Below are 72,089 nucleotides of genomic sequence, written 5' to 3'. Positions count from 1 at the left end.
TTTCAAAATACATTTCAAGTATTTGAAGTATAATGATTTAAATGACCGTGACTGTTTTAAATATAATGCTAACGACGCAGCAAGCACAAATGGTGTTATTAATAGCGCTAAACATATTGATATCCAAACCTGAAAAACAAAGGATTGCTGCGGCTTCAGTCGAAGAGTCATTGCCGCGAAAAAAAAACGTTGCTTCAGTCAAATAGGACAACTTAGCAATTCAAAGATTATTAGATAAATTATTGGACTGAGGGTAAAAAATTAAAATTTGAATAAGGTTAATTTCTTCGTGAAATGTTGTCCTAAACGTTCTCTATATTATTCGATATGATTTAAAATCTTACTCCCCTGCTGAAAGACCGAAAGATGTCGAAATATCGCTTTTCCTTCGATATAGGTGATCCCGTAAAAAGATGTGTTGACTCGACACCCATGGCATTCGAAAACTCAATGACGTTGAAATATGACGGAATTGGCATACAAAATATCATTCCAATATCGGAAACCTTTGAATTAAGTATATTTAAACAAATATTGTAGCTAAACATAAAACTGAAACTTTTGAGGTTGAAATGGTCATTTCTGTTATAAGAACCCTTCAATTTGACACACACCATTGCAAGAATTGCTTTAAACCTAAAACTATTTTATTATCTCTAGCGCCTCTATTTGGTTGAGAACGAGTAGGGTTTAATTCGAGGAAAAGTCACTAGAATTAACTGTCCAAAGAAGGGGGTCAAACGGATGGCTATGTAGTGTGGTTTCGAAAAACGTTTGTACGCTTAACGGTTATTGATCAACTAGCTTTTACTCGCGGAGTCGCTCGCGTGTAATAAGAACTTCCATCAAAATGATATAAAGTATGGGTAGGCTTTACTGATGACTAATATTTTTGTAGCACCCTAGGAGCGAAGGCACTCGGCGTTGCCCGTCAGCCCGTCTGAATCGGTAGAAAAGCGCGGACTTTGTTGCATGGAGAAGATTTTTTACATTTCTGGTCACCATTTATTTAGATGTCGGATTGGAAATTTTTTTTAGTACGCGCCTACTACTTATGAGTAACGTTCTTGCAAAAGTTTAGCCTTCTAGGTTAAGCGGTTTGGGCTGGCCCTTGAATATCAGTCAGTCAGGACTTTAATTTATATGGATATAGATAATGCCCACTTCACAAGCCTACGATGCTTCTGTCTCTCTGGCGGGAGCTACATAAATTATGCTTACGTTATTGGCTAAACGTCCAAGCATAGTTTCCACCTTTGTAACTTCTGAAGCGTTAAACTGAATCTTCCATCTAAAAAAAGATGATGATACTTAATATCTTTAAAAGTTCACTCGCGAACTCGCAATTAATTATGATTTAAAGAAATATTTAAAAAAACTATGTTTTTACCCAAGTCTGTTTTTAATCATGTCTGTAAAAATTCTCACTATGCCCATAAGTAATCCAGAGACTTCTTGGGTATCTTCATCTAGTTCTATTAAGCTGGGAAACTAATATAATTTAAAATACATTTTAATAGTATAATAAAAAATAATAGGATAGAATATTAATATAAATAAAATGATATATATTAATATAAATAAAATGATATATATGAATATAAATAAAATGATATATATTAATATAAATAAAATGATATATATTAATATAAATAAAATGATATATATTAATATAAATAAAATGATATATATTAACATAAATAAAATGATATATATTAATATAAATAAAATTATATATATTAGTAAAAAATAAAATTATATATTAATATAAATAAAATGATATATATAAATTTAAATAAAATGATATATATAAATTTAAATAAAATGATATATATTAATTTAAATAAAATGATATATATTAATTTAAATATTAATATAATATAATATAATATAGATTAGAATCAAAGTTTATGTTCACAAAAAAGCGTATGAGAACTTAGGAGAATTTGCAGAGGCGAACATAGAGGATCATATAGTTGCGGAGTAGACACTTGAATTCGAGAACATCTCGCTTAAATTTAAGCTGGTCATTTCCTCTTTTATGCCACTGCCTGCCTGCCTTCTGTACAAGACATATACTTAATTGGTGGAAGAATGTTGTCTGTTTAATAAATATCTTCAAAGTTTTTTTAATGCTTTCATAATTCATTAATTGTAGCTTCTTTAATCGCTTATTAATAAAGAGCAATAATTGCAAATCTAGGTAAATAAGTTTTAAGTATAGCTCTCCTCTCGACTCGGAGGAGTAATATTTTGATTTTCCCAACTGGGATTGCATCTGTAGGAGGGAGTCTTTAAATATGAGAGTCAGGTAAGATTATTGCAGGGGTTGCTTGCTTGTTGGTAGTGTTCTCTGCTAGCCGCGGAAACTGTTTTTAGGTCCAGCATAGTTTGTTTTTCGTTAATTTTAATGGCTCGCTTCATGGTACTGTTAATCCAATGGCTCGCTTCATGGTACTGTTAATCCAATTTTGTAAAGTCCTCTCAAAACACGTCGATTTTGGGAAAGCATTCGTTTTATATATGGGTTATGTTTCCATGAAATGCCTAAAATTAGTATCAATAGTGGCTGCAAACTTTATCAAATCCCAATATAATTGGCCTTGCTCAGTTAGAAAGTTCAATGTATTGCGCTTTTACTTTATTTTTCTTATGTAAGCATAACTGGAATACGAGGAGAGGATAGTGATCAGACTCTTCGTAGTCACTTACAACGCTAATAACAACTGCCAGGGTCGCATCATAGTCATAGAACAGCGTCTCCAAGCTAGTAAATACAGCCTGGTGTCTGGGGTAGACAAAGATCAAAGATGGTGGTGTTTTGAAGCCAGTAAAGAAAGACTGGTGTGTTTGTCGGATAGACAAAGACCGTAAGGTGTTGTTGTTAAACAGATTGGTGATGACAGATAATGGAATAGTGGCCAGTGTAACTGCGCTATTAAACTTAAATGGAATGCAATTTTTACACATTTCTGTGAACTGTGAATACAGTCCGGGAATTGAGAACATGTTTGCTCTGATTTACAAAATGCGAACGCGATCCCCTGGGGTGTATCAACAGACAGATACACAGACCGTCAAGTCGAGAACAGAGCCTCTCCGTGACGTACGTTATTCGATGACGTAAATAGGCTCTTTTTTGCACATAAATACCTCAGTTAAGAAATCCAAAATAATATAAACTTATTTACCTAGATATGGAATTATTTCTCTCTTTTTTTGGATAAAAAATAGAGGGTTTTATAAAATAGGAGGAGCGTATGGAGAAAATGTTGCCCTCGACGTCATTTACTAAGTAATCTCGCCAGAGCGAATGAAAGACTACGATTTCTTTAATGCATAGTCTAATCGATCACGTTGGCTGCTCGAGTATCAAGCATGGGCGAGTGGACTATTCTCATTTCCGGTTCAGAACCGATGCTAGAAGATTCTCTGCTTTTCGTGATCGTGCGACGGTACAAAACCGTGAAGCCTTGTCAAGCAAAGTTTATACGAATTCATTTTAAAATTAAAATAAGATAATTAATGTAAATCAGTGCTCAATTTAATATTAAAATTAATTTATAAAAGACTAGATTTTTTGCTTGCTGTGGCACACTCCAAAGCTTGGACTGATCTAAGCTACTGGCCCCTAAATATTTTTTGGAAACGGAAATTCTACCCTACAATACATCTAGGTCACCTGACTCCTTGTGTCCCATTCGACCGAACGCGTTTCCCATTCAACCGAAAACAGCCCAAATGTGCGGTTTTGGGAAAATATATATCAAAATTTAAAAAGCTAACGTTGTCACTTTTTTTAAGGAATTTTTTTACCCTACAGTTTTCGTTGTATATATATATATTGACGTTTAAAATGCAAAATTTAATTTTAAGAGGGAATTGCATTGTTTTGGAAAAGATGGCAGCTAATTAGTAGGAGAATGTTTAGGAAACGGTGGCAACTAATTATTGGAACCATTGTTATGGAAAAGGTGGCAGCTAACTATTAGGAGAATATTTTGGAAAAGGTAGCAGCTAATTAGTAGGAGAATGTTTTTGAAAAAGTGGCAGCTAATTAATAGGATAATAACCTAACCGAACCTAACCAAACCTAACCAATCTTACAATTTCCTTCTCTGGGCATGAACCCGAGCCTCTGAATTAAAAGCCTGATATTCTACCATGCTGCTGCGGTGATTCGAAATCCTCACAGACATTTAATTAACTAATTCTTTCAAATAAATTCCCATTCAGCAGAAACCCGCCATTGGGCTAGAAATTTAAATATATTCTCCATAAAAAACCAAAAAGCGGTTTCGGTCCAATGGGACTATACCACCTGACTTAGAGACATTCCAACAACATGGCCTAGACCACAAGTGTTATTTTTTAAAACCAACTATTGCATAAGTTAAAATTTATGAATTATTAAAGCAGTATTCGAATCTTCTCGACTAAACAGACGACATTTTACATCCAATGTGGATAAGTCTTGTACACATGGAAATAGGTCAATAGGGAAAAACATGAAATGAAAACCATAAATTTTTGGAAAGATATTACCTTTATGTGTTTGTAAAGGCCCAATTGTTCGCGCCTCAACTGTATACTATCTATGATCCAAACTACCCCCCCCTTTTCCGTATAAAAACTTTCCTCTCGTTTCATTTCAACGATATTCTTAGTTCACAATCATGACTGTTAACGTTCTATAACACCAAATTTGGTTTGTGCTGACGTTCTTAAAGTGAATGCGCACCATAATGTAATGAATGAAAGCACCGAGGCTATAACCCAATTACGATCAAACGTTTCACTGATCTCATTGCCACCATGACGCTTCCTTCTATTTTAAATCTAAACTTGATAATTTAAATGTGTATTTAACCTTCGGCTCACTCTGAACCGTTAATGTGTCTTCATTACAGTCACGAAAACAAATTCATATTTTTATTTCACTTAGGGCCTCAATTGTTTACTTTTTGGTTCACCAGGCCTATTAACATTTAAAACATGGTTTGAACGACTGAATCTAAGCCTTGGCGACTTTGTAATCTCTAAAGCATGGTTTATACTATATACAGATAGATATATAGCTTAAGTAATATATAAGAAGCCAGTTCAAATAATGATATAAAAAATTCTTGGAATATTAGAATGAAACAGAGGTTTACAACTACTAAAGGCATCGAAATTACGAAAAATATTTTCATATATTCATTTTATATTATGTAAAATAATAAGGTTTTGTAGGATGTATTTCCATATGCTTCTGTACCATTGATCCGAATCCCTATCAACCGAACTCAGTCCCATTCAACCGAAAACTCTCACTTTGGCAGATTTACGATTCTGTCCAATGGGACAATCCCATTGCACCGAAAAACCCGCACTTTTTCCTAATGGACTTTAAATAAATTAAATTAAATTAAAACAATTTACGGCCTACATAAAATGAAGACTAGATCCAAACATTTTCTGAATTATAAGAAAAAAATGATATTATATCAGTAAAATATGACATAATAAAACCAATTGCAAATATTGATTAATTTTTTATGCTAAATTCATTATGAATTTTTTTAAAGCCAGCCCTTTTACTGTACTTAAAGTGAATAACCGCTCCAAAGAGGACAGACAAAGTGGGTAGACTTTTGAACATTACTTATGCTTTTACTTTGACGATGTGGAAGATGGTCATTCATTACAGTGAAGACAATCTTTTCAATATCATATCCTTTGCCACAAAACTCTAGTTTAGAAAAATCTAGCAATATGTGTAAACACCACTCAATTAATGTTCTGGTGTTTTTTCTACGTTAGTTGTTTTCTTATTAGTACTGTTGCTCTTCAAATTGTTATCAAAAATGCTGAAAAAGCTACCACACAGTCTATAAATAACACCTTTAAGGCTTTCAGTCCTCTTTAGAACATCTTCGTGAATCTTAGCTTGAGCTTCTGTCCCAAAAATAAAGCTGTTTTGCTTTATTTTATCAAAAATTATGTTCAAACTTGATTTAAATCCATTATACATTTTTTCCAACTTTCAACTAAATAAAATTTCAAATATTCTACCTTAGCGAGGACGTTGTTTTGATGGTCTAGCAATCAAGCACTTAGGCTAGCAATGAACAGAACAAATAGCAGACGAACCAACCGCGATACTTCGCGTTAACACAAACGACTTATTTTTTATGTAGTAAAAAGGCTTCTGGGCTGTAACTCTACGCGAGCTCAACGGCCAACTACGACGAAAGTCTGATGCATCTAGAATTTTTCCTTGTGCCATACTTTCCCCTTCATCCACCTTTGTTATAACCATATCGTAAAAAATTACGATAAAAGCAACAAAAATAAAACGGGGATAATAGATGAAGGATGACACTGTATTCTCTTAATACTTTAGTTGTGTAACATGATTTTTCAAAGGATCACAATTAATGTTTACTTTCATGCTAATCAAACTTCAACTGGGCAAAAGCACCGTGGGGTGAATACCAGACCTATTGGTAAAAAATCCTGCAATCAACCCGCAAAAGATCGTCTTGACTTAAGACAAAATCCACAAGCACGCCTTGGGAAACAGTCAAGCGCTAATAGAGTAGTGTAAGGGAAATATTTATTGCGTATATGATTCGGCTTGGTAACCATGAATCTAATGTTCTCATGTTATTACCCTTTGTGGTACACTTCTCTTTAAGTATTAGATTATTCTGATAGTTCATAACATTATCAGCTTTTTAATAAAATTCTCTTTCAATGATTTTGTTTCATAGATTAATACCAGAAACTTCGATTCCGAATGAAAAAGTGTTTTTCTAAAGATTCAAACATATCATAAGTAAATAGGTATTCACTACAAACGAGATTTACAAGGCCCGCCAATTTGTTTATTTTTTTCCGGACCTTTTAAATCGCCACGATTCTCCGCTAGAGGCGCGTTTAAGTCTAAAAAAACTACGAAAACCTCACGTGACCAGCTGCCTGCTCTATGTTTCGAACCTCGAGCAAGGGAGAATACGGCGGGATTTCATGTGAATTAAGCCAAATTAGTAAGTGTATTAAAGAGACTACGAAGCGCCATTCGTTGGTAGTGAGGTAGCCTAAATCCTGAAATCATCTCTGAAATGTTGTGCTTAAATATGTGGTGAAAGGATTGCATGGAAACTTGCGGAATGAATAGTTGGTAACACTTATTATTAAAATATAAGAATGTAAAATAAAGATGATTAAAGCTTTGACATGTATCCGTTTATTGACAATTTACTACGCAAATAATACCAAAAATAAAAAGTAGTTTTCAAGCCCGGTAATCAAAGGCATTAAGTTCATACACACTAAAACCTGCGTAATTTTGCTATTAGTAACATTGTACTTGATATAAAGTGAATTTACCGAACATAGAATACAACAGTTCTTTCTACATAAATTTTTCGGAAATTTGGTCGATTGAACACATTTGTGGGTTATAATCATACTAAGATCATTGAATCTAAAAAATATCATCTAAAATTGCTGTTTTGTTTAAAATAATAAACTACTGAATACCTTTCGATTATTTGTAGTTAATCGTACTTTTCCAAAAAATCGATCAGAAAACCCCGAGCCCTAACAACAGACACAAACAGATATACGACCGTGACAGAACCTCTTCGTGACATACGTGACTTGTACAAGTAAAAGTAACGATCAATATCGGCTACATTGAACCTTGTGACAGCTATATTAAAATGAAGCTTAGAAAGGATAATTCATCCACATCCAAGTATTTTGCGTGCACCCATGCGTGATTATACTGGGCTATACAAAGGTAACTAAAAGAAAGAAAAATGTATTAATAAAAGGCGGAGAAATAAGTGCATTTAAAACTAAGACAATAAGAATACTTTGAACAAAGTATACAGTGTGGAATTCGTTGCTCTGAGCTTCCTTCATCCAATATTTCACTGATCATGGACAGGGTTAAGTTATTTTTTGTCAGCTTTAAAAATTAAACATCTAATACTTAAAGCATAGCGCGGCTCCCCTACAAGAAAACTTTCCTCCTGAACTCCGGGTTTGGCTTGGCAAAGGCTAGTGGGCGGGATTTATACATGCACGTATAAATCCCGCCCTCAAACGCCTCTAGCATCGCCAAGCCAAAACTGGAGTTCGTAAGGAAAGTCAACTTGTAGGGGATCCACAGGAGCCGCGCGGATGTTGAAAGAAACCGGAAAGTTTAACTTGGAAGATTTTCTTGCCTATAGTGACACTAACAACAATTGATATTTTTAGAACTCATCTCTATGAAGTATCTTCAAGAAAGTGGTTTTTAATTATCTACCCTTCAAATTCAATAAAACTTTGCTTATTGAGGTATAATCCTGAATCCAAAATGTTACTGGTCCGGAATACGACGTTCTTATGAGCCTTAATCTCTGGGTTTCGACGATTCAATCTTGAGGATTTCAATTAAACCAATTTTCGTGAAATCAACCACTGCAGATTTGTTAAATAACAGAACTTAATGACAATATTTCTTTTGGCAGAATGGATATATCAATTCGTTATGTTATAACCGTGAAAAGAACGAAACCTTTAAATAAATTCTTTAAGCGTAAAAGACTATTTTTTGATAGTATACATACATTATAGTTATGACAACTTATTATAAACTAATTGCGATAACTACCAATTTTAGAAAGAATTTCGTTAAAATCTGGTAAGAGACTGGACAGCGGCGAATGTTTTCACCGCCTATAATTTCAAGTCTGGGCCTTATAAATGTATTTTTAAAGGAATGGATCCCCCTATTTTTATGCTATAATCCCTTCTGTTAAACCAAAAACCAAGTTTTCAAGTTTAAATTAAAATTTTTTTAAAGTTATTATATTAAATCGGTAGAACTTTTTCCATTGAGGGCCTTTTTTTCTAAACATTGATAGCCAAGGCCAACATAGGCTAGCGTTCTTATCGGGTATAAAACCATATTTCCCACTAGATGTAACAAATTACATTATTTTAGAATCAATTTCAGAGAATTAATTTTGATTTTATTTAATAAATTATCATTGATGTATAAGAATATATCTTGGCAGTGAAATTTAGAGGCAGATGAAGGTGGTGATGTCGATATGAAATATATTTATAAGTTAAAAATGAAAAATATTATTAAGAATTTAATTTCAGCCATAACATTAACTTTACGAAAGTACTGTTAACCTTTTCTGGTAAAAATAATTATGGGTATACTATTCCTTTAAACTTCACCTTCATGTCTCTTATATTCTTATAGCTGAATAAAATGATTTACTTTGGCACGGCATGAATTTAGCAAAATAACCTTGGAGCAAACGTTAGAAAACAGATCAAAGCCTTTATAGTTTTCAAAACATTTACTCTTGGCAACCAATTCAATCGGTCCGACATTTCGGAGAGATTTTTCCATTTTGCGACATAATCAAAACTCCGTAGGTATATAAATGTCTCGGGGTTTTCTCATCGACTTCGAATTTTATCATAGATCTCGAGATATATATATAATAACAAGATATTCTTTTCAATTCTGGATTTGTCTCCAATTCTCGACCTCGTAATTACTTCAAAGATTTCGAAACTTTTTGTTTGAAACATCACTCAATTTCACGAGAAAGGTGTTGGATTTCGTTCAAATAACGGACTACTCACATAAAAGTCATTCAAATAGTATTGGAAGATTTCAAGGTCTTGTCTATCGTTTCCTTGCTAAAATACATTTTTTAAAGAACTAAGACATCTTCAGGTAAGTGTGAAAATTTTAAAGATGAACAAGATTACTTTAGAGACGGAATCGTATACGCGGATCCCATAGTAGCAGTCCTCATAAAAGCGTTTAATAGTGGTTTCCCGAAAAAGCAGTTTACCCGTTACGGCAGTTCCCTATACAGGGGTTCTCGTAAAGGCGGTGTACTGTTACAGCAATTACCCAAGGAGCAGTACAGTCCCGGAAAACATTTCCTGGACATTTTTATTTGGCTGACACTTTGTTTCTATTTGAGCTAGAGTAACAAAATAGTACTTCCTATATAGGTTGACTTAACAAAGTTATTTTCCGCACAGTTTTATTTTCCAGATCTTAAAAACCTATATCCCCTTTCCGCTCAATTTGCAAAAAAAAACATTTTTATTTTCTTGTTGATAATAAAATTTTCGATGGTGTTAAAAGAAACATATATTTATAACGCAGCTTCTACAATCGGAGTTAAAAATTAATATTTTACTTTTATTTTTTTAACATAAAGACACTTGTTTTTTTAATGCTTAAGTCTATCAATGCATTTTTCTATATCGATAGTGATAATGCAATGGTACAATCACAAGTTAAATAGCAAGCTTCTTTCGGAGTATAGCCTTTCCTAACCCTAACCCTAACGGAACCAAAACCAAACCGAACCCTTAATCTTTAAGGAAATGGGTTATGGTAAAAACTTGTGAAGTAAAAACTGTGCGCAAATGCGCCGTAAAAATTGTGCGGAATTGGGCTAAGATTCTCGAACATTTTGTGGAAATGGTCATCCTCGGACACGGTGACACTGATAGGGCGTTAGCCCTTCCAGAAATAGTAAAGACCGCCGAAATGACGTCCCGAAATAATACCTCAAATAGGTCGACAAAGCTATCATTACACGCGTCATGTCACGTATAATCCAAAACGCTCTTGAAACTGTCAATCGGTTCAGAAAATCAAAATATATGACACAAAATATGACGTTCATAGCATTGGGAAATAAGCCAAACTATTATCTCTTTTTATCCATATCAACTTAGCTCCGTAGTAAAACATAACGATCAGTAAAACATGATGTTCAAACCATAGCATAGTTTGAATCTGAAATTTCATAGTTTGAATCTGAAATTTCGAGAATTACGTTCAGTAATGGGGCGATTTTAAAGCAAATTGTCAGTAAGCTCGATTTCGAAAGGACGATTGGATACCAACTTAGGAGGAAATATTTTGGATGGCGCTTTGGAAAGCAGAGATGTTGAATTTGTGTACTGGATAGTGTTTAGGCAGTAAATTTGTGATTACTAAAGTTGGAGAATTTTAGCAATTAAAGGTTTTGAAAATATTCTATATAAAGCACGAAGGTTGCGTTTTGGTCAAATTCTTCTGTGGCTTTCCGGTAATAAATGTTTGTGGGGCTTTTGGCTGTCTTTTTGGTAGTTAATGTTTTGGTGGCGTATCGGCAGTTCTTGATTGGGTTACTTTTCGTTCATAAATGTTCGGGTGTCTTTTCGTTAGTTAATGTTTTGAGTGCTTACAGATTAAATATCCTGGCTGATTTCCACTTTGCATAATTGGTAATCTGTCTACCATATAAGTGTAGCAGTGAATCAGGAATGAAAATTCACCATGACATGCATTAGAGAATTCTTTATCAACAACTAATTCTTGAAGAACGATGCGAATGCCAATTCTCATAACTCTCTGAGGGTTATGTTTTGAATTATGAGAATATTTAAATATAGTATTTCACTTATCTGACTATAATTCGCCAGTTCTCATTTCCCATATTTCAGCGTGAAACTAAAGTTTCTCTGGTGTGAACATTGTTTTTCTGTTCGTGAAGTTTGCTACGGAGCTTAGTTAATATAGATAAAATAAAATAATCGTTCGGATTATTTGCCAATGTTTTGAACGTCATAGTTTTTTCATAACTTTTTATTTTCTGAAACGATTTACAATTTGAAAATGGTTTTCGATTCTGCGTAACAAGATGCGTGTAATGAGAGCATTGTCGACCTATTTGAGGTAATATTTTGTGACGTCATTACCGGGGTATTTTCTATTTCCGTTATGGTAAGCGAAATCTTGTCCCTTTTAATTTTAGAATAATTTTGTGAAGTCATACTATTAAGGGAGTCCTATTTTGTTACTCTAGTTCTAATAGGAAAGAATGGTAGCCAAGTGAAAATATACAAAAACTTGTACAAACGCGTTGTATAAAACGGTAGTCGTTTATGATGGTGTAGGTTGTGTTATTTTAACTCAAATAGTACTAGGTCAGGTGAGGTCAATTAAGTTAGGAAAAAGTTAGATTTTTATACCTAAGTTGTTAATGGTTTTGTTATTTAAACCTCAATAGTATTACGACAGGTTAGGTTTTGTTATTTGAACCCCAGTAGTATTAGGTCTGCTTATTTTTCGTTGTTTGAACCCCAATACTAATCGTCAGCTTAGCTATTGTTATTTGAACCCCAATAGTATAAAATTATATTAGGGTTTTTTGCTTGAACTCCAATAATATTAGGTCAGGTTAGGTTAGGTTAGCGTATGATGATAGAGTTGTAAGGTAAACTTAACGGTTAAGAATTGAACAAGACTCAAGTTAAACTGCTATTTCCCAAAACTCCAGTAGCTATTTCTAAAATAACAGTTCTGAAGAACGCCGCTTTTTTGCAATCGCGGTTGCTATTTTGTGAGGTGCTTTAATGGGAAATGCTGATTCAAGGAACAGCCATTTCTGAAATATATTATTTTATACCTTTTATGAATTTTCAAATGCTTTTTGCTAATGATCCTTGAGAAACTATGGAAAATAACAAATACATAAATAAAGTTAAAAATATGAACTAAGTCGTCTGTTTCTTAAAGGTAAATTGACAACAGTCCAGCTGTCGAAACGTTTGTAGACATTGGAAGTTCAATAAGCGAAAAACGAGCTACATCGATTTTACGTATTTTGCAAATAAAATTAAACAATTCATTCAACACTTGCCTTACTAAGCACCACAATTTCAATTCTGTGAAATATGAGCAACGATACTCTCAACGTTGTAATTTATCAGGTTGGATTTCATCATTATTGATAAGTTTTTGGGAATAAAATCAGAACCATTTATTGGTCAATAATATGTTGGCTGGCGATATCGAGAATTTGGTTCAATTTTTGATTGAGTAGAATTCTTAAAAGTATTGGTTGCTTTCGAAGCTTTAAAGGAGAATTTTAAGCATTTAGAGGGTCTGTTCACAAATTACGTAACGCGGATCCCGGGGAGAGGGGTTTAAGTATGTGTTTCTAAATTATACATGGGGTGGGGAGAGGCTATTGAATACGTTACGTAATTAGTCGTATTTTAGTACATAGCACCTTTGCAGTATATACATTTATTTCTCATAGCGGCCAATCTAACAATCTTAATTTTTTCTTGTTATAGTTTTAACTGCTGCTATATCATAGTTTTATTCTTTCATGTACTAGACAGAGCCTTTTATCCTCTGCGAGTGGCGTATAAATCATATTAAAGAAAATAAATAATACTAATTATATTTATTAAGATAATTTTGTTTCTCATCTCAAAATTAATACAAAAAGTGTTAAAAAGCAGTCTGTGCTTGACTGTGTGTGTGCGTCCGATAGGAGTTCGCCTGGTGATGCGTAAAGGTATATTCTTATTGCGCTGTTTTCAATTATATCGAATCCCGCCAATGTTTTAATGAATTTAGCCCAACCGCGGGTTTGGTATTTACAGTTGAAACAACGCTATTTGTCGAATTTAGCCAACCCGAAAATGCTATGTAGTTTAATTTCTTTTAATGTAGTTTTTCACTGAAAGTGTTTTAAATACATTTTTACTGCCTTGGAAACGCCATTATTTGACGACTGGCTAGGTTAGGTTTAATGGTTTGTTATGAGGACGTCTGTTCCTCTTTGGAGCGGTTATTCACTTTAAGTACAGTAAAAGGGCTGGCTTTAAAAAATTTCATAATGAATTTAGCATAAAAAATTAATCAATATTTGCAATTGGTTTTATTATGTCATATTTTACTGATATAATATCATTTTTTTCTTATAATTCAGAAAATGTTTGGATCTAGTCTTCATTTTATGTAGGCCGTAAATTGTTTTAATTTAATTTAATTTATTTAAAGTCCATTAGGAAAAAGTGCGGGTTTTTCGGTGCAATGGGATTGTCCCATTGGACAGAATCGTAAATCTGCCAAAGTGAGAGTTTTCGGTTGAATGGGACTGAGTTCGGTTGATAGGGATTCGGATCAATGGTACAGAAGCATATGGAAATACATCCTACAAAACCTTATTATTTTACATAATATAAAATGAATATATGAAAATATTTTTCGTAATTTCGATGCCTTTAGTAGTTGTAAACCTCTGTTTCATTCTAATATTCCAAGAATTTTTTATATCATTATTTGAACTGGCTTCTTATATATTACTTAAGCTATATATCTATCTGTATATAGTATAAACCATGCTTTAGAGATTACAAAGCCGCCAAGGCTTAGATTCAGTCGTTCAAACCATGTTTTAAATGTTAATAGGCCTGGTGAACCAAAAAGTAAACAATTGAGGCCCTAAGTGAAATAAAAATATGAATTTGTTTTCGTGACTGTAATGAAGACACATTAACGGTTCAGAGTGAGCCGAAGGTTAAATACTCATTTAAATTATCAAGTTTAGATTTAAAATAGAAGGAAGCGTCATGGTGGCAATGAGATCAGTGAAACGTTTGATCGTAATTGGGTTATAGCCTCGGTGCTTTCATTCATTACATTATGGTGCGCATTCACTTTAAGAACGTCAGCACAAACCAAATTTGGTGTTATAGAACGTTAACAGTCATGATGGTGAACTAAGAATATCGTTGAAATGAAACGAGAGGAAAGTTTTTATACGGAAAAGGGGGGGGTAGTTTGGATCATAGATAGTATACAGTTGAGGCGCGAACAATTGGGCCTTTACAAACACATAAAGGTAATATCTTTCCAAAAATTTATGGTTTTCATTTCATGTTTTTCCCTATTGACTGATTTCCATGTGTACAAGACTTATCCACATTGGATGTAAAATGTCGTCTGTTTAGTCGAGAAGATTCGAATACTGCTTTAATAATTCATAAATTTTAACTTCTGCAATAGTTGGTTTTAAAAAATAACACTTGTGGTCTAGGCCATGTTGTTGGAATGTCTCTAAGTCAGGTGGTATAGTCCCATTGGACCGAAACCGCTTTTTGGTTTTTTATGGAGAATATATTTAAATTTCTAGCCCAATGTCGGGTTTCTGCTGAATGGGAATTTATTTGAAAGAATTAGTTAATTAAATGTCTGTGAGGATTTCGAATCACCGCAGCAGCATGGTAGAATATCAGGCTTTTAATTCAGAGGCTCGGGTTCATGCCCAGAGAAGGAAATTGTAAGATTGGTTAGGTTTGGTTAGGTTCGGTTAGGTTATTATCCTATTAATTAGCTGCCACTTTTTCAAAAACATTCTCCTACTAATTAGCTGCTACCTTTTCCAAAATATTCTCCTAATAGTTAGCTGCCACCTTTTCCATAACAATGGTTCCAATAATTAGTTGCCACCGTTTCCTAAACATTCTCCTACTAATTAGCTGCCACCTTTTCCAAAACAATGCTATTCCCTCTTAAAATTAAATTTTGCATTTTAAACGTCAATATATATATATACAACGAAAACTGTAGGGTAAAAAAATTCCTTAAAAAAAGTGACAACGTTAGCTTTTTAAATTTTGATATATATTTTCCCAAAACCGCACATTTGGGCTGTTTTCGGTTGAATGGGAAACGCGTTCGGTCGAATGGGACACAAGGAGTCAGGTGACCTAAATGTATTGTAGGGTAGAATTTCCGTTTCCAAAAAATATTTAGGGGCCAGTAGCTTAGATCAGTCCAAGCTTTGGAGTGTGCCACAGCAAGCAAAAAATCTAGTCTTTTATAAATTAATTTTAATATTAAATTGAGCACTTATTTACATTAATTATCTTATTTTAATTTTAAAATGAATTCGTATAAACTTTGCTTGACAAGGCTTCACGGTTTTGTACCGTCGCACGAACATGAAAAGCAGAGAATCTTCTAGCATCGGTTCTGAACCGGAAATGAGAATAGTCCACTCGCCCATGCTTGATACTCGAGCAGCCAACGTGATCGATTAGACTATGCATTAAAGAAATCGTAGTCTTTCATTCGCTCTGGCGAGATTACTTAGTAAATGACGTCGAGGGCAACATTTTCTCCATAAGCTCCTCCTATTTTATAAAACCCTCTATTTTTTATCCAAAAAAAGAGAGAAATAATTCCATATCTAGGTAAATAAGTTTATATTATTTTGGATTTCTTAAGGTGCCTTCAGAGAAAAAAGTTTACAAATTTTTCCGCTAGGGGCTCAAAAATAGCAATAGTGGTCCGTTTTTGCAAAACTTTTGACGATTTTATAATTTGCCCCACTAAAGTTGAGACCACCAGAGCTCTTTACAGCGAAATAAAAACCTATGTTTATAACATCGACGGTCCTGGGTTCTGACACCCGAAGTTGTTGGAACGTATAGAAAGGAAATTCGTGGAAACCCTTTGAATTATCAGTAAGCCCGCGACCCACCCCTGAAATCGAACAAAAGAGGAAGTTCCCTATAGTCGAGGGCTTTCTTCACATCCGCGCCCCCACCTGGTGAAACGTACTTTTTGTAATCGCCTATAGCGATAGTATCTGTTTGTTTTCTTGCTCGACTTTCTAAAGTGGGCTAGGGGAGAAAGCGGAGATGGTCGGCATTACTCCCTCCCGCGTCTAAGTTCGCGCACCCATGGTAAAGTGCTATTGCTATTAGTATGGGGCGCCAACCTATTTTAGGGCATTTCCGAGGCATTTCCGAGCCTCTATTCTAGAGCCCACACCTCCCCCCCCCAGCGATCCATAAAATCTTATTTTGTGTTCACATGTTGATTTGAATGGCCTTCAGAAAATCGGATAGACGTGGGAAATCCTTACCTTTATTTTTTGTACTTGTATTATGGAAGAGATCGATAAACAAGTTTAGTTTGATAAAATACCATTGAGAATTATATCCAAATTGTCAAAAACTGAGATGAAACTTTCAGACAAACGTAAAACATTTTTTTTATTTTGGGAAAATTAGTCTCTTCAATTTGAAGAAACACTGTTTTGGTTGGATTAGAAATCACTACCCTCCAGCAGCTTTGTTTTTCCAGTCTCTTTTTCTACCTATGCATACCACTTTACGTCAAGTTCAGCTTTCTTTTAGCTGCTGTTCTACTTTTGGATGCTTCCTGGGCTTCCGTTATATATTTGGGGTCCTTGCAATTTTTCCCTCTTGGTATTTGAGGTTCAACGATCTCAGGAAGCATGCAGTCTATGAAGAAGGCCTTTAATTTAGGAACCATATCGTTCTTCCACATATCAATATCGCGAGCTATCTCTTCCACATGAATTGGAACTTTCTCGTCGATGTAAACGATGAAGTAGCAGGTTGAACGGTTACTTTTGTTAAGTTGGCCTTGTATTTGGTAGAAGTAGGCGTGATTTCTTTTCAGTCGCAAGTCATCGCCAAGAAACTTAATTTTTCTCTCTTTCACTGCCTCGATGACGTCCATTCCAATCGCTGATGGGACTGTCTTCACTTCGGTTAAAGAGTCTTCCTCCTCTAATATACCTACACGTATAAATTGAAACATTTAGAGCATTGGTAAATAAAGCTTCCCTATTCAAGACGTTAGTTTACCATCTGGGCTAGCTGCTAGGAAACCATTTTCTACATCAATGTACAGACCGCTGTCTCTATACTCCTTTGCAAACTGGAGTTTGAATTTCTCTTTCGCGACTGTTTCTTTAGCCTTTCCGTATTCTGTGGACTTTGTAGAAAAGGACTTGCTGTAAAGAAGTGACTTGACCAAATTGTGGCAGGACGTAGTACTCTTTCGGTTCATAACGAGCCCAAAATTGGAGGCTGTCAAGCGATATGCGCGGTGTGAATCGTAAACTGAATTTCCATACTGCCCACGGGAACGGCCCTCGATATCGGTTTGCTCCGTTTTTGACACCTGAAAAAGAGGGAAAGGAATTAGACCTATTTTGCTTATTATGCAAATTAGAACTGACGTTATGACAGATTTACCTGATAACTTTCGAGTCGGTTTGTCATAGACACGTCCAACTCGTTGGTAGTCATGGGTAAAGCGTCTGCAAGCGGGCCATAGTCCTTTTCAATCGAAGGGAGTACAGTTACTTTTTTCCTCGGGATCTTGGTCGCTGTTTCGCGTAATATTAGTCGACGCCTATTGCAATTTTCCCTCCTAATTCTTCGCTTTTCGATGAACCCTTTGGCAAAGAGACCGGGGCTTTGCCCTGTGACCCTTTTCATGGGGCTTCGAAACCATCCGTTCCCACTTTGATAAGAAAGTCCGCTTGCTAGGGTTCTCCTCATGTATGATCCCTTTTGGGTAAAGTTAATTCTCTTCCCAGAATTTATTTTTGCCATAATGCTCATGAAAAGTTCAGCCCTATTACTCGTTTCATTGTAAAAGAGACGATCCGCTTTTCTAACGAGAGGATCAACAGCCGCAATCAAGAACGGGAAAATGCCGTCTGATTTCATTTTAGGAAACAAAGAGTTTTCTCCTTCTTTTGGCTTGCAAAAATATTCTTTGCATTTTTGATGTTCCCCGAAGACATGGGCAGCACCATTTTTTAGATCATCTCGTAAATCATTCACTGTCGAACCTCCTAGTGAGTTACGAGTTATAGCTCCACGAGCTGCTGCTGTAAGGCGGTGAATGTTCATTTTTAATTGTCGTCGAGAAGCGGCTGGTAATTTCGTGTTGCAAGCGATAGAATGAAGCGACGAAGTGTAGTTTTTCACAGCGTGATTTGCACATTCTAGTTTAGTAACAAACAAACCGTACGAAACTCTCTCGACAATTCGGCTATGTACACTGGAATCTCCATCAGCGATAAATCGTTTGAATCTAATTCCATGCATATCCTCGCTTTCTTTAAAACCTTCGACGATTATGTCTGCCTCCATCGCGGAAGAGGACTTATCCCAGTTCCGGTAGCAAACGTGTACTCTGGGAGTTTCTTTTTTATTTGCTGCCCTAGCGCATACCGTGCAATATTTATTTCTATATCCAAGCCATAGGATTTCTTTGGTTCTTTGTCCAATTATAACAGCCTATTAATTGATTGAACCGATTAAATTTATCTTATCGTAAGCTATTTCATATTAGGACTTACTACACCAGAAGCAGCGTTATAGTTGTGTCCGTAACTCCTTTTACTCCACCCTCCATCTAAGTAAACCGTAATATACGGAACACCATCCGGGTCCACTTCTGTCTTTTCAATGGCTAATTGACGCTCTTTTGCCCCAGCTTCTTTCATTTTGCGCCACATTGTTTCCTCCCATACCTATACGTTTAAATATAATAATATAGTATATAGTATGATAATTAATCAAATAGATCAAATTCAAATCTCTTTCATCTTAGTAGCTCACTTTTCCAAGCTTAGTTTCTTGGGCGGAGAATTTATCCCAGCTCATTGAGGGGATGTTCATTACACCCAGAAATTCTTCCAGCTGAGAGTAACCATTGCCAATGGCAACGGTACCCCAGACTGCTTTAGAATTCACATCAATTCCATTTTTTCTTTCTGATCTCGTTATTTTCGGGATTTTCTCTGAACTTTCTGTCTGAATTCTATTACAAGTGTCGCACTTGTAATCGAACAGACTAAGCAAACCTCTTCGTCTTTCACCCACGAATTTCAAATTTCCCATTGTACATATTCTTCTATGTTTGTCCTGGAGGTTCACTGCCCATTTTAAGACATGACCAATGTCTACTACACGGTATCCTTCTAAATCTTCAACAGGCAATTTACCGTATTCTACGTATTCGTGTTGTAAAGGGGGTAGAAATCTAAATCAAATGGAAAGACTTTTACTCTGTACTTTCATTCATGAAAATGCTGCTAATTACTCCTTGCATTTTACATGAGAAACACCGCTTACTATCGTGGATAAATGATGCGCGTGAGGAAATTTGTTTTCACGCTTCGAGGATAGGCAACTCCCTATCTCCAACGGCAGATTATTCTTATTATTCGATATACACTCTGTTCCAGCTTCGGTTGTCAGCACGAGCAAATCTAGGTCTCTTTGTTGGAGCGGCTAAGCGGTAATCTATGACGTAGCTTTGTGCGTGCTGTCAACAGACGAAACCAATATGGATTTTCAGGATTTAAAATCTTGAGGTTTCAAATACTGAAGTGTGAAAATAAATTTCCTCTCGCGCATTCTTTATCCATGGCACCATACTTATTATTTTCGAAAAGTATTACTTACGAAGGTTCCTTGTTTTTCTTCAGAGGCGTTAGTTGATTGATGCACTCTTTTTGTGCACTAAACATTTCTTTCACATGGTTGGTTGGGACTTGTAAAGTTCAGTACAATCACCCGCCTGTGATGTTTGTATTAATTTTTCCCGTTTATCTCGATGGAATGATTTAATTTTTTGAGCCCGTTTGCTTCGACTGTTCATTACAATTCCGTTTTTTCTAGCCATTTGTTTTTAGGGAAAGTAGGAAAATTTTAGGAAAGGAGCTCCGTTTTTACACTTTTCAGAATGACTAGTGATATTGTATAAGCCTTTTCTTGCTCTACTTGCTAAAGTGGGACGGGAAATAGAAAATAGAGGATATCGCCTATTCTTCAATAATTGTGCATAGGGTCTTTCAAAATTCGTTTCTTTCTCCCCCCGGTAAGTGCGTTGTATGTCTTTTTCTCTTCCACCTGTTCCACGAGCCTGACCCGAGAGTTTGGGTGGTTTACTCTGAGGGGTGGGTACTGTCGGGTGCGACATGATGCCGACATCCCCTAATTGGTAAACGTCTTTCAGTCTGTAGACTACGGACCCCTCTTGTTACCCCCCTTGAAAAAAGTCACTACTTATATCCTGCCATCTACGGAAAATATACGAACTAGTTGTATAAAGCTGTAGCACTGAAATGTATTACGAGAAATCTAAGAAGGAGTTCAGATCAATGATTTTTTATGTCAAAATTACAAAAGAGAGCTTAAAATTATCGGTAAATCACGATCCATCCAATGATGTATTTTTTTTTAATAGTGTGATAAAAGCTCTAGCTTTAATCTTAAAAATACTGAATCAGATATTTTGAGTAAATCGATTAAGACAAATTGTTATTTTAATGGTAAGGCCGATTTAGTTCTTACATAGATCAATGGATAGCCTATCCTGTGCTCGTAAATTATATGCCTGTTGCGATGAAAAAGTTTCATTTGCGAAGAGTATGAACTCCTCTAACTGAGACCCCCTTAACTTTAAAATGGCAATTTTAAAACTTAAATAAAACCAAGAAAATTTAAAGTATGAAGACCAAAAATATATCAAATTATAGGCAGAAATTTGTTATTTTAATGCTAAAAATTTGATGTCGGTGTATAATAACCTTCACTGAAAAACGGGTTTTTGTGAGATGGCAAAAACAGTCATTTTGCTATTTTTTCTCTGAAGGCACCTTAACTGAGGTATTTATGTGCAAAAAAGAGCCTATTTACGTCATCGAATAACGTACGTCACGGAGAGGCTCTGTTCTCGACTTGACGGTCTGTGTATCTGTCTGTTGATACACCCCAGGGGATCGCGTTCGCATTTTGTAAATCAGAGCAAACATGTTCTCAATTCCCGGACTGTATTCACAGTTCACAGAAATGTGTAAAAATTGCATTCCATTTAAGTTTAATAGCGCAGTTACACTGGCCACTATTCCATTATCTGTCATCACCAATCTGTTTAACAACAACACCTTACGGTCTTTGTCTATCCGACAAACACACCAGTCTTTCTTTACTGGCTTCAAAACACCACCATCTTTGATCTTTGTCTACCCCAGACACCAGGCTGTATTTACTAGCTTGGAGACGCTGTTCTATGACTGTGATGCGACCCTGGCAGTTGTTATTAGCGTTGTAAGTGACTACGAAGAGTCTGATCACTATCCTCTCCTCGTATTCCAGTTATGCTTACATAAGAAAAATAAAGTAAAAGCGCAATACATTGAACTTTCTAACTGAGCAAGGCCAATTATATTGGGATTTGATAAAGTTTGCAGCCACTATTGATACTAATTTTAGGCATTTCATGGAAACATAACCCATATATAAAACGAATGCTTTCCCAAAATCGACGTGTTTTGAGAGGACTTTACAAAATTGGATTAACAGTACCATGAAGCGAGCCATTGGATTAACAGTACCATGAAGCGAGCCATTAAAATTAACGAAAAACAAACTATGCTGGACCTAAAAACAGTTTCCGCGGCTAGCAGAGAACACTACCAACAAGCAAGCAACCCCTGCAATAATCTTACCTGACTCTCATATTTAAAGACTCCCTCCTACAGATGCAATCCCAGTTGGGAAAATCAAAATATTACTCCTCCGAGTCGAGAGGAGAGCTATACTTAAAACTTATTTACCTAGATTTGCAATTATTGCTCTTTATTAATAAGCGATTAAAGAAGCTACAATTAATGAATTATGAAAGCATTAAAAAAACTTTGAAGATATTTATTAAACAGACAACATTCTTCCACCAATTAAGTATATGTCTTGTACAGAAGGCAGGCAGGCAGTGGCATAAAAGAGGAAATGACCAGCTTAAATTTAAGCGAGATGTTCTCGAATTCAAGTGTCTACTCCGCAACTATATGATCCTCTATGTTCGCCTCTGCAAATTCTCCTAAGTTCTCATACGCTTTTTTGTGAACATAAACTTTGATTCTAATCTATATTATATTATATTATATTAATATTTAAATTAATATATATCATTTTATTTAAATTAATAACTATCATTTTATTTAAATTAATATATATCATTTTATTTAAATTTATATATATCATTTTATTTAAATTTATATATATATCATTTTATTTATATTAATATATAATTTTATTTTTTACTAATATATATAATTTTATTTATATTAATATATATCATTTTATTTATGTTAATATATATCATTTTATTTATATTAATATATATCATTTTATTTATATTAATATATATCATTTTATTTATATTAATATATATCATTTTATTTATATTCATATATATCATTTTATTTATATTAATATATATCATTTTATTTATATTAATATTCTATCCTATTATTTTTTATTATACTATTAAAATGTATTTTAAATTATATTAGTTTCCCAGCTTAATAGAACTAGATGAAGATACCCAAGAAGTCTCTGGATTACTTATGGGCATAGTGAGAATTTTTACAGACATGATTAAAAACAGACTTGGGTAAAAACATAGTTTTTTTAAATATTTCTTTAAATCATAATTAATTGCGAGTTCGCGAGTGAACTTTTAAAGATATTAAGTATCATCATCTTTTTTTAGATGGAAGATTCAGTTTAACGCTTCAGAAGTTACAAAGGTGGAAACTATGCTTGGACGTTTAGCCAATAACGTAAGCATAATTTATGTAGCTCCCGCCAGAGAGACAGAAGCATCGTAGGCTTGTGAAGTGGGCATTATCTATATCCATATAAATTAAAGTCCTGACTGACTGATATTCAAGGGCCAGCCCAAACCGCTTAACCTAGAAGGCTAAACTTTTGCAAGAACGTTACTCATAAGTAGTAGGCGCGTACTAAAAAAAATTTCCAATCCGACATCTAAATAAATGGTGACCAGAAATGTAAAAAATCTTCTCCATGCAACAAAGTCCGCGCTTTTCTACCGATTCAGACGGGCTGACGGGCAACGCCGAGTGCCTTCGCTCCTAGGGTGCTACAAAAATATTAGTCATCAGTAAAGCCTACCCATACTTTATATCATTTTGATGGAAGTTCTTATTACACGCGAGCGACTCCGCGAGTAAAAGCTAGTTGATCAATAACCGTTAAGCGTACAAACGTTTTTCGAAACCACACTACATAGCCATCCGTTTGACCCCCTTCTTTGGACAGTTAATTCTAGTGACTTTTCCTCGAATTAAACCCTACTCGTTCTCAACCAAATAGAGGCGCTAGAGATAATAAAATAGTTTTAGGTTTAAAGCAATTCTTGCAATGGTGTGTGTCAAATTGAAGGGTTCTTATAACAGAAATGACCATTTCAACCTCAAAAGTTTCAGTTTTATGTTTAGCTACAATATTTGTTTAAATATACTTAATTCAAAGGTTTCCGATATTGGAATGATATTTTGTATGCCAATTCCGTCATATTTCAACGTCATTGAGTTTTCGAATGCCATGGGTGTCGAGTCAACACATCTTTTTACGGGATCACCTATATCGAAGGAAAAGCGATATTTCGACATCTTTCGGTCTTTCAGCAGGGGAGTAAGATTTTAAATCATATCGAATAATATAGAGAACGTTTAGGACAACATTTCACGAAGAAATTAACCTTATTCAAATTTTAATTTTTTACCCTCAGTCCAATAATTTATCTAATAATCTTTGAATTGCTAAGTTGTCCTATTTGACTGAAGCAACGTTTTTTTTTCGCGGCAATGACTCTTCGACTGAAGCCGCAGCAATCCTTTGTTTTTCAGGTTTGGATATCAATATGTTTAGCGCTATTAATAACACCATTTGTGCTTGCTGCGTCGTTAGCATTATATTTAAAACAGTCACGGTCATTTAAATCATTATACTTCAAATACTTGAAATGTATTTTGAAAACCACAATTAATGTGGGAAGTAAGTTACGCCAAGAATTAATACGTGAATACAAAATCTACAATTTTTATTGGAATTTAGATGATGTTTCAATTTTTCGAAATAAGACTCTTCGGCTATTCTGGTCTTTTTGTATACTTGCAATTTTTAACATATCCATGTCCTTTACTGATCTGCTGCTATCTAAAATAACAGTACCGGATCGCGTATCGTACGTTGAAGATATCTTAGACATTCTCAAAGTTCCCAATCTTGAACTATATGATGGTAGAGTTCCAGAAAAAGAATGGGTAAGTTTAATTATTCTTTTAAAACATTTGCCTGAAGGGAAGCATAAAATATTTGTAATTAAAAGTCCTCTATGCATAACTAAAAGTTAAATGTGAATAATTATGACACATGACCTTTTTTACAAGATTCGAAACTGTATTCTCATCTTGCTAATATTCTGCATTTAACTAACGTTACATTATTTTTTAACTTTAGTTTGTTCCAATTAAGTCAGAAGTGTTGCCAAGGAAGAAAAATGTTCACGAATTATATAAATTGGAAAACCAAGTTGATAGTTTGTCTTGCTTAGAAGATGACCTGGAAAAGCTGCCAGTATGCTATCTTCATTATAAAACGATGGTCCAAATATATGTTTATCTATTAGAGCTATCTGAAAAAACAAGAAAATACATATATGTTTCGAAAAACCCGTATGGATCCATCACGGCACACGTTCCATTTCGTAAATCTCTACATCCCGAAGCGCGGAAGATATTAAAACATATGTAAGTATTCAAACCATGGCGACTTCCACATTGACTGCGAAAGAGGTGAAGTTGAAACTCAGTAGCTTGACTAGAATGGCTTTAAGGATTTTGGGTTTAAACAAGCCTCAATATTTTTAAACGGAGGCGCGAAACGTAGCTAACGGGAATTTCCATCTCCTAAGGCTGCAACTTAGAGAAAAATTTAAACCTTTTGATTTATGGGATTAAAAATATGGACAACAAAATGTAGGTTTTAAAGTGGGTTATGGTTGTAAAAATAATAAGGTATTAGCCAAATTTCAATTAAATATTTATTTTCATATTGACTTTTTAGTTTAGACTTTAATGGCACAATACCTCCAAACACTAAATTAAACTTAACTCTCGCATCCTAAACGTGTTCCATCGATAATAAAATCTTCGAATCAAGATCTATGAAAATTATAGATAGGACCCTGGTCTATTATTGAGCACGCGCAAGATCCCTCATTCAGCATCCCTCATGACTTACACACAAGGACTTAGTATCATAATTCAAGGCACTTTTCCTCATTAAAATTATCAACGAAAGCAACGAGGTGTACAGAAACGAATATAATGAGATAAAGGTTTACATGTCTTTATAGAAAACGGTTACAGAGCGAGGCTAGCTCGCGTTAGAAAAAGTAACTAATTCTAGGAAATAAATGCATTACCAGGAAAATCAGGTGATTGAATTAAATTCTAAAGAGTAGTAAAATACGGATTGTGTTTAAATTTCATTAGAAAAATAATATCCGCGCTACAGTCAACTGGAAAAACTCTTATCGTTTCGTTTTTTAGGCTTGTGCAAACCAAGTCTTTTTAATATAATATCAGAGAGGTGAAGCAACGATGCATGCGGGCCAACACGCTCTGAGCCGCTACGGTTGTACTACTTTGGGAATCTCATCTGACCTAATGCTATTCGGGTTTCAAAAAGAGATCTTTAGTCACAGGATCCTTGCATAAAAATTGGAAAAAGCACAAAGCCCTGGTCTATTCTTGAGCTTGCGAGCGTCCATCATATTCTACAGACAAGGACCGATTATCCAGTTTAGCCTCCGTCCCTATAAACGACTTATTTTATTTTTAACCATAGTATTGTTCTGTTTATGACATATCCGCCACCAGTATAGCAAAATACAAGAAATACCCCGCTCTGCCCTTTTATAAAGTGTGGTAAAATCCTTTTGACCCAGACTTACAGAAAGAATGATAGGCTTATGGTTTCAAATTAGTAAAATTATAAGACCAAAATGTTAAACTTAAATATGAAAATTTTTACAATTGTAGAACGAACGTACTCTTCAGTTCCGGAATGTTTTATAAAAGTTTAGACAAAATTCGTTTCGGGGCAAGAAACGCTTTTGTTGAACCACCTAAAGCCTTCGAGGATGGGGAAACTGCGATGAAGATGGACATGCTAGTCTTGCCGTTCTTGATTTTGCTAACTGGATACTTACTTTCGTCAGTACAGATCATCCTAACATTGAAGAAGTTAATTGGTTCAAGATTCTAAAAAGATTTGGTGGTGTCGTACCGACGATGTTTCAATCGTCTAGCTTGCGGCGAGTTAAAATTATTACAAAACTTATAATTTCTTCTGCAAGCCTAATATAATCACCCATTTAATTTCCTTCGATTTGATTTTGTGCTTCGTGATACAAAACTTTACTTGAATATTGATTTTAAGTTATAGCCTGTCTATTTAAGTTTAAAACCTGACTGACTAACTGTCAGTAATTAATGATCAACGCCCAGCCCAAACCACTTTACCCAGAAGGCTGAAAATTTGCATAGACCTTATACTCTTAAGTACTAAGATAGAGTTTTCCATACTCTTAAGTACTAAGATAGAGTTTTCCATACTCTTAAGGACTAAGATAGAGTTTTCCATACTCTTAAGTACTAAGATAGAGTTTTCCATACTCTTAAGTACTAAGATAGAGTTTTCCATACTCTTAAGTACTAAGATAGAGTTTTCCATACTCTTAAGTACTAAGATAGATTTTTCCAGTACAAAGCCTGCGGCCCAATATCCTAAGCAATGGTCTTATCTGTTTTCGGCTTCAATTTGCCGCCATTTTCATACTCAGATACCCCTAGAGCCCATTAAACCAGGCTGTCGTATTGTAACTGCAGTAGTTGCCTTAAGTCTTAGCTAATTCGCAGATATAAAGATCTGTATTATTTCTAGAATTAAGAGGCTAAGGCTAAAACTAAACATATGCCTTGAAGTTTCACTAATGGCTTTTATATTATCAAATAATAAAAGGAGCAACTTGTTCATCAAGTTTCAAAAATGATTGGATATGAATCCAATTGTAAAGTAGATTTAGGGAACCCTAGTTCTTTAACTAGCATGACCTGCTTGTAATGGATCATGACTGAGGATTGCCTAATAGAATACCCCTGTATCACACCAAGTCCCAAAAACGGTCGGAATAGTGTCTAAGCAGTTGGTTTGGAGAGGAAAACGTTTGAATTTCGTTCGAGGCAAAAAAGAGTTGTTGGCCGGCAGAAGTTTTTTGGATCCTTCTTTGTTGTAGTTTTGACTCTAATTAGCTTAATAAAAAATGTCTTAGTGGACGAAGACCAGAAAAAGTATACGATAAGAGAAGAAAATTGAATGACCGAAATTTTTCAGTTTAAACACATGATTATAAAACATCAATTATTTAAAAAAAATACTTATCGTCGTTTTTATACCAAAATTAAACTCTAATTGTTTTTTAAAGAGCACGTGCAAAGACAGATTATTCAATCTATATTGTTTTTGGTTTTAAAAGTGTTTGCATGAGAGAATAAGCAGACAGACAGACTTCCTTTACGTATCCCCATTTGTTGTCCCCCTCCTTTTCTATCTATCTCTTTACTCTAGATGGTACCGTGCCTGAAGGGGGAAAATATGGTTAGGGGGATTGATGACGTCACGTATCAAGTGATGTTGTTGGCGAGAATTTTGAATTTATTTTTCGTGTATTGGTATGACGTCACATGACTTGTCGATGGTGACGACAGTCAGAGTCCCGTAGATCTAGTGGTATTATTTTGGTATATCTTTAGGATATTGTATACATTTAGTGGATGATTTCTTGGTAATTCTATAGGTTCAGTAGACCCTTTCTACACCATCCTGTAATGCTATTCTCTGTATGATTTTGAGGTCTCCATGTATGCTTATGTTATTCTTATATTAAAGAACAAGTTTTAATTGAGATATGGTTTACATTGCAAAATACATTTACAAATTAAGCGACGACGCGGTTTTAGGTGTACTCATGTTTTGTATTGTTATTATTATGTGTATCTTTAGGATATTGTGTACATTTAGGATATGATTTATTGGTAATTCTATAGGTTCAAGTAAACCCTTTCTACACACACCCTTCCCGTAATGTTGTTCTTTGTATGATTTTAAGGTCTCCATGTATGCTTATGTCATACTAAAGAACCAGTTTTAATTGCGATAAGTTTTACCATGAGTTAATAATATGTTAGCTCCCTATAAGTTACTCAGGCAATTCATTTTTATACTCCAGCGTTTTCTCCCGCGCCGCCGGCTTCCCAATTATATGCGACGCTCTGCGGCCGCCACGTGAACGAAAATCTTATTTACTCTTCTTTCCGGTTTTTCCCCGGAAGCGCGTGTAGTGGAAGCTAGCCAATGATATCGGAGCTATTTAAGCAGCCGAATATTTCGCCTCGGTTAAGAAAACAGTTAAGAGATCAGTGAATTGGATTTAGCTTAGTTGTATAATTTTCTGGTTTCAGGACACAATAACAACTCTTTATCTTTAGCATTCTTTATCAATATAGGTAAATTTCATTGAGTTCGTGCATTGTTTTGTCTCAGTACTGACACAAACGCCATGATTTAATGTTAAATTGTTAAAAAATAAAAATTCACGACTAAAACACTCTCTTGGTGAAAATGCAGCCGACGACTCGAGGTCGAGGAGCCGTACGAGCGGGATTTTTTTTTTCGACAAGAGGGAGCGCAACATTCTGATTTTTTTCCCGCGCGGGCGAAATGAGAAGAAATCGCTGGATACATTACGCCTATGGAGCCTGAGTAACTTATAGGGAGCTAACATATTATTAACTCATGGTTTTACGTAGTTTATTCTACAGTTAGGGTGTACTACTTTTGTGTATTGGTTATCAAGTTACTGGGTTAGAACAATAGTACATTTTAATACCATAAAAGGAAATTACGGCAGTTTTTACACTATTTGGTAGCCGATAATTAGTTAAAATGAACAAATATTACTAAAAAACTTCACGAGAAAATTAGATTCACATAATACGATTTGGTAGTTGATAAGTAGTTAAAATGCAAAAAATTATTAAAAATTTCAGAACATAAGGATTACACTAGTTTTGATACGATTTGGTGAATAAATACAATATGACTAGACTTTATATAATGACTAAATACATAGGCTTATGCTATTGTAGATCCTGAAAAATATAGGTTTTATGCTATTGTAGGCTTATTCTATTGTAGATCCTGAAAAATATAGGTTTTATGCTATTGTAGGCTTATTCTATAGTAGATCGTGGTAGGTTTATGCTATACTAGATCTCGAAAGATAGGTTTATGCTATACTAGTACTCGAAAGATAGGTTTATGCTAGGTTATTCTATGGTAGATCCTGGTAGGTTTATGCTATTTTAGGCTTATTCCATGGTAGATCCTGGTAGGTTTATGCTATATTAGATCTTGAAAGATAGGTTTATGCTAGATTATTTTATGGTAGATCCTGGAAGGTTTATGCTTTATTAGATCGTGAAAGATAGGCTTATGCTAGGTTATTCTATGGTAGATCCTGGTAGGCATATGATAGGTTATTCTATGGTAGATCCTGGTGGGTTTATGCTATATTAGATCCTCAACAATAGGCTTAAGCTAGGCTTATTCTATGTTACTAGTAGGTTTATGCTATATTAGATCTTGTAAGATAGGTTTATGCTATTGCAGGCTTATTCTATGTTACTGGTAGGTTTATGCTATAGTAGATCTTGAAAGATAGGCTTATGCTAAGTTATTCTATGTTAGATCTTGAAACACAGGCTTATGCTAAATTATTCTAGTTGTGTAGGCGGAAGAATCAGTGTTTGTATTAGGTTTAGAACATTTAATGAGCACGAAAATCTGAATTTTCATAGAAATAGTACAACCAGTTTTTCAAACGAATACTACTAAAATACAAATGAATAGATTTAAATACCAGCATTTATATAATACTTTCTAAAAACACCAATTTTACCATGCACAAGTTGCTTATTAGAAACGAATTAACTAAAGTATAGGTTGGTGATGAAGACATTCGGTGTCCTTTTACATTAGTGCTATTATTTGGGTGTATCTTTAGGATATTGTGTACATTTAGGGTATGATTTATTGGTAATTCTATAGGTTCTGTAGAACCTTTCTACACCTACCCTTCCCTTGTTGTTATTATTTGCAGGGTTTTGAGGTCTCCCTATGTATGCTTATGTTTGGTTCATAACAAAAGGATTTATCCTCATCTGTTTTTATTTATACGTAAACACGTCCAGACGTGTCTAAATTTTTATGAGTAGGGGGGGGGCAGTGTCATTTGATTCCTTGCATTGTTATCAATTGAATTTGTTTTGTCCTTTCTCTAATTGGACCACCCACCAGGTTTGATGATATTAAAAGGTAGTGAACCTTTATACCCATCTTTTTTTTATTTATACGTAAACATGTCCAGGCATGTCTTAATGGCTTGGGAGGGGGCGTGGTAGAACAATTTGTATTGTATGGTTATCATTGGAATTTATTTTTAGAGTGATTTATTATGTTACTGAGTGTGGCTGAACCATTTTCATGTTTCTTTCTTTAATTTATGAGTCCTGCTAAACGATTTTTATCATCTTCTTAAATTCATCCCTATCTGCTTTTTACGGGTCGCTAACAGGTTCGGGCATGTTTTGTGGGGGGGTTTTAAGAGCGGGGCGTGGTTGCACTTTTATAGAATTTCTAAGGATCTTCGCATATGGTTCTTATCAGTTTCGATACAAAGGAATTTACTTCATTGTTATAAGTTTATATCTGACTAATACCAGATACACTGATGCGAGTGAAAGTAAATAAAATGATTTAAATATCTTTATTTGTCTGATTTAGATCATATATCAGTTAGCGTTTGGTTAAATAAGACGTTAACAATATGAGTGATTCGTTTTATTTGTTCGCTATATCTACAGCGAGTCTAGATGTATTTAAAGATAATACCCAGAGTCGTTTCAAAATGTTACTCCCAAAGGAAATTATTCTAAATGGGGAATATGAGATGGGGTTAAAAGAGCTTATATTACCCACTGAATATGATAATATACCAATCACGGCAACGTCGTTCAATCTTTATAAACACCCTGTTAATCGTAGGATAATAAGGACTTTCGAGTTACCTTATTCCGAGTGGGGGGATATCGAACTTGATGGTTCAGATATTTATTATTTAATCGCAAATAGTTTGGTTTTCTATTTGGGGGTTGACGGAACCGTTAACATAATTGACCATGGTGATGAAAAAAGAGGAAACTGGAGATTGAGTTAAAGCCGAATATAGAACTTCAATTAGGCAAACAACTAGCCGACTTCATAGGTTTCAGAGAGGAGTCAGCGGCGCCGCCAGGGGGTAGGCTAAAGCCTACCCGTAAATTTTAGAGGGGCCCCGAAATTAGATTCTTATAATATTAAAATACCATTATTACAATATGTTGATCTAGGGCTACAAGGTAATTTACTTTAGACTAAATTTCACAAGGACAACGAACCGTTTGGCATCTGATTTTTACAATATTCTACAAAATGGAAAATGGGTTAACACTTTCGTTGTAAAAGTTTATGACTAGCCAGAAAAGTTATCTCGCTTTTTGATTTTTAGCCACATCGTATGGTGTACATCTACGATGAGGCTCTTAGTTTTACCTGCCCTGTTGTCATTCTCGTAGTAGTAGTAGTGTAAAATATTTGGTTCGTCATTGAAGGGGCATGAAAGAGGATTGTGGTGAGGTGATATTTTTCGTTTTTCTTCTTTTTACATGGATGGGGATTGATAGTAAGTTTAAGCATTTCACTTAACTGTGCAAGTGAGACTAATGATTGTGAATTGTGTTATACGTTTTCTCGATATATCTTAAGTGAAAGAAACGATCATTGGATTACCTTAATATAATAGAAGGTGTTAAACACTCCCGTTAAAATTTCTGTCACCCGTCGTTAATAAGGACCGCTCCTCTATTTAAACATTCAAGGAAATCGAGGTTAACTTTAAATGCAAGAGAAAGTATATACTGATGGTATATTTTTTGAATGGTCTTAAGGCGGTGTTTATCACTATCGCAGAAAGCTAAAATAATTTTAAAAGCAAAAGGAAGTATATAGTATCTTTATATATTTAATATAGTGTATTACAATTTAATTACGGCCAGGTAATTATTTTTTAGGTCAGGGAAACTAGGGGCTAATCACTTGGATTTTCTGTACTTCAATTAAGGTTTAGATATGCGTTATTGTGGGGCTACTCACTCAAGTTTTCTGTTTGTGTCGCACTATTACAATTATAAAAGAAGGTAATTTACTGATGTACAGATTATAGAGGGGGTATGGTCGACTATCACGCGAGCACCGGACGTTATTTTATGCCTTCTTATGGTAAATCACTTCTTGCCCTTGCTTTATAATTTAAATGCTAAATAAATGACAAATGTTAGGTCTCTACCACTTCTAGAATTACGTTAGAATTTTTATGATCTAAATAAGTAAAAAAGATTTGACTTAAGGTATTTCGTAAACTATATTAGGTAGAAACTTGAAATTTTGCGATAGAAGTAGGCCTATTAAGAACTGGTAGTTAATGGAAAAGAGTGTTTGAAGTGGTTTTGGCGAGTGCACGGAATGCTTAATTTCGCGGACCCGCTGCTGTGCACCCAGATAGTTTCCCTCCCTATGAGTTAATGAATTTTTCTAGGGGCCCGACGCATAACCTTTCCCGGGGCCCGCAAAGTCTCTCGACGGCCCTGTAGGGGGCTTAACTGAAAATTCCCCTCTCTCTCCGACTCCGTGTTTTTATTATTTTCTTAAACTATAGTTTATATATTAATATGTCTATTGTCTGATAATACAGAACTTTAATACATTAAACTTCTCTATATGATATATATGATAAAAATAGCTGTTAATTTAACATTATCGGCGCTGTGCAACTAAATTTTTCTCTTGAAATTTTATAAGGGCCCCGAAATCTTCCTTAGCCTATCTGTAAAAAATCCTGGCGGGGCCACTGAGAGGAGTTGCTTACGGGATATTCCAAATCAAAGCACTTACAGTTCATGTTTTTAAAGCTATCCGGTGAGAAATATGACTTTTTGAAAGCGTCAAACGTTATTCACGTTAATAGTATAAAGAAAGAGGAGGCAACAGTAATCAACCTTAATATTGATAAGGGATACTATATAACTATTGAAGATCTGTTCAATAATATTAAGAGTAAATTACCGGGCAATATCAAAAATCAGATACACTTCGAGAAAAAATTAGACGGACGAACACTGATGAGAGTTAATTCAAATTATTCTATTGAATTTCCCGCGGATTCCCCCGAACTAGGAAATATTTTAGGATTTACAGGGAACCAAATCGGTGTAAGATTAACCGGCTCTGTTAAGTCTAGCCCCGACATCGCGAAAGGTGTTCAAAATTTATTCGACTATTCATCATTAGTTGAGGAAACACCTGTCGGTGATACATATGCCCCAATATTAAAAATCATCCCATTTCATAATGTGGGGAAACATCGTGAAATCATGTCTTTGGAATATAGTGAACCGGATTATTTTAAACTCAAGTCGAATATAATTGAAACGGTTGAAGTCAATATAAGAACTAGTGATGGGAGTTTCCTGTCATTTCACCGCGGACAGACCATAGCAAAAGTGCACATACGGAGACGGAACAAGAATGGAAAATAACCTATATGTTATACATTTCTCCCAAGTCGGGGTTGATCTACCTTATTTCTCCTCCCCACCTACACATACCGGTGCCGGGTTTGGTTCCATTTTCAAAAATATATTTTCTTATCTGAAACCAATATTTGCACCCGCCGGACGTTTACTTAAAAACGAGGCTCTGAAAGCTTCAGCAAACGTATTATCGGATTTGGCTGAAGGTGCTAATTTTAAGGAGAGCGCTAAAACTTGTCTCAAGAATGCAGGAACCAATATAATCAGTGGACTCCAATCAGGGAAAGGAAGACATTTAAAGAGACGACGAAAGACTAAGGAGTCCAGTTCTAACGTGAAACACAAGCGGGTCAGACGGAAAAAAGATTACTTAGATTAAGCAATGGCACTTTTGATGTCAAATTTAGATTTTTTCAACGAATCGATTACCAATCACTGCATTGAACAATCGGAGACTGTTTTATTCAAACCGTTAGGTAATTTATCGACGACAGGTGCACCCATCGAGTATTTAGTTTATGGCACCCCGGATTATTATTTAGCTTAAGCTCAATCTTTAATAGAAATTGTTGTTAAAGTTACCGAGGAAAATGGTGATAATTTGCCAGCTGGGGAGCAAGTAGCCCCCGTAAATAATTTCATAAACGCGATTTTATCACAATTAGACGTTTATTTGAATGACACCTGTATATCTAACGGTCTCCCAACATACGCTTACAAAGGCGCGGTAAGCGATCTTCTTAATTTCGGTAGTGAAGCGAAGAAAACATACCTCGCTACACGTTTACTAACTGAGGGAAATGATGGTATTAACGTCAATACGGCATTTTCAAAACCGGAAAGCGGACTCAAAAAACGTCAGGAAGAGATAGCAGAATCAAAATCCGTACAATTAATTTCCAATATTCATCATGAAATCTTTAACTCTGACAAATTTCTATTGAACGGGGTATCATTGAGATTGAAATTCAGTAGAAGTAATCCCGCATTTGCACTCTTAACTCCAACTAATAATACAAAGAGTTATAAAATAAATATCATAGACAGCACACTGTATATCAGAAGGGTTAAATTTAATCCGGATATAGTACTCGGTCATTTAATGGCCTTAGAGAAAACAACAGCTAAATACCTGTTGAATCGAATAGAATGTAAACTGTTTACAATTCTCACCGGTTCCATGGAGACCCTACGTGACAATTTATATATGGGGAAACTCCCTCAAAGACTGACCATAGGAATTGTGCGCTCATCAGCTTTCAATAGTCACTACCATCAAAACCCTCTCGCATTTGAACATTTAGGTTTAAATTACTTAGAGGTGACTATCGGTAATCAGAGATTCCCTAACGAGGGTTTCAGACCATCATTCGCGCAAAATATGTGTAAGAGGGAGTACTTGAGCTTGACTGAGGGATTGAATAATTATAAGAAGGACAGTGGCAATAATATAACATTCGATGACTATATTAACGGTAACACCCTTTACGTTATCGACTTAACTCCAGATCAATTATCGGGCGAAAGTCATAGAGAACCAGTTCGAACTGGGAATTTACGTTTGCATATGAAATTTAGCTCTCCAGTAGCTCATAACCTATCCGTCATTCTCTTCGCCGAATTTGAATCACTCCTACAAATATCTCGGGATCGTGGTGTTATTTACGAACAGGGATGAATTCAAATGAAATAAGAAATATTTTAAAATGTACTGTCGGTAAACGAGCGATCGGTGTTTTTCCCTCTAATCATATACCCAAGTGTAACCTTAAAGAATACGAGTTGTGTCTTAACAACGAGGATTGCGCGAAACCCGGAAGTCACTGGTTAGGACTATACGTAAAAAATGGGAAAACAACTTTCTTCGACAGTTTCGGATTATCACCTGAAGTGTATGAACTAAGCTTTATAAGAAAACTAACCAAACATTTCGAATACCAGAAATATCACCTGCAAAATGTATCTACTAAAGTCTGCGGTTTACACGTAATATATTTCCTGTTACTAATGTCTAAAGGGTGGTCTTTAAAAAAAATTATTAATACCTATTGTAATAATACTATGTTAAATGATATTATGATAACTTTGCATATTTACCGGGAATTAAATAGGAAAAGAAAATGTATGCTTCGCCTCTAGTAAATAAACAATTCTTAAACAAATACTGGTCTATTGCACACGTGAATCAAGTATTTTGATGTAGTTGACGTTGATTGATTAATCAGTGTTTCCTATATAATCGAATTCCGCTCCCCTTAATTATTTATATCGTGCAAACCATCCGGGAATCCCACAGCATCCAGCCTAAGGTATGTCTCACATTTTCATTAGTCCCTCTCTTTCCACAATCTCCCTAACCGGGAAATAGAAATTAACCACGTGATATTATAATGGATGGATATAGGTAAGCCTGTATTCAAAACACTGGAGAAAAAAATGGAGAAATTCGCCTGCACCATTTGCGGGAAACCTTTCACCAAAAACTGTAACCGTCTACGGCAAGAGCGAGAAACTCATCAAAAGACGTCTTTAGTTTGCCAAATTTGCGGGGAAAGTTTTAAACGGCACTATCTTTTTACAAGGCACATGAAAAAACACCCCGAAGTCTCAAATTTATCTACCCCTGCAACACCCCCGGTACCATTTACATCGAGAACTTCACAGTCGGTAACAGAAACGTCTTCCCACCCCTCTTCCCCTATTCCTAGTACCTCCCAACAAAACTCGAATACACAGCTGAACACCGACCCTCGAATAGAAACAATGAACGTTTTGGGGGTGCTGCTTTCTTGGCGCGTTTTGACGGTAATGACGCGCTCGACTTTACATCTCTGATAAACGAGTACAGAGGGGAAATAATTAACTATCTAAAAAACATTTAAAGGAGAAAAAGTGAATTAAATGGTATTTAGTTGCTAAAGTCAAATTTTATAGACAATTAGCGAACTCGACTGATGAAGTAGAGTGTGAACCATATTTCCGCAGTTTAACCCAAACTACTATGATGATGGATGCAATCCACGGTCAATTAACGAGATGCATAGTAAAAATTTTAAACTCAATGGAAGCGTTTGAAAATCAGTGGTCAGGGTGGAAAATCAAAAACTTAATTTATATTCAATTGAACATTTGTTCGTATAAACCTCTTATAGGTGGAACGTACATTAAATTTCCAAAAAAACTTTCCGCTAAGAAGTGTTTAATAAACATTCAAAACAAAGACGATAAGTGCTATCTTTGGAGTATCTTAGCTAAACTCCATCCCGTGTCAGGACCTAACAAAGAACGGGTTTCTAAATATAAACGGTACGAACACTCGCTGAATACTTCAAATATAACCTTCCCCTTTGAATTAAACTCCGTGAGACTTAGAAAGTTTGAGGAATTAAATAATCTTTCTATAAATGTCTTTGGTTATGAGGAAAATATATTCCCACTATACATCTCTGACAATAAATGCGAAAAAGGACGACAAATTGACCTACTACTATTCGGTGAGGGAAATAAGAAACATTACTGTGTAATTGACGATCTTGACCGTCTTTTATCCGGTTTCGCGAGACACAAGGGACCTTCATTTTATTGTAGATATTGTCTACACCGATTTAGCGGTATCAATGCGAAAGTAAGGTGCGATGAACATGTGAAGGAGTGTTCGGTTTATTCACCACAAAAGATCGAAATGCCTGAAGACAATATATTACAATTCGATAAATACGAGCTTCAAGAAAAAGTAAACTCCGTCGATTATTTTGAAAGACCATATCTTCACCCATAATATTTTTAGGTTCCATGGTCGATATACGCCGATTTTGAATCGGTACTGGCGAAAGCGGATTTATGTGAAAAATCTCTTTCTGCTACAGTAAAACTTTCGGAGCATATTTGTTCGGCGTTTTCTTACATCGTTGTCCTGTCTAATGGTAGATATTTTTAATTCAGGTAACTCCGACGTGTTTTATTTATAGATTAAGGTTCGATATACGTGTTCCGGCTAAATCCGTTACATATAGAGGGGAGGACGCCGTGGAAAAATTCATCGATTCCTTGCTAGTGGAGGATGAGATTATACAGGAGAAACTCCGTAATCCTGTACCCATAACTTTATCCCCTCAACAGGAACTCGCGTTCCAACTTTCTACAACTTGTTACATATGTGGTGAACTTTATGTTGATGATTTAAACAACCAACCTGTTCGCGATCACTCGCACATAACTGGTGAATATAGGGGTAGTGCACATTCATCGTGTAATTTAAAGCTTCGTCTGCCTAACTACATCCCCGTTTTACTTCATAATATGTCGCGGTAATTAACACTCACACTTAAAATTATTATAAGCGTCTAATACATAATTCGTAGGTATGATGGTCATCTTTTAATGCAGAAAATAGGGATGTATAAGAACCAACGTATACAATGTATCCCATCGAATTCCGAGACCTATATCTCCTTTTCTTTAGGGAATTTAAGGTTTTTAGATACGTATAGATTCATGCCGAGTAGTTTACAAACGTTAGTAGAAAATTTAGCGGAAGGTGGTTTAGCCTCCTTCAAAATTTTAAATTCAGTTTATGAAAAGAAGAAGGCTGAGTTACTACTACGTAAACAGGTTTACTGTTACGATTACATAAGTGATGTTGAAAAATTCAACGAAACCAGATTACCCTCAAAGGATAAGTTTTTTAACAGACTGACAGGAGAAAATATTAGCGATGAGGATTATAATCAGGCACTTAGTGTGGAGTGTGTTTCAATTGAAAACCTTAGGTATAGACCGCTCTCTTCAGTTAAAAAATTGAAGTAATTTCAAGTAATTTTGAAATTTCTAACACCTAGGTGATTATCATGATCTTTACGTGCAAGCTGATACACTCCAATTGGCGGATGTATTTGAAAATTTTAGGTCGATGATTAGCGATAACTACGGAATTGATTTTAATAGGTATATTACCCCTCATATTTTTGGTTTAACGTATTATAACCCCCCCCCAACCTTTCACCCCTCTACAGAACATATACCGGACCGGGGTTGTCATGGATGGCTGCTCTCAAAATGAGCAAGGTGAAACTGGAATTATTTAAAGATCCAGACATGCATCTGTTTATTGAATCTGGCGTAAGAGGGGGAGTATCTGTGATTTCCCATAAATTTTCGGAGGCAAATAACCCTTACATTGCTGAATCTTACGACCCTTCTAAACCAACCAACTATTTGTGTTATCTTGGTACGATAATAAGGGTGGACTATTAATGAAAAACAGATTTGCTGTAAAATATTTTATTTCTTTGAAGATTGTAATAACCTGTACGGCGATGCTATGTCAAAACCACTGCCTATAGATTCGTTTTCTTGGGTGGAAAATGATGAGCTAAAATCGCTTATGGATGAAATTAGAAATATACCTGATGATTCAGAGACGGGATATATATTACAAGTTGATCTCGAATACCCTCCCGAATTGCATGATCTTCACAATGATTATCCCCTCGCACCCGAGAAAAAAATTACTAGCTACGATGAACTCTCACCATTATCGAAAGATATTCTAGAAGCTACAGGGAGTGAAGGGGAGTTAAAATTCCCCAAGCTGGTACGTAACTTGTATGATAAAAAATATTACGTAGTTCATTACAGTAACTTAATATACTACTTAGAACTCGGGATGAAACTTAGGGTAATTCATAAAGCTCTTAAATTTAGACAAGGGAAATGGTTGAAGCAATATATTGACTTTAACACCTTAAAAAGGAAGAGTGCGAATAACGCTTTTGAGAAAGATCTATATAAATTATTGAATAATTCAGTTTTCGGGAAAACAATGGAAACTCTAAGATGTAGGGTAAATTTCGAACTAGTCCATACACCCGCAAGAATGGTGAAACTAACAGCCTCTCCAGCTTTTGAGAGAATTACTGTTTTTAATGAAAACCTTGTCGGTGTTCATATGATTAAGAAGAAGCTAGTTTTAAATCGCCCCATTTATACCGGTTTCTGTGTTCTAGAATTATCAAAACTCACTATGTACAAATTCCACTATGATTTTATCAAAGCGAAGTACAACAATAGAGCTTTGCTAAATTTCACGGATACAGATTCCTTATTGTATTCTATTCAAACCGAGGATGTATATCGGGATTTTAAGGAACATGTGGATAAATTGGACACCTCCGATTATCCAAAAAACCACTTCTTATTCAGTGAGTCTAACAAGAAGAGGTTGGGTGTGTTTAAAGATGAATTAAATTCCATCCCAATAATTTCCTTCTGCGGTCTTAAACCAAAAATGTATAGCATTAAATCCCTCGCGGGTGAAAAGAAAACAGCTAAAGGCATATGTTAAAGAATGATTGAAAGGCATGTACGTCATGAGGATTACAAAAAGTGTTTGTTTTTAAGAAAAAACACTACGACGGACATTATTCGCATAACGAGCCAAAAACATAAACTTTTTACAATCCATCAAAAAAAAAACAATGCTTAAATTCCTTTGATTCAAAACGATATGTTTTAAAGGACGGAATTACGACGTTAGCATTTGGCCATTACAAAATTACGGATGAATTCGCTGATTATTAATTCGGAGGTGGTTCATTCGCTATTCCCCCCCTCCCCCTTTAGTCCCATTATCTCTGTAAACTAAATCCCCCCTCTTTAGAAATAACACTATTTCAAATTTGACCAGGTTATTGTAGTTTCTGATGGTGGTGGTGGTGTGGGAATTTTTATTAATCTAGTTTCAGGGCCATGGAAAATGATAATGACACTCTTGAAACCCTGAAAAAACATGGATTCGCGCCTGTTCCTCGAACAGGTAGTCTCCTCTGCCCTCACTGCGAGGGGGGACTTAAACATATGCCTGGTGACGGCCAGTTAGATTATTTCTGCACCACTCGGAACTGCGTGAAATTTCGACGATGCGTTTTAAGCCAGACGAAAAAGGTGGTTTGGATGGCCACGCGAGCTACATCCCGTCGACTGTTGGATGAGAGAAACTTTTGCGAACACTGTGGAGGGTTCAAATATACAATTAGGGGCGAGTGTCCTTGTCATGAATGGCGAAATTCTGATTGCGATGATTCGCTGGAAAATGTAAAAAAATGGTTAAAGGAAAATATATGAAATTATGGATCATTAATAAAATATGGTTTATTTCTTGTTTTGAGAAAAAAATCACTTGTCATATTTTAATGTAGTTGTATATAACGCTATGGTAATTAGTTCTAGGAATCTTGTATATAATGTGATAGTAATTAGTTGTGGGACGCATTTCAAGGGAGGAGGATGAGGCGAACGTTAGTCATTCCTCTTGAAGTCGTGGAAAGGTTAGAAGCAGCTAGAAAAACTAGAAAACGTAGAGGGGTGAAGGGTATTTCTTTGGATTCTTATAAGTCCTTATTAAGAACATTAAGTTCAAAAACACCTCGTATTTTACATAAAACTAGAAGAAATCATAAATGAAGAATTTTCCTGAACTCGAGAAAATCTACCATGATATAGCAAACGCCGGAAGCTACACTGGTGTAAACCAACTATATGGATCCGCTAAGGATAATGGGATGAAAGTAACTCTAAAAAACGTGAAGGATTATTTGAAGCACAATGATGTGTATACCCTTCATAAACCAGTTGTTCACAAATTTAAGCGAAATCGTACTTTAGTGTTTGGAATAGATGAAATTTGGCAATTAGACTTAATGGATCTAAGAAACCTATCACGCGAAAACAGGGGTAACAATTACATCTTAGTAAGTGTTGACACTTTCAGTAAATACGCATTTTTAAAGGCGTTGAAAAATAAGAAAGGCGTGACGCTTGTTAAGGCATTTAAGTGCATACTTTCCAATTCTAACAAAAGAGTCCCACGTCTCATTCACGTAGACAGGGGGAGTGAATTCTACAACCAAACTTTTAAGAAATTCATCCATTCTCGAAAACTGAAATTGTACTCTACAAGTACAGATACAAAGGCATCAATTTGTGAGAGATTAATAAGAACGTTAAAGGCACGTATGTATAGATATTTTACGAAATCGGGTTCTAGGAAATACATTCATATCTTAGATAAACTTAGTTCCGCCTATAATAACTCGCATCACAGAGCAATTAAGATAAAGCCAATAATGGTATCCTCTAAAAATTCGAAGGAGGTGTGGTTAAACTTGTACGGCGATCATGACTTTTCCCCACCCACCGATTATCAGTTTGATGTTGGTGACATGGTACGGATTAGCAAGACTAGAGGGGTGTTTGATAAGCGCTATCTACCATTTTGGTCAGAAGAACTTTTTAGAATAATTGAACGTATCCCTAGGAGCCCGCCTGTATACCGGTTAAAAGATTTAAACGAGGATAAAATTGAGGGAATTTTTTATGAAAATGAAATTCAGAAAGTTGGGAAAGATCTTAAGAACTGCACGTTTAAAATAGAGAAGGTTTTGAGGAAAAGAAAAACAAAGAATGGTGTTCAATTATACGTTAAATGGTTGGGTTACCCCGAATCTTTCAATTCGTGGATTTTTAGCAACGAGGTTACAAAAGCATAGGTACCTCTCAAATCCATGTCATTCGTCTATGGGTCATGAAATGGATACGTGGTATTTGAAATTTATCCACCCCTCAGCTTGGTTAGTTACAGGGAGTTCGCAAAGTGGGAAGTCGGAATTCGTTTTCAAAATCTTAAGAAACCTTGAGAACAGCATCACGCCTAAAATACAACGAGTTTGCTATTGTTACGGAGCCTATCAGAGTAAATTCGAGGAATTGAGGAAAGTGGAACCCCTTATAGAATTTCACAATGGACTCCCTCAAAATCTAGATGACTTTTTCGATCCGTCTATTAACAATTTAATAATAATAGATGATTTAATTAACGAGTCCAAAGATAATGTTAACATCGGAAATTTATTTATTAGAGGTTGTCATCATAATAGTTTATCAGTCATATTGCTTTCTCAAAATTTATTCAAAAATGGGAAAATCATGCGTGATGTTTCTTTGAACTCCCATTACATAATTTTAATGCGGAATCCTAGGGATCAGGGGCAAACAAAATGTTTAGCGAATCAAATGTATAGCCACAACCCCAAACATTTAACCAGTGCATTTCACCACGCTACTTCGAAACCTAGGGACTTCGGGTGGGACTAGATACCCGTCAAGAAACACCCGATCTGCTTAGGCTGAGAACTAATTTTCTAGAGAAAGAGTCGATGATATTTTACATAAATGACGGTGGTTTTTCTAAATGATCAGCAGTATGAGACGGTACAGCACCTTAGACGGTCACCCTTTGAGGGATATTTCTCATCCTCTTTCTAACCCTCAAATAAAATCCGTGTGTGAAATCTGCTTAAACATAACGAAAGGGAACGTTGTTCTACCAGTGAAAGTAAAAAAAAATATTTAAGCGGTATAAAAACCTAATTAGAAAATTATCAATGCGGAGAGTTTCACTAAAGGACAAACGGAAAGAACTTTCTAAATCACAAAACGGGGGTTTTCTCCCATTACTGAGCTCATTGTTACCCTCCATTGTAAACGGGATATCAGCCCTACTCGGTGTAAAATGACATCCTCACGACCTATGGTTGTAGTACCATATGGACAATTGGAGTCAAACAAGAGTGTGTTGGATAATCGAATGACAGCGTTAGATCGTGACATGTATGATATATTGAGGGAGACAGGAATGTCCTCCCAGGAAAAGGCTAAACGATACATGAACCTGCTAGAAAATTTCCTACATAATAAAAGCAAAATGCAACCAGATGTAGTTCATGTCGATAACCTTCCATCCCAGATTCCGACCGCTACAACACAATCACCACATCCACCAAATCTAAACATAATACCCAATGTTAAGCCACAGACGGCAACCCCACCTAATAACAACGCTGTAACAAGAACTCCAACATCTGAAACAGCTTTAAAAAAGAAAAAGGGGAAAAAATCACTCAACGTGTCTCGAAAGTCTAAAATTAAAGCAGGAAAAACGAATGAAACCAGTAAATCACCATTAAAGTTATTCGATGATGCACCAAATAATTCCGACTTATCACCAACTTACATCCTCACAAGGAACAGAAAGAAATTCAAGAATTCAAAATGTAGTGTGATCAAAAAACCTGTTGTAATCAACTGGAAAACATTATAATAAAACTTTGACATTCCTAGAAATTCTTCCTTCCAAATTAAAATACCCCTCAATAATGTTATCAATCATCAGACTCTTATTAGAACAACTGTTATCACTCTTACAAGGGGAAATATATTTCCAGACAACATTCCTCCTCAATGTCCCCCCCTCCCCCTATTAAAACAGATGTTGTTCGATCGTACGCAAAGTATACACCTATGGACACTCATTCTCTAGTAGAACGCGGAAGTATATTACCACCTGTCTGTCCCCCCTGTCTGACCCCCTCCCTATCCCTAGGGATAGTATACCTAAGTGGGGCATCCAACTCGTAGGAGTCGTGACTCCCCATAGAAATAACATTTATAACTCTTGACTCCCCATAGAAGAAGACTCCCCATAGAAATAACATTAACTCCTTAGAGATAGTATACCAAAGTGGGGCATCCAGCTCACCTGGGAGTCGTGACTCCCCATAGAAATAACACTAACTCCCGACTCCCCATAGAAATAACCTGGACTCCCGACTCCCGGGTGAGCTGGATGCCCCACTTTTTACCTACTTCTGTGTTAATCCTTTGTCAACGTCACTTCAAGACAAGCTCTCAGTAACCAGTGACAAACTTATGGAACATATCTTATGACCTTATGGTGGATTGAAAATATAAATTAGTAATAATTCGTATTCATAATAAATTAGGCAAATTGAAGCGTTTAAATAATTTTTAAAGCCATAATTAATTACTAGAAACTCAATCGCCAATCAGTGCCTAGAGATGGAAAGTTCAAACAGCCAATTAGCAATTAGACAAATTTCTAATTAATTACCTGTATAATTAACGTCAAAAAAACTGTAAGTAACAAATAACGCCTTACAAGGGCCCATAGACTTCCTACTCCGCCTGTGGTAATGCATTTAAAGTTTTCGATAAAGGGGTATGCAAGCCTAAAATGTATTATTCTCGAGAAGTGAGCCAAGCCTCGAAACTTCCGTCATGCTAAATTTTGTTTCATTTCATAATTTTTCTTGCTACTGCTCCTAAATCGGACTCCGGATTTGTAAATCCATGGGCACTATCCGGTCCACTACTATTAATTCAACAAGGGAAAATCATGGAAACATCGAAATATGGGAGTTACGATTCACGAAAGAGTCATAGACTTCACTGTGAGAGAGAGAGAGGAAACATTGGATGGGATAACAATTTTGTTCCCCCTCACTACTGGTAGTGGGATGTATTCTCTCTCGTTTAGATGAAACTCAATTTTTTTTACTTTAAATCGTCGTAAGAGATTAATTGAAAATCCAATTGGCTAATTAGCCAAGACAAAATCTAATTAATTTTTCAATAGATAAATGCCTTTCCGATGCATACTAATTTATTATAATTATTTCCAAATTAGCAGTAAAGTAATTAAAAATCTATTTTCATTTTCAATTAGTGAAAATGACAATTAGTTTTAATTTTAATGAGCTGACTAATTAATAAGCACAGCTCGGATTTCTTGTATCTCTTTCCCCCGAGTAAAATGTTTGTTAGCAACTGTACTCAGAGTTTGAGCGAAATCTCAAGAATTCTCGGTTTGAAATTCATCTATATATTTTTGAAATTAACGTAACTAACGTTTCATCATAACTTTATAGTTGAAATATTGATTATCAGAAGTGGGGACCTAAACCGTCTTCCTACCTTATATCTGGGGACATTTGTGTATAAATTATTAGGTTTTGAATTAGTGTTAAAACCTATATGGTTCCATCAAGTATTTCAATTTCATTTTTCACACTCGATAAATTTACAAGTGGGGACCTTCACAGTCATTTCAACAGACAAGTGGGGTCTTTTAAACACACATTATCAAATTGCATGTATATTATAATTTTATAGTTTAAATATTGATTATCAGAGTGAAATTTAAGTAATCAGTCCTATTTCTAGCTTAACACTTAAGTTTTGAGCTAATTTCAGGTTTACAAGTGGGGACCTAAACCGTCTTCCTACCTTATATCTGGGGACATTTGTGTATAAATTATTAGATTTTGAATTAGTGTCCTTCAGTATTGGTTCGTCCACGGTGGACCTGTCTTTGGAAAGTAAATTCGTCTCGACTAGGAGAGGTTTATTTTGGTTTCCCAACTTGTTATTGGAATACGTTTCAAATAGCATTTTTTGTACCCGAAACAATGTTATTAAACAGGTTTTCAATTTCAAAAAAACGAATATTTAATCTTTGGAGTAACCAATGAATGTTAAATAAAAAGATTCGATCTAGCAGAGGTTTATTTTTGATCAATAAATTGACATGAGTCCCTTATTTGAACAATGGAAACATGTTTACTATGAAACTTAGTAGTGCATCCAGTAATATATTTCAATGACCTGTATTTGACAAAACGAATGATGTTTAAATATTTCGTGAAAACAAATTCAAGGAGCACGTATTACACTAAATGAAAATTGTCCATGTCGTACCCAAAACGTTTTTTGGAAGATTTAAGTACAGTTAGCAAGTGCTGAACCCTATGGAAAATAATTTCCATGTAACAAAGATGCATTCTGGGTGTTTGTATATCAATGAACCAAATATTAATATTTTTTATGTAAAAAACATAAATTTTGGTGAAACAAGTTTCGTTGAGAACCTAATAATGTTAAACATAATGCATAATCGGCATTTCAATGTGCACTTGACTGGATCCAAATGTTAAATGATTAAAATGAAACTTGATGAAATTGAAGGAAAGTTTCAATGATTAAATACTGGAGTCATTAAAAATATTTACATTACAACTAAGATGATTTTTCGGTACTAAAAACAAATGCACCTGTTACACACAATGAAAAGCAATATCAATGTATCTAAAATGTATTTAAAGAATATAAATTGTGTTCCTTGTCAAAAAGAATTTCAGTATAACTAAAACGCATTTTCGAGGAATAGGTCTGAATGAGCTACCACTCCCTTAGACAAGGTTTCATACTGGCTTAAGGATTGTTTTTTGATTGGCTGTAACTTTTTTATACTCTTTTGAAAAACTTCAGTTGCACTAAAATCTGGACTTTTAATGTGTGTCTGAAATTTCAAAGATATTCTTTTAATAGTTTCTTTAAAAAAATAAAGTTGCTAAGCGTGCTTTTCATTTCCATAAAATAATCCAACCTTTACAGCAAAAATTCTCATGGTAACATAGGAAATCTCCGAATCTATGAGGCAAATGCCAAAAACGTTGGAGCGTATAGCACAATGAAACATTAAGTTTACCCAGTATTGGGCAAAGCTTATAACGTCGGAAACGGAGCTTCTTTTAAGATTTGGGTCTTATATCTTTCAAATTTCCAATTTCATTTAAATATAACATATAGCTACACATAATATATGGCTTTTATATTTTTTACTTCGTAACATACTTTACGACCAAGCCTAATGCTTACAAGTAATCATTTCGGAAGTACTAGTGTACTTTTCAAAATAAGCATTTTTGTATACAAATCGGTATGAAAAGTTGTGTTTAATTTAGTATTATAACGATCAGAATCTAAAAACCGTTTTGATGTATAACAACTTAAGTGCAATAAGTCTGAAACACCTTCCAGTTAAAATAGGGCTGAGGGAATACTAGTATTTTCGAATAGCAATCGTCTAATTCGAATCGAGTGTTCGATTCGACGAATCGAATTTGACGAATCCAATTTGACATTTAGAGATAAACGAGCGAGGGATCGGTCATTCATCAAATCCCGTACGCTACCCGTGAAATCCATCTTAAGAAATCCGAAATCAATGTTGATTTCGAAATCCCATAAAAAAAATCCGAAATCAGCAACGAAATCACAAAATCAAGAAAGAAATCACGAAATCAGAAGTAAAATCAGAAACCAAATCAGTAAAGAAAACGTGAAATCCATTACAAAATCCGAGGGAATCAAGGGAAATATCGCAAAATCCGTCGAAATCACGGGAAAAATAGCAAAATCCGACGGAATCAGGGGAAAAATCTCAAAATTCGGCAAAATCCATTGGGTTTTATCGAATTCTGAAATCTAACAAAATCCGACGAAATCAAGCCAAATCCGATGAAATCCGACAAAATCAAACCAAATCCGAAGAAATCAAATTGGATGTCGAAATCTCGTACACTTTTTCCAAAACAACCGACCTCTCGTAAACGAGCGTACTAATCACACTATATTGCAAATTAATAGCGTTGTTATTTCCGGCAAAAATCTTTTTATATACAGATGTTAGGTTGGTGTCAATCCACTGTCATGGCAATACGTGAAAAGGTCGTTTGACGCGACAGCTTGCCTATCAGTCTCGCTCGAGGGGTCGACCGATTTGGAAAAAATGTACGGGATTTCGAAATCCTATTTGATTTCGTTTGATTCGTCGGATTTTTTTTGATTTCAAAATTCGATAAAATCGAACGAATTTCGTCGGATTTTCTTATTTCCTTTTTTTTTGATTTTTGATTTCGTGAATTTTGTAATGGATTTCGCGATTTCGTTACTGATTTTGTGATTTCTTTATTGATTTTGTTATTGATTTTGTGAATTCTTCACTGATTTCGGATTTTTTATGGGGTTTCTAAATCAGCAAAAATGTTTGATTTCTTTCCGGATATCCGATTTTGTTATTGATTTGGGATTTCTTAAGTTGGATTTAGCGGGTGGCGTACTGAATTTCGTGAATTACCGACCCCTCGGTCTCGTTGCTGGTAATTAAGTCTTTTATATCACAAACGAAACATCATTTCCCAGTTTTAATTGCCAACAACAACTTTCCAGTTTCATAATATTAGGAACACAGTGAAAATAGGATTTATAAACTGCACCATGAATAAAGACAACTACACCACGAATGTAAATTTCAGAAGCCCCTTATTTACCGAAAAAACAACGTAAAACGATATTTCACCAAGATCTAAAACGCAATATTCCTTGTATTAAACCATTTACATGAATTCCTCGTTTTGCGAGGTTTTCGAGACCTGTTTATGTTTTGAACTGTATTCCCACTGCCGTTTAATTACATCGTGAACTAGACTATATCGACCGTTTACATGTCAAATAAACCGTTTCTAGACAAGAAACCCTTCGCCAGTTTTACAGTTGTTTTGGCGAAATCTCCCTCTTGGTAAAGTTGAAAGGAAACTCGAAGTACGCCATGAAATGAAGATTTTGTTGCAGCGGGCCTAGATGACTTTTTTTACAACCTTAATGTCTAGGGGTTCGTGGACACAAACATGTTGAACCTCTTCTAAAAATTTCCCATGGTGTTACAGATACAAAACACATTAAAGATAGAAAACACATTACATATAGTGGCTTTGCTTTAAGAAGAAACGCCCAATTAAACAACAAATATAAGATGAAGTGTAGAAATATTCGCGCGCAGTTCGATGATATTATTTGAAAAAGACCCGTTTTTTTACCGTAGAGATTTTTCGACTTCTTTCTCGTAGAAATATGGAGGGTATCGTTTATAACGTAACCACAGTGAATGCGCTTGAACAAACGGCAAGTCTAGATGACAAAAATTTCAAACTCGGAATTAACGATTTATTTCAAAATGCAATTTCAATATTGCCACAAAATTATTATTATTAAATTTCCTCATTAACAATTACAAATTTTGGAATCCAACGTTTTATATTTCATTGTCTTCTTTAGCTTTCAGAGTTGCTACCTTACGATTCATATGGAAGAATGCTATATTACATCTTCGAAAACAACAAACGTCTCAAGCATTTCCACGGACCTAGTAAATCCTGGCTTTAAATTATTTGGAAAGTAAATGTTTACTATCTCACGCATGATTAATATCGAAAATTAACATCTTGAGGTAATTTTAGGGCAATAAATACTAATATGTTTTCAGAATTTGATGATGATACTTCAACCAGTAGCTTATGACAAACCACCATACAACACGCAACTATTTGCATCAAGAATGCCAACAGTAGAATTCATGCATTCTTGTCATAGATTTCTCTCGGCAAAAAACACCACGTATAAGAAGGGTTCAACTGGACCCTTCAACGACATCAACACTTTTTCTAAAGGGGTATGAAATCTATTGCGTTTTCTAGAAGGGTTAATGATTTTCTAGAGGACAAGATTTTTAGGGGAAGAGAGCGGAAATTCCCCGTAATGATTTGTTACCTAGATGAGATTGGTAAAAGATTACCCGAGGTCTCCAGGCCTAGTTTGTGTTACATATGGGTCTTAACAGAAGTAAGATAAGGGACTAGAAGTATTGAGGTGACAAAATTCTTCAATTGTAGAAAGTGAATATTCTTGATAATGCACCAACGGTTGGCCCTCTGATAGCGGTTTCTGAAATTTCCCTCCAAAACGTGAGACGCTCTTGGCGGTAGACGGCCGAACTAGATTCAAGGAGCGACGTCCGTGTTCCGCCGTTTTAGCTTAAGGGGAAGGGGGTAGGCAATATTTTTGGCACTCGACCAATTTTTTTTCTCTCTTGTGTAGGCGCGATAGAAGCGGCATACAATCCTTAAATTTGTTCACTAGTGCCAGGATCTATTACCTATGCTAAAGCACTGTACTTCTAGTCCCTTATCTTACCTCTGGTTTTAATAAACAACGATAATAAAACCAATCCAAGTTTCATTTTTTGCTAACAATTGAAATTTTGGTATGTTTTTGTAAATTTTGCTCAGATTTGGATTGGGTTGGTTTGCTCGATTGCTCTCTTAACCATGGTAGAGATTATTCAACGGCGGATGAACGTAATTCGAAACCCAATAGTATCTTTTGCTTTCAAGAAAGTGTTTCAATGCTTCGGAGCTCTATTGGGAATAGGTAAAAACGTCTTTTATACAGTCGCTTTGAAACTGAGCCTTCGTGAGTTGGTATTTTCTTAAGCAAAGTGGAGTAATATTTCAATGAACGCTTTAATACACGGTTACACGTTCGAATGATAATATGGTCGATCAAAATTAGTTAAAACCACTTAATGTCGCATTGCCTTTTTCATTATAAGATTTTTAGCTTAGTGTGGTTAAAGAACTAGACATAGTTTTGCGATGATCTGTCTGTGTGTGTTTGTAGCCAGGGGTACACAAAAAACTGTCTTGGATAGACACAGATTTAGGAAAGATACACTATCAACTTAAAGTGCGTAGTGTGAATGCATTGCGAAAGGAAGTACATTAGCGTATGATATGAGTTTAAAGAAGTTTTCCTCACTTCGAATGGACGTAAAACTATTTTGTCTGCACCCTTTTTAAGAAACAATTCTCTCCCGCATTTGGAAGAATTGTGAAAGAAACAACATTGGCATCGTCATAGAATTCACTCGATTCGATTGCGGCAACCCTCAAGTTAAGATTTAAATTGATGGACGGCTGTATCGAAGTCAATTTATTGGAAATCGTTTAAATTAAAATATTTTCTCTAAACTCCGGGTTTGGGGGTTAGCGAGGAGGGTTGGGAATACGGGCAAGGTAGCTAGAATGAGAAATTCATTTTCAGGCAGAAAGAGCACTATTTATAAAGACTGGGTATAGTTGTCGTTGAAAACTTCTCCTAAACCTTTAATATATATAGTTGTAATCGGTTTTTTAGCTACGAGTTTGAAAGATTTTTTCGTTTATGATGTGTGAGTGTGTATGTTTTATGGTTAGTATGTGGATGTTGGATACACGATAAGAGCTTTTCAGCAAGGCGTGGTAAGAACTTAATTTACCCTAACTGTTGTGCCATCTCAAATAATACCTAAAAGAGTTAGAAAACATGAATACTGTTACTAAATTAGCACATAAGAAACTAAAACGCCCTCACCACCCAAGACCCAACCACACAGAGCTAATACGTAAATTGTTTTACGTGATTGGTTCTTGTCCAACTCTAGCCTCGCTCATATTCGTCTAGGAGTAAAGGTAGTTGGTTCTGTTGTGAAAGGACTTTAATTGCTTTCCCTAGGACTAGACATACCAGCGTCTCAGGCAGTTCGAATCAGTGTGGGGATCTTTCTCTTGATAACAGTGATTCTCAACAGCTTGTTCAGCAGTTTCATGAAAGCCAATTACTCCACTCCAAAAATTGAAAATAACAACACAGTAGCAGATTTCATGAGAGTTCCAAACGTTTTGGGGGGTCCTCAACGTGTAGGATCATCCAGCAGCTATCTTTGTCGAACGGTATCGTCTATTTTATTTACTTTAACCCCACAATCATATTGAAATTTTTCTAACACTTCGGTATCACTAATCTTAAATATACGCCAAGTTATAATTTTTCGTTTTCTGGAAATATTGCGTAACACTCAAAATATATTTTAACTTTTTAAGTTATCCAAATCTCACCAAAATTAAGATTATTCCCAGAAAATCCAACAAAACCCTGGCTTTTGAAAACAATCCATCAGCTTCTCTGGCCGTATTTTTACCTCTCCGAGTGACGATGACGTCACGGAGAGGTATTGCACTGGACGTGTGGGTGGGTGTGTCTGTCATAACCCACGTGACCGCGTTCGCAGATTGCGTATCGGAGCAAACGTGTTCCCAATTTCCGGACTGCATTGACAGTTCACGGAAATTTAGAAAATTGTGTTTGTCTCTGCTGGCTATTCTACTCTATATGGACACTAGTCTGTACTTGCTGGCTTCCAAGCACCACCATCTTCTGTTCTTCGTCAATTTCACCTTGACACCAGCTTCTATGCGCCACCATCTTCTGTTCTTCGTCAATTCCACATTGACACCAGCTTCTATGCACCACCATCTTCAGGTCTTTGTCCATTCCACATGGACGCCAGTCAGTACATTCTGGTTTCTTTTCCTCTCTATAAGTGTTGAAGCGATTGGGTCTATAAAATAAGATACCCTAGATTTAAACCAGAATTGACCTTGTTTCGTGTCCTCTAACAAGAGGTGTTATTGGTTCAGAGTGAGCCGAAAGTTAAATGCACACTAAAGTGATAGATATTAGGTACTCATTAGAATTATGAGCTTACACAGGGAAATGTTAAACGATTAAACCTTTACAAATGACCTTAGCAATATCCCGCCAATTTGAGCTAAGTATATCCGGTTTTTCTCATTGGCTGGTGGACCCATGGACGAAGTTATACTCAAGAACCAAAGGCAGCCCATTACTGCCCCCATTACTAAGCGACTTAAAAACCAATGTAAAGCTTACTTCCCCCTTTTCAGCCCCAAAATGGAGGGGGTTATGAAAATGCGGAGTCAAATCCCGGAAAACGCTAGCGCCATCTAGACAAAATAAGACTTTAGCTGCTTCCCTCGTAATAACGTTGATTCCCCCACTATCCGGTTTGCTACTATCTGCCGCTAGAAGGCGAATTAACAAGTATTTTTCAACTTTCTCCCTCTGCCATCCGTCCTTCAGTGTTGGTTCGTCCATGGTGGACCTGTGTTTGGAAAGTAAATTCGTCTCGACTCGGAGAGGTTTATTTTGGTTTCCCAACTTGTTTGAGAATAGGACCTTTAATTTCAGAACCTACAGTAAATTTGGTTAATTTCAGAACAACACTGACATAATAACTCTCTGCGAGTTTGTTGATAAAAATGTACGACCAGGATACGAATTCAATATTCTCACAGAGCCATATGTGGGGTTTTTTTATTTGGAAAGCGTATTGCTTCTTATTGAGGAATACGGCTCAATGTACAAAAACCGGCTTTACCTTGGCTCGGCTGAGTACTTATGCGAACCGAAGGTGTTTATGACATTTCGCACTCTACCACCAGAAGCCCTCAAGATCATCAACAGAAGGTTAGTTTCGTAGAAATATAAGTTAGGTCATGGCCCTGTCAATATAAAGAGTATAACTATAAATCATCTTCAATAGACTGCGCTCTTTCGTGGAAACAAGCCAAGAAACTCCTTGGCGTCGCACAATTGAAAGATACTTCGGTCGAAAGGAACAAGGATCTGAAAATGAAGTTCACGCTATCACCCGGAAAGAAATTCGAATGGCTTTTGTGGTCTGGGCAGTAATGCAAACAGTCGCTTCTGTCGTGGCTGCAGTCGAGCTACTGACAATGATCCCGCTACAAACCCAGACAACCAATGGAAAAATATTTCCAATGTAATTGCAATTTAATTTTTGGTCCCTTATCAGATGTTGGATCAGACATAAATCGGGCCGGAAATTAGCACAGGACACTGGACATGGTCCAGTAAAATTATAAAATGTTCCATTGTTTTTTTAATCTACGGGGTGCGAACAATAAATATTTCCGAAGTTTTCATAGCTTGACTATGAAGATGCTACACTATTTTTGAAATAAAATAGAGAAGAAGTAACTGTAGTTTGTTTCGTCTCCTGTAATATTGCTCCATGGTGGCAGATTTCTAGCAGCCACATCAAGATAAAAATTTTGCGCTAAATATGTATTATTTTTTAATCATAGGCTAATGTCCTATAAATATTCCAGTCAAGGGGAAGGAAGTCACTGAGCACATTTTCTTATTTCCGGCCCAGTTTTTCTTTAATATTAAAATACGGTTGAAGAGAACCTTTTTTTACTCATTGAAAGTTATGAAACATGTTTTCAAAAAAGCTAATTTGCAATCTTGGAATGTTACGCCAATGAGCACAAACATTCGATCTGGCTACGAATTATTTTTGATAAGTACGTTTAAATGAGTTTTACTTATTTGATCGATGGAAACATGTTTTCAATGTAAACAAGAAGTATATTCAGTAATATATTTCAATGACCCCTATTTGTCAAAACAAATGATGTTTAGAAGTTTCTTGAAAACAAATTCAACGACCACGTAGTAGACTAAATGAAAAATGTTCATGTAGTAACGAAGATTTATTATGAGCTCAATATGAAATAATTGTCATGTAACATAGATGTTACTGTTATATATCAATGAGAACTTATTGGAACCAAAGATTGATATTGATAATGTAACAAGGATATATTTTGGTGTAATATATTTAATTGAAAACCAAATAATATTAAAAAAAGTACATAATCGGCAATTTTCACTTAAATGGATTCAAATGTTAAATGATTAAAATGAAACTTGATGAATTTGGAGGAAAGTTTCAATGATTAAATATAGGACCCAATAAAATTATTTATAATATGACTAAGATGTATTTTACGGTATTAAAACATTTTGCACCTATTACACAAAATGAAAAACATCAATGTATCAAAAACGTATTAAATTGTGTTGAAACGTTTCTCCACTCTGTCCTTTAAAACTTATAGGTAGAGCTACCGTGGGGTAGTGGTCCATTAAGTCAATACAGTCCAGGGGGAAATAATTAGGATCGAAATGTGTAGAATTGTTTAGAAAATATTTAATTATTTAACGTAAAGTTAGTTAAACAACTGGCTACTCATCAACTTTTATAATTACATACGTAAAACCCATGGTGCACCTCATGGGGCTATTTAATAACTATTTAATTTATAGTAGGGATGCAGGTACCCTGGTTTTGACTAGTATTCACTCACCGCGCAGCGTCCATCATCCGAACTGGAAAGTTCTGGTAATAGCGGGAGTCACCGGCTGACCGCGCTAACTATTTTTAGATATTCGTATCTCGCGAGCGTTTTTCCAGGAGGTCGAAAAAAGTCTAATTCTGGCCGGTGCTACTAAGCAACTCTCGTTTTCAATTATGAACTCTTTTTATGTTCTTGAAATTTTTGGTGTCTCGACCCTACAGTGCCGAGCTCACACACGCCCGACCAATTATCTCCCAACAACTGTCAAAACGTTATTTATGGGACACTCTGGCGTCCAGGTATCCTGGCGCCCATTTTTGGGCACCAGCTTAAAGAGGTTACAAGTTACTGGTTACCAGCACTAAGAGAAAGGTTCCTCTCTGTCGCGCCGCCTAAGGTGCGGTCCACCCAGAGAGGGACAACAATCTATATCTATATAAAGTCCTGACTGATAATCAACGCCCAGCCCAACCCCTTGCCCTAGGAGGCTGACAATTTGCAGGAACCTTGCTCATACGTAGTAGGCGCGTACTAAGAAAGATTTTCCCAATCCGACAATCCGACGCCATCTTAATAAATGGCTCCCAGAAATGTAAAAAATCTTCTCTATGCAACTAAGTCCGCGCGTTTCAACCGATTTCGCAAATTTTCAGTACACTGGTTTCCTTTAACCTATAGACGGGTTGAATGGTCTTTCGGGTTTGATTTGTTTTTTTACCTCTCCGAGTGACGTATGTCACGGAGAGGTTCTAATTTCGACGTGTCTGTCTGTGTGTCTGTCTGTTGTTATTGACTTACACCCCAGGGGACCGCGTTCGCAGTTTTCAAATCGGAGCAAAAGTTTTCCCAAATTCCGGACCGCATTTACAGTTCCCGGAAATATGGAAAATTGTATTCCACTTACTATGGCTAATATCCATTGCCTATCTAACACCACTATCCTCAGGCCATTTGTCCATCTTACTGACGTCTATAATCCACCTTCATCTGCTCTTTGTCCATCCCACATGGACACCAGTCTGTACACACTGGCTTCTACACACGACCATTTTCTAGTCTTTGTCCATCCCACTTGGACACCAGTCTGTACACACTGGCTTCTACACACCACCATCTTCTGGTCTTTGTTCATCACACATGGAACACCAGTCTGTAAACACTGGCTTCTAATCCCCACCATCTTCTAGTCTTTGTCCATCCCACGTGGACACCAGCCTGTACAGACTGTTAAAGAAGTCTTTGCGCGTTGCAGTTTTTGCACATATTTTACTATATTTCGAAAACTATGCAAGCTAGCGCTCTGGAATAAATTGCATTATAATAATTTTTCATTTCTCTTTCATATTTTATCCGTTTCATAGTTGTCCATTGCAAACTTTTACCGGAAACCGGAAGTGTCCAAATTAGCAACTTTTTAAATATTGGATTCTCGCGGTTATAAATGCGATTTTCGGATTCCATGGGGTCGATTCATATTTGAAAAGTTTTCACCAAATTCAATTCGGATGAGTAGGTCACGAGTAATTAGCCTTTATTCAAAATCTGGCAACTTCGATTTAAATGACGATAATTCATAATCGAGAAACGAATCTTTGTCGAAATAATGCTTGTTAGATGTTATGGCGCTTTATGCATATATATATGTTAGGTCTTGTGGCGCAATGCTTTGAAACAAATCCGTCGTTCATTAAGAAAAAACCCGCGTATTTTGAAGAGGATAAGCGGTTTGAAAACGTTGTCAATTGGGCCATGACGTAATAATATCTACAACTCATTAATTATGTCTGGGTCTTCAGCCCGACTCATTGCAGCCTAGTGAAAATTTCATTCATGATGGCATATGCGCTGCACGAGAGACCTTCAAATAGACAAATTGGACTATTCCATATATATAAAACAACTTCAGAGGAGATAGCCTTCATGCTAGGAACATTCGCTACACGATTGAGCGTCGCTAAACGGAACCTAGTGTTGTCTATAGCCTTGTTGAAAATAAGTATATGAGGTTTAAATTGATGTGCATTTTTGTATGAATGGTTTTTAAAGAATTAGGCCCAATTCACGCGCGCGCGAAATATTCATGTTTTTTGTTTGTATTATTTTGTGTTTTATACATTTTTTGTAAACTTTGGATTATTATTGTTCCTCGCAAAACAGTATAGATAGCTTTAGTCGGATATTTTGTATAAGAAAAATATATATAACTGCTTTAAATAGAATCTTTGACCGAAGGGATCGGTTCGCTTAAAAAAAGTAGAAAGACTAGTTAATTTGGATAGGACTGTTCAAAGATTCAGGGTATTATATGAAATGCACGTGCACTGTTTCAAAGTTAAGATTAAGAAAAATAAAAGAGAAAATGAGGGGGTAGAATAATAAGGGTAAAGAATAGAATAATAAGGGTAAAGGCCGATGCTCTGGCCATAAGTGCAATTGGTAAAAACAAAACTGAACTTTGAATATGGGGGTGGAAAATAGAAATCGAACTTTGAGACCTAGAAAGAAGTTAGGAATCCTCACTTGGACATAAGAGAAAAGTCAGTTGGTTATGGACTAGCGAAGAAGCGAGAAGTCCTAAGATAGACATAAGAAAATAAAATGTTGTTAGCAAGCAAAGAAGCTAGAAGTCCGTAGTCGGTCATAACTGAAATGGAAATTGTTGAGATCTAGCAAAGAGGAGCATTCCACAACTAACGTTCTAAGCTACCGTATTTAAAAGCATACAAATTAAATGAACAAAAATGCAAGCCGGTAACAAAGTTAAAAACTGAAAATAACTGCTTACAGCTAAAATAACCAAAATGGTAAAAAGTGAAGTTGGTCTCTCTGCGCTGCTGGCCTGCTACTTCTTTTGTTTATCTTCTATGGCAAAAACACCAACTTCGGGAATAGAGGTGTAGCAAATTGAAATAAAAACCCCCAAGCTGTTGTTAACTTGATCACATATATTTATTATCTAGACCGTGATTGGAAAATTCGGGAAATTTTGGGTTTTAAGATTATTAAGAAGGAAAGAAACCGTTTCTGTTTGAAGAATTTTTAGAAAATATTATACTTAGTATCTTTATTGATAATTTGTTAAAAAGTGAAACACAATAATAAAATATGCAAATAACACGACTTCCTCGGAGTTTCAAACTGAAGAATGTTCTTTAGCTTTAATGAATTTTTAAAAACAAGACTGTCTCTTTCAATTGTTTCTTAATATTTTATTGGCCCTCCTCTAGCCCTTAAACATATTCTTAATCTTTTTCTAAAAGACAGACATAAAAGCTGAATAAAATTCGGAGGCCAAGCATTGTAAGCTGCCATGACCATATTCAAAAGGTCGGCCCTTTTCGCGGGTATTCGTTTCTCCATGTGATTAAGCCCACATGGTTTCGATCGGGTTTAAGTCGGGCGAGAGAGCGGGCCAGTCCAGAACGTCAATCCCATTGTTTTCTAGATATCTTGCAACGATTCGGGACGTATGGGCGGGGCAGTTGTCCTGCTGAAACCATACACTAAAACAATATTTTAAGTGAGAAAAGAATAATGATTAGTTTATTAATATTAATACCGGTCGCGGTCGTCTTCATTATATATAGCTGCCATAGACGGGAACATGGCGTTTCTCAAGATATCTATATACGCGTTGCCGTTGAGACGACCCTCAATTGGTTGCAAAACTCCCACTCGTCCATCGCCAATGCAACCCCAGACGTTCACGCTAAAACGACCGCTGGTTTTCGTGTAGTTCACATACTCAGGAACGTATCGCTGGTTTTGAATCCTCGAAACCCACACAACAGGCGACGAAGATGAGCTTTGGAACGTCTGTAAAATAATACGGGTGAAGTAAGACATAACAGCTTTGACCAAAATTAATTGACATTATTCGCTGAACCTTTTCGTCCGAAAATAGGATGTATCGTTCTAGATCTTCCCTTGGCCAGGCTAAAAGTTCCCTGCAGAACTGGCGGCGTATTCTTTTATGCATTGCCGTCAATGATGGCTTGTTTGCGGACCTAATAATAATAATAATAATAATAATTTTTATTTCCCAATATATAAATTGGAGGCCAACAAGAAAAGGAGTAACTCCCAGTACAGAGCTTGTTGACCCAGACAAATACAAAAAAAGAAAAAAAAATACACAAATTAAATTAAAACAAAGAAAATTATAAAAACCAATAGTCATGTAAAACCATAGTTAAATAGATGAAATCGAAGAGGAATAAAAATAATTATAATATACAATCGTCATTTAAAAATTTTTGATACAATTTAAATTTAAAACAGGCTAGCGTATTACTACACCTTATGTCAATTGGGAGAGAATTCCAATCCCTAACGACACGAAAAAAAAATGAATGAAAAAGTGCATCACATCTAGCTTTACCAATGGCAAATGTCAAAATTTCATGCCTTTTATTAATAATGACATAATCTAGTAAAGGAAAGGTATAATGACAGTAGATTACCCGGTATAAAAAGACGAGACTAGAAAACTGTCTTAGTGCATACATAGGTAAAAAATTCAGTGTCTTTAAACGATCACCATATTGTACTCTATTGCAATTTTGCACATTATTAAACCATGACTGGTTCAATTGATAAGAAGTAAAATGTCTCAAAACCCGTTCAACACTGTCAATATCCTTTCGTAAATGAGGAGACCATACCACAGACCCATATTCCAAAACAGGAATTACCAGAGCCTTAAACGCTATAATAGCTGCTTTTGAACGACCAAAAGTTCTATTAATTAAACCAGTCAAGCGCCTGGCTTTAGAGGTAATATATAAGACATGGTCAGCCCATTTTAAATCACTTGAAATAAAAATCCCAAGTAACTTACATTTAAAGACCCGAGGCAAGATTTGATTAGATACACAATAATCAACATTAAATACATTGCGACGTCTAGTTAAAATGATATATGAACATTTCGATACATTTAGAGACAAGAGATTTCTAATTCCCCAGTCAACGGTTATATTTATATCTCTCTGAAGTAACACAGTGTCCGACATAGAGCGCACAGCTCGAGAGAGAAAGGAATCATAAGCGTATTGCCAAAGGTTAGTATCAGGGGAAATACCAAGGTGAAGATCATGGGCGTACAGAATAAACAGTAAAGGACCCAATATTGATCCCTGGGGTACGCCAGAGGTAACAGGTTGATAACCCGAAAACTCACCTTGAAAAACAACTCTCTGTTCACGATTCCTTAAGATATCAGCAACCCAAGCTAGGATAGGACCGCGAATACCCACACCATAAAGCTTAAAAATGAGGCGATCATGAGGAACAGAGTCAAAGGCTTTTTTCCAGTCAAAAATTATGACATGTACATCAGATGGTACACGTAAGTCCAACAAAGAAGCCCATGAATGGAAAGCCTGGACTAACTGCGTTACGCAACTGAAACCCTTTCTAAAACCAAACTGCTTTTCAGGGAGCACGCCAGGCTTAATACATTTAGAATTAATGAAATCAGATACAATAGATTCCATAATTTTACAGAAAACAGAGGATAAGGATATAGGACGATGAAACTCAATTTTTTTTACTTTAAATCGTCGTAAGAGATTAATTGAAAATCCAATTGGCTAATTAGCCAAGACAAAATCTAATTAATTTTTCAATAGATAAATGCCTTTCCGATGCATACTAATTTATTATAATTATTTCCAAATTAGCAGTAAAGTAATTAAAAATCTATTTTCATTTTCAATTAGTGAAAATGACAATTAGTTTTAATTTTAATGAGCTGACTAATTAATAAGCACAGCTCGGATTTCTTGTATCTCTTTCCCCCGAGTAAAATGTTTGTTAGCAACTGTACTCAGAGTTTGAGCGAAATCTCAAGAATTCTCGGTTTGAAATTCATCTATATATTTTTGAAATTAACGTAACTAACGTTTCATCATAACTTTATAGTTGAAATATTGATTATCAGAAGTGGGGACCTAAACCGTCTTCCTACCTTATATCTGGGGACATTTGTGTATAAATTATTAGGTTTTGAATTAGTGTTAAAACCTATATGGTTCCATCAAGTATTTCAATTTCATTTTTCACACTCGATAAATTTACAAGTGGGGACCTTCACAGTCATTTCAACAGACAAGTGGGGTCTTTTAAACACACATTATCAAATTGCATGTATATTATAATTTTATAGTTTAAATATTGATTATCAGAGTGAAATTTAAGTAATCAGTCCTATTTCTAGCTTAACACTTAAGTTTTGAGCTAATTTCAGGTTTACAAGTGGGGACCTAAACCGTCTTCCTACCTTATATCTGGGGACATTTGTGTATAAATTATTAGATTTTGAATTAGTGTCCTTCAGTATTGGTTCGTCCACGGTGGACCTGTCTTTGGAAAGTAAATTCGTCTCGACTAGGAGAGGTTTATTTTGGTTTCCCAACTTGTTATTGGAATACGTTTCAAATAGCATTTTTTGTACCCGAAACAATGTTATTAAACAGGTTTTCAATTTCAAAAAAACGAATATTTAATCTTTGGAGTAACCAATGAATGTTAAATAAAAAGATTCGATCTAGCAGAGGTTTATTTTTGATCAATAAATTGACATGAGTCCCTTATTTGAACAATGGAAACATGTTTACTATGAAACTTAGTAGTGCATCCAGTAATATATTTCAATGACCTGTATTTGACAAAACGAATGATGTTTAAATATTTCGTGAAAACAAATTCAAGGAGCACGTATTACACTAAATGAAAATTGTCCATGTCGTACCCAAAACGTTTTTTGGAAGATTTAAGTACAGTTAGCAAGTGCTGAACCCTATGGAAAATAATTTCCATGTAACAAAGATGCATTCTGGGTGTTTGTATATCAATGAACCAAATATTAATATTTTTTATGTAAAAAACATAAATTTTGGTGAAACAAGTTTCGTTGAGAACCTAATAATGTTAAACATAATGCATAATCGGCATTTCAATGTGCACTTGACTGGATCCAAATGTTAAATGATTAAAATGAAACTTGATGAAATTGAAGGAAAGTTTCAATGATTAAATACTGGAGTCATTAAAAATATTTACATTACAACTAAGATGATTTTTCGGTACTAAAAACAAATGCACCTGTTACACACAATGAAAAGCAATATCAATGTATCTAAAATGTATTTAAAGAATATAAATTGTGTTCCTTGTCAAAAAGAATTTCAGTATAACTAAAACGCATTTTCGAGGAATAGGTCTGAATGAGCTACCACTCCCTTAGACAAGGTTTCATACTGGCTTAAGGATTGTTTTTTGATTGGCTGTAACTTTTTTATACTCTTTTGAAAAACTTCAGTTGCACTAAAATCTGGACTTTTAATGTGTGTCTGAAATTTCAAAGATATTCTTTTAATAGTTTCTTTAAAAAAATAAAGTTGCTAAGCGTGCTTTTCATTTCCATAAAATAATCCAACCTTTACAGCAAAAATTCTCATGGTAACATAGGAAATCTCCGAATCTATGAGGCAAATGCCAAAAACGTTGGAGCGTATAGCACAATGAAACATTAAGTTTACCCAGTATTGGGCAAAGCTTATAACGTCGGAAACGGAGCTTCTTTTAAGATTTGGGTCTTATATCTTTCAAATTTCCAATTTCATTTAAATATAACATATAGCTACACATAATATATGGCTTTTATATTTTTTACTTCGTAACATACTTTACGACCAAGCCTAATGCTTACAAGTAATCATTTCGGAAGTACTAGTGTACTTTTCAAAATAAGCATTTTTGTATACAAATCGGTATGAAAAGTTGTGTTTAATTTAGTATTATAACGATCAGAATCTAAAAACCGTTTTGATGTATAACAACTTAAGTGCAATAAGTCTGAAACACCTTCCAGTTAAAATAGGGCTGAGGGAATACTAGTATTTTCGAATAGCAATCGTCTAATTCGAATCGAGTGTTCGATTCGACGAATCGAATTTGACGAATCCAATTTGACATTTAGAGATAAACGAGCGAGGGATCGGTCATTCATCAAATCCCGTACGCTACCCGTGAAATCCATCTTAAGAAATCCGAAATCAATGTTGATTTCGAAATCCCATAAAAAAAATCCGAAATCAGCAACGAAATCACAAAATCAAGAAAGAAATCACGAAATCAGAAGTAAAATCAGAAACCAAATCAGTAAAGAAAACGTGAAATCCATTACAAAATCCGAGGGAATCAAGGGAAATATCGCAAAATCCGTCGAAATCACGGGAAAAATAGCAAAATCCGACGGAATCAGGGGAAAAATCTCAAAATTCGGCAAAATCCATTGGGTTTTATCGAATTCTGAAATCTAACAAAATCCGACGAAATCAAGCCAAATCCGATGAAATCCGACAAAATCAAACCAAATCCGAAGAAATCAAATTGGATGTCGAAATCTCGTACACTTTTTCCAAAACAACCGACCTCTCGTAAACGAGCGTACTAATCACACTATATTGCAAATTAATAGCGTTGTTATTTCCGGCAAAAATCTTTTTATATACAGATGTTAGGTTGGTGTCAATCCACTGTCATGGCAATACGTGAAAAGGTCGTTTGACGCGACAGCTTGCCTATCAGTCTCGCTCGAGGGGTCGACCGATTTGGAAAAAATGTACGGGATTTCGAAATCCTATTTGATTTCGTTTGATTCGTCGGATTTTTTTTGATTTCAAAATTCGATAAAATCGAACGAATTTCGTCGGATTTTCTTATTTCCTTTTTTTTGATTTTTGATTTCGTGAATTTTGTAATGGATTTCGCGATTTCGTTACTGATTTTGTGATTTCTTTATTGATTTTGTTATTGATTTTGTGAATTCTTCACTGATTTCGGATTTTTTATGGGGTTTCTAAATCAGCAAAAATGTTTGATTTCTTTCCGGATATCCGATTTTGTTATTGATTTGGGATTTCTTAAGTTGGATTTAGCGGGTGGCGTACTGAATTTCGTGAATTACCGACCCCTCGGTCTCGTTGCTGGTAATTAAGTCTTTTATATCACAAACGAAACATCATTTCCCAGTTTTAATTGCCAACAACAACTTTCCAGTTTCATAATATTAGGAACACAGTGAAAATAGGATTTATAAACTGCACCATGAATAAAGACAACTACACCACGAATGTAAATTTCAGAAGCCCCTTATTTACCGAAAAAACAACGTAAAACGATATTTCACCAAGATCTAAAACGCAATATTCCTTGTATTAAACCATTTACATGAATTCCTCGTTTTGCGAGGTTTTCGAGACCTGTTTATGTTTTGAACTGTATTCCCACTGCCGTTTAATTACATCGTGAACTAGACTATATCGACCGTTTACATGTCAAATAAACCGTTTCTAGACAAGAAACCCTTCGCCAGTTTTACAGTTGTTTTGGCGAAATCTCCCTCTTGGTAAAGTTGAAAGGAAACTCGAAGTACGCCATGAAATGAAGATTTTGTTGCAGCGGGCCTAGATGACTTTTTTTACAACCTTAATGTCTAGGGGTTCGTGGACACAAACATGTTGAACCTCTTCTAAAAATTTCCCATGGTGTTACAGATACAAAACACATTAAAGATAGAAAACACATTACATATAGTGGCTTTGCTTTAAGAAGAAACGCCCAATTAAACAACAAATATAAGATGAAGTGTAGAAATATTCGCGCGCAGTTCGATGATATTATTTGAAAAAGACCCGTTTTTTTACCGTAGAGATTTTTCGACTTCTTTCTCGTAGAAATATGGAGGGTATCGTTTATAACGTAACCACAGTGAATGCGCTTGAACAAACGGCAAGTCTAGATGACAAAAATTTCAAACTCGGAATTAACGATTTATTTCAAAATGCAATTTCAATATTGCCACAAAATTATTATTATTAAATTTCCTCATTAACAATTACAAATTTTGGAATCCAACGTTTTATATTTCATTGTCTTCTTTAGCTTTCAGAGTTGCTACCTTACGATTCATATGGAAGAATGCTATATTACATCTTCGAAAACAACAAACGTCTCAAGCATTTCCACGGACCTAGTAAATCCTGGCTTTAAATTATTTGGAAAGTAAATGTTTACTATCTCACGCATGATTAATATCGAAAATTAACATCTTGAGGTAATTTTAGGGCAATAAATACTAATATGTTTTCAGAATTTGATGATGATACTTCAACCAGTAGCTTATGACAAACCACCATACAACACGCAACTATTTGCATCAAGAATGCCAACAGTAGAATTCATGCATTCTTGTCATAGATTTCTCTCGGCAAAAAACACCACGTATAAGAAGGGTTCAACTGGACCCTTCAACGACATCAACACTTTTTCTAAAGGGGTATGAAATCTATTGCGTTTTCTAGAAGGGTTAATGATTTTCTAGAGGACAAGATTTTTAGGGGAAGAGAGCGGAAATTCCCCGTAATGATTTGTTACCTAGATGAGATTGGTAAAAGATTACCCGAGGTCTCCAGGCCTAGTTTGTGTTACATATGGGTCTTAACAGAAGTAAGATAAGGGACTAGAAGTATTGAGGTGACAAAATTCTTCAATTGTAGAAAGTGAATATTCTTGATAATGCACCAACGGTTGGCCCTCTGATAGCGGTTTCTGAAATTTCCCTCCAAAACGTGAGACGCTCTTGGCGGTAGACGGCCGAACTAGATTCAAGGAGCGACGTCCGTGTTCCGCCGTTTTAGCTTAAGGGGAAGGGGGTAGGCAATATTTTTGGCACTCGACCAATTTTTTTTCTCTCTTGTGTAGGCGCGATAGAAGCGGCATACAATCCTTAAATTTGTTCACTAGTGCCAGGATCTATTACCTATGCTAAAGCACTGTACTTCTAGTCCCTTATCTTACCTCTGGTTTTAATAAACAACGATAATAAAACCAATCCAAGTTTCATTTTTTGCTAACAATTGAAATTTTGGTATGTTTTTGTAAATTTTGCTCAGATTTGGATTGGGTTGGTTTGCTCGATTGCTCTCTTAACCATGGTAGAGATTATTCAACGGCGGATGAACGTAATTCGAAACCCAATAGTATCTTTTGCTTTCAAGAAAGTGTTTCAATGCTTCGGAGCTCTATTGGGAATAGGTAAAAACGTCTTTTATACAGTCGCTTTGAAACTGAGCCTTCGTGAGTTGGTATTTTCTTAAGCAAAGTGGAGTAATATTTCAATGAACGCTTTAATACACGGTTACACGTTCGAATGATAATATGGTCGATCAAAATTAGTTAAAACCACTTAATGTCGCATTGCCTTTTTCATTATAAGATTTTTAGCTTAGTGTGGTTAAAGAACTAGACATAGTTTTGCGATGATCTGTCTGTGTGTGTTTGTAGCCAGGGGTACACAAAAAACTGTCTTGGATAGACACAGATTTAGGAAAGATACACTATCAACTTAAAGTGCGTAGTGTGAATGCATTGCGAAAGGAAGTACATTAGCGTATGATATGAGTTTAAAGAAGTTTTCCTCACTTCGAATGGACGTAAAACTATTTTGTCTGCACCCTTTTTAAGAAACAATTCTCTCCCGCATTTGGAAGAATTGTGAAAGAAACAACATTGGCATCGTCATAGAATTCACTCGATTCGATTGCGGCAACCCTCAAGTTAAGATTTAAATTGATGGACGGCTGTATCGAAGTCAATTTATTGGAAATCGTTTAAATTAAAATATTTTCTCTAAACTCCGGGTTTGGGGGTTAGCGAGGAGGGTTGGGAATACGGGCAAGGTAGCTAGAATGAGAAATTCATTTTCAGGCAGAAAGAGCACTATTTATAAAGACTGGGTATAGTTGTCGTTGAAAACTTCTCCTAAACCTTTAATATATATAGTTGTAATCGGTTTTTTAGCTACGAGTTTGAAAGATTTTTTCGTTTATGATGTGTGAGTGTGTATGTTTTATGGTTAGTATGTGGATGTTGGATACACGATAAGAGCTTTTCAGCAAGGCGTGGTAAGAACTTAATTTACCCTAACTGTTGTGCCATCTCAAATAATACCTAAAAGAGTTAGAAAACATGAATACTGTTACTAAATTAGCACATAAGAAACTAAAACGCCCTCACCACCCAAGACCCAACCACACAGAGCTAATACGTAAATTGTTTTACGTGATTGGTTCTTGTCCAACTCTAGCCTCGCTCATATTCGTCTAGGAGTAAAGGTAGTTGGTTCTGTTGTGAAAGGACTTTAATTGCTTTCCCTAGGACTAGACATACCAGCGTCTCAGGCAGTTCGAATCAGTGTGGGGATCTTTCTCTTGATAACAGTGATTCTCAACAGCTTGTTCAGCAGTTTCATGAAAGCCAATTACTCCACTCCAAAAATTGAAAATAACAACACAGTAGCAGATTTCATGAGAGTTCCAAACGTTTTGGGGGGTCCTCAACGTGTAGGATCATCCAGCAGCTATCTTTGTCGAACGGTATCGTCTATTTTATTTACTTTAACCCCACAATCATATTGAAATTTTTCTAACACTTCGGTATCACTAATCTTAAATATACGCCAAGTTATAATTTTTCGTTTTCTGGAAATATTGCGTAACACTCAAAATATATTTTAACTTTTTAAGTTATCCAAATCTCACCAAAATTAAGATTATTCCCAGAAAATCCAACAAAACCCTGGCTTTTGAAAACAATCCATCAGCTTCTCTGGCCGTATTTTTACCTCTCCGAGTGACGATGACGTCACGGAGAGGTATTGCACTGGACGTGTGGGTGGGTGTGTCTGTCATAACCCACGTGACCGCGTTCGCAGATTGCGTATCGGAGCAAACGTGTTCCCAATTTCCGGACTGCATTGACAGTTCACGGAAATTTAGAAAATTGTGTTTGTCTCTGCTGGCTATTCTACTCTATATGGACACTAGTCTGTACTTGCTGGCTTCCAAGCACCACCATCTTCTGTTCTTCGTCAATTTCACCTTGACACCAGCTTCTATGCGCCACCATCTTCTGTTCTTCGTCAATTCCACATTGACACCAGCTTCTATGCACCACCATCTTCAGGTCTTTGTCCATTCCACATGGACGCCAGTCAGTACATTCTGGTTTCTTTTCCTCTCTATAAGTGTTGAAGCGATTGGGTCTATAAAATAAGATACCCTAGATTTAAACCAGAATTGACCTTGTTTCGTGTCCTCTAACAAGAGGTGTTATTGGTTCAGAGTGAGCCGAAAGTTAAATGCACACTAAAGTGATAGATATTAGGTACTCATTAGAATTATGAGCTTACACAGGGAAATGTTAAACGATTAAACCTTTACAAATGACCTTAGCAATATCCCGCCAATTTGAGCTAAGTATATCCGGTTTTTCTCATTGGCTGGTGGACCCATGGACGAAGTTATACTCAAGAACCAAAGGCAGCCCATTACTGCCCCCATTACTAAGCGACTTAAAAACCAATGTAAAGCTTACTTCCCCCTTTTCAGCCCCAAAATGGAGGGGGTTATGAAAATGCGGAGTCAAATCCCGGAAAACGCTAGCGCCATCTAGACAAAATAAGACTTTAGCTGCTTCCCTCGTAATAACGTTGATTCCCCCACTATCCGGTTTGCTACTATCTGCCGCTAGAAGGCGAATTAACAAGTATTTTTCAACTTTCTCCCTCTGCCATCCGTCCTTCAGTGTTGGTTCGTCCATGGTGGACCTGTGTTTGGAAAGTAAATTCGTCTCGACTCGGAGAGGTTTATTTTGGTTTCCCAACTTGTTTGAGAATAGGACCTTTAATTTCAGAACCTACAGTAAATTTGGTTAATTTCAGAACAACACTGACATAATAACTCTCTGCGAGTTTGTTGATAAAAATGTACGACCAGGATACGAATTCAATATTCTCACAGAGCCATATGTGGGGTTTTTTTATTTGGAAAGCGTATTGCTTCTTATTGAGGAATACGGCTCAATGTACAAAAACCGGCTTTACCTTGGCTCGGCTGAGTACTTATGCGAACCGAAGGTGTTTATGACATTTCGCACTCTACCACCAGAAGCCCTCAAGATCATCAACAGAAGGTTAGTTTCGTAGAAATATAAGTTAGGTCATGGCCCTGTCAATATAAAGAGTATAACTATAAATCATCTTCAATAGACTGCGCTCTTTCGTGGAAACAAGCCAAGAAACTCCTTGGCGTCGCACAATTGAAAGATACTTCGGTCGAAAGGAACAAGGATCTGAAAATGAAGTTCACGCTATCACCCGGAAAGAAATTCGAATGGCTTTTGTGGTCTGGGCAGTAATGCAAACAGTCGCTTCTGTCGTGGCTGCAGTCGAGCTACTGACAATGATCCCGCTACAAACCCAGACAACCAATGGAAAAATATTTCCAATGTAATTGCAATTTAATTTTTGGTCCCTTATCAGATGTTGGATCAGACATAAATCGGGCCGGAAATTAGCACAGGACACTGGACATGGTCCAGTAAAATTATAAAATGTTCCATTGTTTTTTTAATCTACGGGGTGCGAACAATAAATATTTCCGAAGTTTTCATAGCTTGACTATGAAGATGCTACACTATTTTTGAAATAAAATAGAGAAGAAGTAACTGTAGTTTGTTTCGTCTCCTGTAATATTGCTCCATGGTGGCAGATTTCTAGCAGCCACATCAAGATAAAAATTTTGCGCTAAATATGTATTATTTTTTAATCATAGGCTAATGTCCTATAAATATTCCAGTCAAGGGGAAGGAAGTCACTGAGCACATTTTCTTATTTCCGGCCCAGTTTTTCTTTAATATTAAAATACGGTTGAAGAGAACCTTTTTTTACTCATTGAAAGTTATGAAACATGTTTTCAAAAAAGCTAATTTGCAATCTTGGAATGTTACGCCAATGAGCACAAACATTCGATCTGGCTACGAATTATTTTTGATAAGTACGTTTAAATGAGTTTTACTTATTTGATCGATGGAAACATGTTTTCAATGTAAACAAGAAGTATATTCAGTAATATATTTCAATGACCCCTATTTGTCAAAACAAATGATGTTTAGAAGTTTCTTGAAAACAAATTCAACGACCACGTAGTAGACTAAATGAAAAATGTTCATGTAGTAACGAAGATTTATTATGAGCTCAATATGAAATAATTGTCATGTAACATAGATGTTACTGTTATATATCAATGAGAACTTATTGGAACCAAAGATTGATATTGATAATGTAACAAGGATATATTTTGGTGTAATATATTTAATTGAAAACCAAATAATATTAAAAAAAGTACATAATCGGCAATTTTCACTTAAATGGATTCAAATGTTAAATGATTAAAATGAAACTTGATGAATTTGGAGGAAAGTTTCAATGATTAAATATAGGACCCAATAAAATTATTTATAATATGACTAAGATGTATTTTACGGTATTAAAACATTTTGCACCTATTACACAAAATGAAAAACATCAATGTATCAAAAACGTATTAAATTGTGTTGAAACGTTTCTCCACTCTGTCCTTTAAAACTTATAGGTAGAGCTACCGTGGGGTAGTGGTCCATTAAGTCAATACAGTCCAGGGGGAAATAATTAGGATCGAAATGTGTAGAATTGTTTAGAAAATATTTAATTATTTAACGTAAAGTTAGTTAAACAACTGGCTACTCATCAACTTTTATAATTACATACGTAAAACCCATGGTGCACCTCATGGGGCTATTTAATAACTATTTAATTTATAGTAGGGATGCAGGTACCCTGGTTTTGACTAGTATTCACTCACCGCGCAGCGTCCATCATCCGAACTGGAAAGTTCTGGTAATAGCGGGAGTCACCGGCTGACCGCGCTAACTATTTTTAGATATTCGTATCTCGCGAGCGTTTTTCCAGGAGGTCGAAAAAAGTCTAATTCTGGCCGGTGCTACTAAGCAACTCTCGTTTTCAATTATGAACTCTTTTTATGTTCTTGAAATTTTTGGTGTCTCGACCCTACAGTGCCGAGCTCACACACGCCCGACCAATTATCTCCCAACAACTGTCAAAACGTTATTTATGGGACACTCTGGCGTCCAGGTATCCTGGCGCCCATTTTTGGGCACCAGCTTAAAGAGGTTACAAGTTACTGGTTACCAGCACTAAGAGAAAGGTTCCTCTCTGTCGCGCCGCCTAAGGTGCGGTCCACCCAGAGAGGGACAACAATCTATATCTATATAAAGTCCTGACTGATAATCAACGCCCAGC

General features: G+C 35.6%; 4 protein-coding genes across 4 annotated transcripts; 3 read left to right on the top strand and 1 right to left on the bottom strand.

The window, feature by feature from the left end:
* Window positions 1-16,691: 16,691 nt before the first annotated feature.
* LOC149665049 (uncharacterized) lies at window positions 16,692-20,056 on the bottom strand. The gene is made up of 5 exons (XM_089841930.1): window positions 19,273-20,056; window positions 19,011-19,184; window positions 17,893-18,948; window positions 17,500-17,818; window positions 16,692-17,430 (listed from the first exon to the last, which is right to left on the bottom strand). The coding sequence occupies exons 1-5, from the start codon at window positions 19,552-19,554 to the stop codon at window positions 16,997-16,999; spliced, it is 2,265 nt and encodes a 754-aa protein (XP_089698056.1). The 5' UTR covers window positions 19,555-20,056; the 3' UTR covers window positions 16,692-16,996.
* Window positions 20,057-34,665: 14,609 nt separating this feature from the next.
* Window positions 34,666-35,961, top strand: LOC149665048 (uncharacterized protein F54H12.2-like). The gene is made up of 2 exons (XM_089842043.1): window positions 34,666-34,759; window positions 34,847-35,961. Exons 1-2 carry the CDS (start codon window positions 34,666-34,668, stop codon window positions 35,959-35,961), a joined length of 1,209 nt encoding a protein of 402 aa, XP_089698169.1.
* A 758-nt stretch (window positions 35,962-36,719) lies between these two features.
* LOC149665047 (uncharacterized) lies at window positions 36,720-39,125 on the top strand. The gene is made up of 6 exons (XM_089842042.1): window positions 36,720-36,837; window positions 37,436-38,016; window positions 38,071-38,148; window positions 38,226-38,590; window positions 38,645-39,052; window positions 39,122-39,125. The coding sequence occupies exons 1-6, from the start codon at window positions 36,720-36,722 to the stop codon at window positions 39,123-39,125; spliced, it is 1,554 nt and encodes a 517-aa protein (XP_089698168.1).
* Window positions 39,126-41,740: 2,615 nt separating this feature from the next.
* Window positions 41,741-42,829, top strand: LOC149665046 (uncharacterized). Its single transcript, XM_089842041.1, has one exon. It carries the CDS (start codon window positions 41,741-41,743, stop codon window positions 42,827-42,829), a length of 1,089 nt encoding a protein of 362 aa, XP_089698167.1.
* Window positions 42,830-72,089: the final 29,260 nt, after the last annotated feature.

Source organism: Phalangium opilio, unplaced genomic scaffold (genome assembly GCF_054372755.1).
Source record: "Phalangium opilio isolate 3A_F unplaced genomic scaffold, DU_Popi_V2 ptg000061l_1, whole genome shotgun sequence".
In the NCBI taxonomy this organism is placed as follows: Eukaryota; Metazoa; Arthropoda; class Arachnida; order Opiliones; family Phalangiidae; genus Phalangium; species Phalangium opilio.
Note: the sequence above shows the minus strand (reverse complement) of the source record. Positions and strands in the feature narration are given on the sequence as shown.

Excerpts from the sequence above, each read along its gene's own strand:
- LOC149665047 (XM_089842042.1), top strand. The coding sequence starts at position 36,720 with ATGGAGAAATTCGCCTGCACCATTTGCGGGAAACCTTTCACCAAAAAC. Across the intron at positions 36,838-37,435 it reads TTGCCAAATTTGCGGGGAAA|GTGGAACGTACATTAAATTT; the intron begins GTTTTAAACGGC and ends AACCTCTTATAG. Across the intron at positions 38,591-38,644 it reads TTACTTCATAATATGTCGCG|GTATGATGGTCATCTTTTAA; the intron begins GTAATTAACACT and ends CATAATTCGTAG.
- LOC149665046 (XM_089842041.1), top strand. The coding sequence starts at position 41,741 with ATGAAGAATTTTCCTGAACTCGAGAAAATCTACCATGATATAGCAAAC.
- LOC149665048 (XM_089842043.1), top strand. The coding sequence starts at position 34,666 with ATGGCACTTTTGATGTCAAATTTAGATTTTTTCAACGAATCGATTACC. Across the intron at positions 34,760-34,846 it reads TGTTTTATTCAAACCGTTAG|AAATTGTTGTTAAAGTTACC; the intron begins GTAATTTATCGA and ends AATCTTTAATAG.
- LOC149665049 (XM_089841930.1), bottom strand. The coding sequence starts at position 19,554 with ATGGGAAATTTGAAATTCGTGGGTGAAAGACGAAGAGGTTTGCTTAGT. Across the intron at positions 19,185-19,272 it reads AAGAAACTAAGCTTGGAAAA|GTATGGGAGGAAACAATGTG; the intron begins GTGAGCTACTAA and ends TTAAACGTATAG. Across the intron at positions 18,949-19,010 it reads ATAACGCTGCTTCTGGTGTA|GCTGTTATAATTGGACAAAG; the intron begins GTAAGTCCTAAT and ends ATCAATTAATAG.